Here is a 71,491-nt window from a genome sequence, read left to right on the forward strand (position 1 = left end):
AATTGAAGGACAGCTACAGAATTGATTTGTGTCAATTCTTTTGGCAACGGTGAGCTGTAAATCGAATATTCCGTTCAGATCCAAGTTGACCAAACACATTTTGGATGGCAATTTTCTTCTACATGACGCAGCTACAATGAGAATTCTGAAATAATTAACAAATCTGACGCTTTTGGAAGAAGCATACATTGTCTGGACGCAGTCATTTTCAATACAATTGAAGGGGAGCTACAGAATTGATTTGTATCAATACTTTTGGCGACGGTGAGCTCTAAATCGAACATTCCGTTCTTATACAAGTTGACCACATTTTGGATGGCAATTTTCTTCTACAGGACGCAGCCACGATCGGAATTTTGAAACAATTGACAAATCTGACGCTCTTGGAAGAAGCATACATTTTCAGGACGCAACCATTTCTTATACAATTAAAGGAGAGCTACAGAATTGATTTGTATCAATTCTTTTGGCAACGGTGAGCTCTAAATCGAACATTCCGTTCAGATCCAAGTTGACCAAACACATTTTGGATGGCAATTTTCTTCTACAGGACGCAGCCACGATCGGAATTTTGAAATAATTGACAAATCTGACGCTCTTGGAAGAAGCATACATTGTCAGGACGCAGCCATTTCTTATACAATTGAAGGAGAGCTTTAGAATTGATTTGTATCAATTATTTTAACAACGGTGAGCTCTTAATCTAACATTCCGTTCAGATCCAAGTTGACCAAACACCTTTTGGATGGCAATTTTCTTCTACAGGACGCAGCCACGATCGGAATTTTGAAAAAACTGCCAAATCTGACGCAGCCATTTCTTATACAATTAAGGAGAGCTACAGAATTGATTTGTATGAATTCTTTTGGCGACGGTGAGCTGTTAATCGAACATTCCGTTCAGATCCAAGTTGACCAAACACATTTTGGATGGCAATTTTCTTCTACAAACTGCAGCCACGATCGGAATTTTGAAATAATTGACAAATCTAACGCTCTTGGAAGAAGCAGACATTGTCAGGACGCAGCCATTTCTTATACAATTAAAGGAAAACTACAGAATTGTTTTGTATCAATTCTTTTGGCAACGGTGAGCTCTAAATCGAACATTCCGTTCAGATCCAAGTTGACCATACACATTTTGGATGGCAATTTTCTTCTACAGGACGCAGCCAGAGTAAGAATTTTGAAATTATTGGCAAATCTGACGCTCTTGGAAGAAGCATACATTATCAGGACGCAGCCATTTATTATACAATTAAAGGAGAGCTACAGAATTGTTTTGTATCAATTCTTTTGGCAACGGTGAGCTCTAAATCCAACATTCCGTTCAGATCCAAGTAGAACAAACACATTTTGGATGGCAAATATCTTCTACAGGACGCAGCCACGATCGGAATTTTGAAAAAACTGCCAAATCTGACGCTATGGAAGAAGCAGACAGTTTCAGCACACAGCCATTTTCCACACAAATGAAGGAGAGCTACATAATTGATTTGTATCAATACTTTTGGCAACGGTGAGCTCTAAATCGAACATTCCGTTCAGATCCAAGTTGAGCATACACATTTTGGATGGCAATTTTCTTCTACAGGACGCAGCCTTGATCGGAATTTTGAAATAATTGGCAAATCTGACGCTCTTGGAAGAAGCATACATTGTCAGGACGCAGCAAATTCTTATACAATTAAAGGAGAGCTACATAATTGATTTGTATCAATACTTTTGGCAACGGTGAGCTCTAAATCGAACATTCCGTTCAGATCTAAGTTGACCAAACACATTTTGGATGGCAAATATCTTCTACAGGACGCAGCCAGAGTAAGAATTTTGAAATTATTGGCAAATCTGACGCTCTTGGAAGAAGCATACATTATCAGGACGCAGCCATTTATTATACAATTAAAGGAGAGCTACAGAATTGTTTTGTATCAATTCTTTTGGCAACGGTGAGCTCTAAATCCAACATTCCGTTCAGATCCAAGTAGAACAAACACATTTTGGATGGCAAATATCTTCTACAGGACGCAGCCACGATCGGAATTTTGAAAAAACTGCCAAATCTGACGCTATGGAAGAAGCAGACAGTTTCAGCACACAGCCATTTTCCACACAAATGAAGGAGAGCTACATAATTGATTTGTATCAATACTTTTGGCAACGGTGAGCTCTAAATCGAACATTCCGTTCAGATCCAAGTTGAGCATACACATTTTGGATGGCAATTTTCTTCTACAGGACGCAGCCTTGATCGGAATTTTGAAATAATTGACAAATCTGACGCTCTTGGAAGAAGCATACATTGTCAGGACGCAGCAAATTCTTATACAATTAAAGGAGAGCTACATAATTGATTTGTATCAATACTTTTGGCAACGGTGAGCTCTAAATCGAACATTCCGTTCAGATCTAAGTTGACCAAACACATTTTGGATGGCAAATATCTTCTACAGGACGCAGCCAGAGTAAGAATTTTGAAATTATTGGCAAATCTGACGCTCTTGGAAGAAGCATACATTATCAGGACGCAGCCATTTATTATACAATTAAAGGAGAGCTACAGAATTGTTTTGTATCAATTCTTTTGGCAACGGTGAGCTCTAAATCCAACATTCCGTTCAGATCCAAGTAGAACAAACACATTTTGGATGGCAAATATCTTCTACAGGACGCAGCCACGATCGGAATTTTGAAAAAACTGCCAAATCTGACGCTATGGAAGAAGCAGACAGTTTCAGCACACAGCCATTTTCCACACAAATGAAGGAGAACTACATAATTGATTTGTATCAATACTTTTGGCAACGGTGAGCTCTAAATCGAACATTCCGTTCAGATCCAAGTTGAGCATACACATTTTGGATGGCAATTTTCTTCTACAGGACGCAGCCTTGATCGGAATTTTGAAATAATTGGCAAATCTGACGCTCTTGGAAGAAGCATACATTGTCAGGACGCAGCAAATTCTTATACAATTAAAGGAGAGCTACATAATTGATTTGTATCAATACTTTTGGCAACGGTGAGCTCTAAATCGAACATTCCGTTCAGATCTAAGTTGACCAAACACATTTTGGATGGCAAATATCTTCTACAGGACGCAGCCAGAGTAAGAATTTTGAAATTATTGGCAAATCTGACGCTCTTGGATAAAGCAGACATTGTCAGGAAACAGCCATGTCTTATACAATTGAAGGACAGCTTCAGAATTGATTTGTGTCAATTCTTTTGGCAACGGTGAGCTCTAAATCGAACATTCCGTTCAGATCCAAGTTGACCAAACACTTTTTGGATGGCAACTTTCTTGTACAGGACGCAGCCACAATAAGAATTTTGAAATAATTGACAAATCTGACGCTCTTGGAAGAAGCATACATTTTCAGGACGCAACCATTTCTCATACAATGAAAGGAAAGCTACAGAATTGATTTGTATCAATTCTTTTGGCAACGGTGAGCTCTAAATCGAACATTCCGTTCAGATCCAAGTTGACCAAACACATTTTGGATGGCAATTTTCTTCTACAGGACGCAGCCACAATCGGAATTTTGAAAAAACTGCCAATTCTGACGCTTTTGGAAGAAGCAGACATTGTCAGGACGCAGCCATTTCTTATACAATTGAAGGAGAGCTTTAGAATTGATTTGTATCAATTCTTTTGGCAACGGTGAGCTCTAAATCTAACATTCCGTTCAGATCCAAGTTGACCAAACACCTTTTGGATGGCAATTTTCTTCTACAGGACGCAGCCACGATCGGAATTTTGAAAAAACTGCCAAATCTGACGCAGCCATTTCTTATACAATTAAGGAGAGCTACAGAATTGATTTGTATGAATTCTTTTGGCGACGGTGAGCTCTAAATCGAACATTCCGTTCAGATCCAAGTTGACCAAACACATTTTGGATGGCAATTTTCTTCTACAAACTGCAGCCACGATCGGAATTTTGAAATAATTGACAAATCTAACGCTCTTGGAAGAAGCAGACATTGTCAGGACGTAGCCATTTCTTATACAATTGAAGGAAAACTACAGAATTGTTTTGTATCAATTCTTTTGGCAACGGTGAGCTCTAAATCGAACATTCCGTTCAGATCCAAGTTGAGCATACACATTTTGGATGGCAATTTTCTTCTACAGGACGCAGCCTTGATCGGAATTTTGAAATAATTGACAAATCTGACGCTCTTGAAAGAAGCATACATTGTCAGGACGCAGCAAATTCTTATACAATTGGAGGAGAGCTACATAATTGATTTGTATCAATACTTTTGGCAACGGTGAGCTCTAAATCGAACATTCCGTTCAGATCTAAGTTGACCAAACACATTTTGGATGGCAAATATCTTCTACAGGACGCAGCCAGAGTAAGAATTTTGAAATAATTGACAAATCTGACGCTCTTGGAAGAAGCAGACAATGTCAGGACGCAGCCATTTCTTATACAATTGAAGGACAGCTACAGAATTGATTTGTATTAATTCTTTTGGCAACGGTGAGCTCTAAATCGAACATTCCGTTCAGATCCAAGTTGACCAAACACTTTTTGGATGGCAACTTTCTTGTACAGGACGCAGCCACAATAAGAATTTTGAAATAATTGACAAATCTGACGGTTTTGGAAGAAGCAGACATTGTCAGGACGCAGTCATTTTCCATACAATTGAAGGGGAGCTACAGAATTGATTTGTATCAATACTTTTGGCGACGGTGAGCTCTAAATCGAACATTCCGTTCTTAAAAAAGTTGACCAAACACATTTTGGATGGCAATTTTCTTCTACAGGACGCAGCTACGATCGGAATTTTGAAATAATGGACAAATCTGACGCTCTTGGAAGAAGCAGACATTGTCAGGTCGCAGTCTTTTTCTATACAATTGAAGGAGAGCTACGGAATTGGTTTGTATCAATTCTTTCGGCAACGGTGAGCTCTAAATCGAACATTCCGTTCTTATACAAGTTGACCAAACACATTTTGGATGGCAATTTTCTTCTACAGGACGCAGCCACAATCGGAATTTTGAAAAAACTGCCAATTCTGACGCTTTTGGAAGAAGCAGACATTGTCAGGACGCAGCCATTTCTTATACAATTGAAAAAGAGCTACAGAATTTTCCTCTACAGGACGCAGCCACGATCGGAATTTTGAAATAATTGACAAATCTGACGCTCTTGGAAGAAGCATACATTGTCAGGACGCAGCCATTACTTAAACAATTAAAAGAGAGCTACAGAATTGATTTGTATCAATTCTTTTGGCAACGGTGAGCTCTAAATCGAACATTCCGTTCAGGTCCAAGTTGACCAAACACATTTTGGATGGCAATTTTCTTCGACAGGACGCAGCCACGATCGGAATTTTGAAATAATTGACAAATCTGACGCTCTTGGAAGAAGCACACATTGTCAGGACGCAGCCATTTCTTGTACAGTTAAAGGAGAGCTACAGAATTGATTTGTATCAATTCTTTTGGCAACGGTGATCTCTAAATCGAACATTCCGTTCAGATCCAAGTTGACCAAACACATTTTGGATGGCAACTTTCTTGTACAGGACTCAGCCACAATGAGAATTTTGAAATAATTGACAAATCTGACGCTCTTGGAAGAAGCAGACATTGTCAGGACGCAGCCATTTCTTATACAATTAAAGGAGAGCTACAGAATTGATTTGTATCAATTCTTTTGGCAACGGTGAGCTCTAAATCGAACATTCCGTTCAGATCCAAGTTGACCAAACACATTTTGGATGGCAATTTTTTTCTACAGGATGCAGCCACGATCGGAATTTTGTAATTATTGACAAATCTAACGCTCTTGGAAGAAGCATACATTGTCAGGACGCAGCCATTTCTTATACAATTAAAGGAGAGCTACAGAATTGATTTGTATCAATTCTTTTGGCAACGGTGAGCTCTAAATCGAACATTCCGTTCAGATCCAAGTTGACCAAACACGTTTTGGATGACAATTTTCTTCTACAGGACGCAGCCACGATCGGAATTTTGAAATAATTGACAAATCTAACGCTCTTAGAAGAAGCATACATTGGTCAGGACGCAGTCATTTCTTATACAATTAAAGGAGAGCTACAGAATTGATTTGTATCAATTTTTTTGGCAACGGTGAGCTCTAAATCGAACATTCCGTTCAGATCCAAGTTGACCAAACACATTTTGGATGGCAATTTTCTTCTACAGGACGCAGCCACGATCGGAATTTTGAAATAATTGGCAAATCTGACGCTCTTGGAAGAAGCATACATTGTCAGGACGCAGCCATTTATTACATAATTAAAGGAGAGCTACAGAATTGATTTGTATCAATTCTTTCGGCAACGGTGAGCTCTAAATCGAACATTTCGTTCAGATCCAAGTTGACCAAACACATTTTGGATGGCAACTTTCTTGTACAGGACGCAGCCACAATGAGAATTTTGAAATAATTGACAAATCTGACGCTCTTGGAAGAAGCAGACATTATCAGGATGCATCCATTTCTAATACAATTAAAGGAGAGCTACAGAATTGATTTGTATCAATTCTTTTGGCAACGGTGAGCTCTAAATCGAACATTCCGTTCAGATCCAAGTTGACCAAACACATTTTGGATGGCAATTTTCTTCTACAGGATGCAGCCACGATCGGAATTTTGAAAAAACTGCCAAATCTGACGCTTTTGGAAGAAGCAGACATTGGGTGGTATGAAAAAAACTTAGTAATTGCTTTTGCTAAACTGAATCGAGCAGTCGAGCAGTCGCTTAAAGCAATTGCTTCGGTTGTTATGAATAAAGTTTTTCTTGACAGCTGTTTTCTCAGTCAGGAGCTTTTACTTTTAGAACAAACTAGTTTGGTATGAATAAAGCTCAAATCTGAAGAGGATAATAGTTATCCGGCAAATGAGCCATCCTGCAAATGTACTAAAAGTGTTTAGTACAGTGCGCAGCCAATTTAGTACAAGCCAATCGAATGTTTTGGTTGCGTATTGCTTTGCTCTTTTATTCGTAATAGTGAAATTTTGGGGTGTCCATTAAATCCGTAAAAGCTGTTTTTCGGTACAGATTACTATCGCGTATTATACAGATTTCAGTGGAAACATTTCGGATTCAAAACCGGAAGGTTCACACCAAACAGATGCTTTTAGGTAAGACCTGGGATCTGCCAAACACGTTTACTGACTTTTTCATCGCAAAACGTCCAGCCGTGCAGCATTATTTGGTAGAAAAGCTCGATCGGCTACGCGGACGCATCAGCGCAAGTTACCACGGTTTGCGCTAGCGGATGTAAGTGTCTTTTCCAGTGAATAAATAAAGTGTAAATTTTGTGAATGAACTCAATGATTCAAGCAGCAGAACAGTTACTTCCAATGAAGAAGCTTCCGGCGGTTCTCCTTACGGCGGACAACGGTAAGTTTCGAGTTTTCATTGGAAGTTTTATCACTTTCACTTCGACGTGGCATTTCGTAACCATAATTTTGGGTTTTTCTATTTCTGGCAGGTTCCCGATTCATGGCCAATGCTACCGAGGACGAATTAGACGAGGAATTGGATGTTGAACTTGAATCCGATGAGGCATCGATAACCCAAAATGAAGAACCGGAAACAGATGAAGAACTAGAAACGACAAAATCGCCAGATGCGGATATGTTCCTTCTATTTACAAGGCCTCTCTATGTTACTGGAACTCAACTGGAATTGCCTGCCGGAAATCCTGTCGAATTCCTCGTTGGATTTGCCAATAAGGGAAGTGACGGTTTCATAGTAGAAAGCGTCGAAGCTTGCTTCCGGTATCCCATGGATTTCAACTACTTCATTTAAAACTTTTCGGCTATTGCCTACAACGCCAGCGGAAATCAGTTTTCCGAAGCCGTCTTCAATGAAATCGTTTCGATTATCGAAATCGATGAGGATCTGAATGGGGAACCGTTCTTCCTGTACGTGTTCCTGGTGGCTGTTGTAGTTTTGTTGCTGGTGCTCGGCCAACATTTCCTGGGATCGTATGGCAAGCGTAAACGCTCCCCAGCTGCCCGTTAAACTGTGGAAACCGGAACCACCAGTACCAAGGATGTGGACTATGAACGGATTCCACAAAAAACACTCGAGAGGATTCGTAAGTTTTTCTTGTTTTTTTTTTCTTATAGAAACTAGACTTTCTTTCTGGAACATATTTTGATAACCAACTTAAAAATCCTTAATAAACGAAAATTGGAAATCCTAATACATACTTAATTGTACTAACCGACTTGTTTCTTCCAGAAAAATCTCCCAAGGGCGGCAAAGTGTCGTCCCCGAAGCAAAGCCCACGGCAGCGGAAGGCAAAGCGAACTGTCGGTGCTGATGATTAGATCAACGGCTTGGAGAACTCATTGCTTTGAGAAGGGTTGCTATCGTTAACAAAGCATAAAAACAGAGACACAAATATGTAGAATGCCCATCACCATCATCAACACATGAAGCACAATCGGCGTGGAACAATAATTCTGGCGTTATGTTCCGGAAAGCCGTTTGACAGAATAATTTAATGAATAATTTTGTATTTTGCGAAAGGTCACAGTATGCTAGATAACCGTTACGTCAAATAACCCTAAAGTCAAAACGGGACGAGCCAGATTATGTCCATTGGCAAACATTCAGCAAACAATAGCCAGTGTTTATATTTACATCATTTCATTTCGAGATTAAATGAGTGATGAGTCCGGTCCGGAAGATTTTTTTAATCTGTATAATCAGAACAAACATTGTGCTGATTTGAATGGATCGAAATTAGATGCGATTATAGAAAGGATTCGGTAAGTAAAATATTTCGATTTGAGGTTTAGCAAGAATAAAATTGTTGTATGTTTCCCTATTGTAGAATGCTTATCCAAATGCTTCATGCCAATGGATCTCGACATCTAAGGTCTATCGCACTAGTTTGCCTGGGTTACCTAATCAGCTACACCTTGAAAACGATGCTCTCACTGACCTTTTTGTGATGGAAGGATGCAAACGAATAAAAGAGACGATATTGAATCCGGATGAAATCGTCAAATCCGCTCGCTGTTGAACTAAAGATGTAGCCATGATTGGTGTCAACATCCAGCAGAAGTTATTGGATGCCAAATATTTACTAGAAGAAATTCATCAGATAATTGACGGCGGAGAGCATCCCAATGGACACATGTCTGTCGCTGGAGATGTTTGGCCATCTCTCAGTCGATCTTATGGGTTCCAGTTTCTAAAATAAGTGTTCGATATAGCATTTTAAGGTGGTCTGCCGAAAGTTGAGTCATGGAAAGACCTTTTACTAGCTTATGCCGAAATTGAACGACAAGAGTTTTTCAAAAGTTAGTTAAATCTCGAGATGGAATGCTGCGGACGAAAGCTTGTAAGACGAAGCAAGTCATATTACAGGTGCCATTGGAAATTTCCACGTAAAATGTCGCTGAATGATGTTATTTCAAATCCAGCTCTAAATCGGGCAGAGGCAAAGTCTCTTGAGCACCACCACCGGACAAACATTCGGAACATACGAATAGAAGTGCGGAATATAATATGAAAATGAAGTTCTTCGGTACAAAAGTTTACAAATAAAATAACAAAGTACTTATAAAGAAATTGATACACTTGGCACACACATCCTTTAGAAGTGCACGACTTTAATAAACCTATTTGAAAAAAAAATTAAATATAATAAGTATATTTAAAAAAAGAAACATTCTATTATTCAGCTTATTTTGTTCGTTGTTTTTTAACATATTCAATGTCTTTACTACAGAGATAAACCGGTTATTTCATAATATGCATAACTAGGTAATATATTTGTTCAGTTTTTTTAAGTCACACACATAAGTCACAAGTATTGAAGCTTGAAGTCTCCGGGAAAGCTGAAAAAAATTATTTTCCGAAAAAAAATCTTTATAGATATATAAAAATGAATGTTTTTCTGTCTGTCTGATTGTTCTCTATAGACTCGAAAACTACTGTTCCGATCAACGTGAAGTTGGGTGTATGAGAGTATTCGGAGTAGAAGATGGTTTCAACAATACTTTCAAATCGCTTTGACTTAACTAAGGAAGGGCTTCCATACAAAAGTGACATACAATATGGCACACCGATACAATTTTTAAGCATATTCCATAAAATTCCGTATTTTAAATATATGGCTGCTTCTATCTTGTTATTTTTTTTTATTTTCAATAATATAGTCAAATTGGAAATTTCTAAAATTGTATGAAGCGGATATGTTTCAAAAAGGTATTTTCGATTTCATCTAGCAGTCCAAAATTCCAAACACATCATATAGGTGGACGCCGCTAAACAAGAAACCTGGGATTTTCATCTCGGTTTTCATTTCAATAATCAAAAGGAAATCTAAAAATTTCTTTAAATAAGTTTAATTCGATTTTTTCCTATTGGAATTTTATATTTATAGTTGAGATAGTAACTTAGACCGAACTCATTTTCTTTCGGCGTTATTCAGTTCCTAATTCAGCTTGGCATCAAACAATTTTCCAACAACACCGCTTCCTTTCCTAGTTTCCAAATTTGAGGACTGTTTTACCACCCTAAAATATAGAAAGTGGCAATGATAGCTGGTAGCTTTTTTGAAGTGATAGCAAAAATGGACCACATCCAAGGATGACAACAGACTCTTGAAACAACTCTTGATATACGATGATTTTAGCCACTGAAGTTTTGTGCCAACTGGTCGGGAGATCGCACATTGGTTGTTACGGACATTGCTGCCACAAAGGCCAACCTGTAAATAGGTAAAGCAAATAAAACCAGGTAAATTCCAAACTTAAAACAATTTATCAAATTAATATTTTAGCATTTTTATATTTTGTAACTAATATTTACAACTAATTCGTAACTAATAAACAACACATTTTTTTTATGTATGTGTGGGGTTCTCGTTCCAATAAATGAAAGATTATTTCACGTCTTAAAATCAGCGTTTATTCACCAAACTCAAAACCACTTCCGACAAAAAGCGCGTGCTGTACTCAACTGCCTGGTTTTTCCTCTCCCGCAAGCTACGTTGTTCTCCCTGTCATCTCCAATGTGCCGAGGGGCACGACACTAGCAAATGTCGAGGGACAAGACACTACAGTATGAGATAATCAAAGCTTGGCGCTAAAAGTTACACAATTGTCGGTGTAAATAAGCAATTTTTATTTTGCTTTAAAAATTAAATTGAAATCTTACTGACAAATTCATTTGTGAAGACATTGTAGTATGATCACTTAGTTTACACTTAGTTTTACATATTATCAAACATAACATAGCCTGTTTATAATAATTCAAATGTGTCACAAGTTTTGAACAAAAATCTGACAAAGATAACCGTTTTATGAAAAGTTGAATTAAATATTAATTAATCTAAAAATTACCACATGTACTGACTAGAACATTCTTCTTTTAAATAACTCACCTCTATCTCAGAAATGTTTAACATTGGGGAAACCTGAGCTATTGATGGGCTGGTACCGTAGTACCGAATAACTTCAGCATCTTAGCCTCAATTGAAATTTTCTGTGGTATTTGAGGTGAGCGTTTCGATGATGGTCTTTTTTGTCACTAGAAGAAAAAAAAAAATTTTAACAACGTAAAATAAATCGAGTAGAGTGATTCGTTTGCTTATGACTTTTGAATCAAAAGGGAATCAAAAAGTGGTAATTACCCCATTTGTTTTTAAACTATCCTCGGAGAACACAGAAAATGAACGTTAACAGATAAGGCATGGTTCTCTAAATATCTATTTAACAGCTTGTCATAGTTTTCTGTACACGGAACAGCAACGTAAATACATCGCCCCGTTTCTTGGATCTTTATCATTTCATTGGTAACTTGCCGAACTTTCAGCGCCGTGCCGTGGCTCTTTGCGTTGCGCTTCTTCCCACTAACTAGGGCTGGAATTGGAATATTCGTCATTTCATCCTTAATCACGGGTCGTCTTTCGGGTAGTTGAACCTGAAGCTGAACCTGAACCTAACTCACTAAAATTTCATCTTTCATGTTTCAGCTTTCAGAACTTAGGATTTCAGAAATTCGCAAATGTTACAGTTGACCAGCTCAGATGAGCCTGGATCGGAGCTGCAATACACTGCAAATCAATGCTTGGCACCGATTTTTTTGATGTGCTGTTCCCAATTTCCGACACTCCTGCCGAGCGGAGCATTCTGGCCTTCTTTGAACTCCCGGAACCATGTCATCTAACGGAAGTCATCTGGTTTCGGAACCGAATTGAATTCCGACTCGGAGCTGGCCCCGGGCAGAGCCTTCTTGGAAGTTTCGAACCCGGACGCATTGGCATCTCTTCATCATCGGTGTATTGAGGTTCATGCAGCAGGAACTTTCCGTAGTCGTGTTATAGGAAGGGTTTGTTGTTCGAGATTCTGTTCTCGGGTAGTTTTGCGATAATTGAACCTTCTTGCTTCGCCGGTGCTGGTGCCGGATCTCATCGGATGGGGGGAACCGGTAGCACTGAGCGAAGCGTTAAACACCAAGGCATTTTTGAACGGTAAAATGGTTTTCTTATTGGACGCACGAACTGGTGTCAGATTCTAACCATCTTGCAAAACTGAAAAAAAACCGAGATTATCACTCGGTTAATTTGTTGATAAACTGGTGGCTTCGACACCGCACGAAATCGCGACGGATATTATAACTATCGTTTACTAGATTTTTCAAAGAGTTTTAAAGTGCAATTTAAAATGGAAGCAAAACAATAACAAACAAATTCTAGCTGTCACCGCATGCAGGATGGCATGTGTGTACTAAAACGTACTGAAAATTGTACACGCTTACTCGGTTAAACTAGGATTTCGCTGGTTTGCAGGATGGCGCCGGATGAATTAACACACAAATCCACACAATCCAGCATAGGCGTTTTGGTACTGATCGTTGCCATCCTGCAAATGTTCTAATAATTTTAGTACTGAGCATGCCATCCTGCAAAATGCACGCAGCCGTTCTTGAAAACGTCAGAAAAATGTTTTGATTTCGATTTCTTTTACTGTCGATTTCGTAATATTGGCTTTGGTCAATTTGCTTCCGAAAAATTAATTTCCAGGTGAGAATTAAACTTTTATCTGTAATACTCTTTTCCGGAAACTTATATATTTGAATTTTCTTGCAGACATTTTCCTGTTCGAATTTTGAAACAGATAGGCATACCTCTGTAAATATAGACCGCAGGGCGATGCAAAAGATCACCGAGGCCTGCTACCGAATGCGATCCGATTGCATGAATGATAATATTCATGCCAGGAGTGGCAGTGTTGAAAAAGGAACTACCGCGAATCAAGATTGCTTTCCCGGATTACTCGATTTTCGGTCGATCCATCCGAAACGATGTTATCGGTGCAGCTGCGATCAAAAGTAGGTACTACGCTTATCCGGACGTCCGGTTGACGTTTAATTCCGGGTAAAATTTAAAACAGCTTAAAATAAAAAAGCTTAAAATTCCTGATGCAAGAGTTAGAAAACTGTCTTCGGAAAGGGAGTGCCATTTCTAAATAATTGTCATTTAAATAAACTCGAACAAAATACAAACAAATTAAAATATATTGAAAATCATTTGGAATGCTTCACTTGAATCCAAGTTTTTTGGCACTTGAATCTCCCAATTAAAATCAAGCATCAAGTCTGTAATCAGTGAACCCGAACAGAATTAATGTAATCTTTATTTTTAGGATCCCAAAACAAACCATTCGAAAGCTGAGACCGGTCGACAGGTGCTTTGCTGCTTATCTCCCAAATTGGTGGCGAAATACGGATCGATTATTTGCAATACCTGAGAAACCCAAACAACTGGTCAGAATTCGAATAACGACAAATAGAAGTGATGATCTACTACAATGTGGTACATGGAGATTCTATGATACTGAATGCATTCAGAAAGCTACCCTCGAACCGTTATCTTGGCTGTTTCATTGCAGAATAATCTTCTTGGAAATAGCCAATCGTGATTGCGCTTCATCTGAGGCATGGTACTGAGCGTGGCCCATTGCCATATGCCATTCCTTTAGAGGGTTAACTTGGATCAAGATAGGCATACACAGGAAAAGTATAATGAGGCACCAGGAAACTTCAAGTTTGCTCTCCTGGCCGACAAATGCTGCGGCTGGTTTTGAAATAGTTGAAAAAAGAAAAGATTGAAAGTTCTAGTCCTGTGCGGATGAAGACCAGCCTTGTAAGCTTTCGTATAGTCAACATGCCAGAAACACTAGTTCATCGGTGGAATGAGTTCTGGACGCAAAACCCGTCACGACAAACATCAGTACCAAATATTCTCATAAACGAAGATCTGAAAATGTACTCCATTGCGTTGTCTCTAATATTGTTGATTTCTTTCCCCAGCGGGTTACGTTGTTCAAAGGGTGGCTAAATTGAATAATTTTCTTTTAAAGGTTAGCATCGAAAAGCAAACTGGTTCTTTATACGCACATACCTACATCTCTGAATTTTGGAAAATGCTTTGTTAGTCGATACACAAAGATTTTACGTGGTTTAACATTTTCCAACCGATATCAGAACAAACCTCTTGATCGTGTTCAACTGTTTCATGTAAGCCATTACGGAAGAGTTATCAAGCTTTTAAATCTTAGTGTCCATCATGATGAAGAGCAGTAAGTTATTTTAATACAATTTGTAAGCAACTTTTTATTACTTTAGGGCGGTTTTGAGGCTTTCGTTTTGAAAAGATTTGTTTTTTTCGTTTCCATTAAAACAATAAACTGCATTAAGTTCAATTCAATAAACTATTCCTTAGCGTTCCGGCGTCGTGGCAGCCAGTCTCAAGTTGATGCTCCAGAAAGGGATTAGCAGTATGCATATCATAAGCCGGTGGGTACGGGGTACCATCAGCATCCTTTGGAATGCATGAACAAGGTTTCCATCGTCCTAGAATATCTGATACAGGAATTCTTAGATGACCTGATCTGAAGAAATAACCATAAAAATTAATTTTAATTTAAAGAAAGAGAATTATTTCAGCTCACACTTATGCACTGCTCTGGAGGCGTGCCCTTTAAAGGCTATCGCGACGATCCGTGCATTCTTTTTTTCTTCAATTTTGTTTAGGTTTTCCAATACATGGTAGGCCGGTTTGGTACAGCGGACGCTCATCTTCCTAACCGTTTATTTGGGGTTTGTTGTGAATCCTACCGGCAGGTGATTTCGCGATAGTGTCATCCACGAAGCTCCTTTGGCATGTTGCTGATCTTCGTTTTGCTATGCAAGGTTCCTTGTGTTCCTCTGGTAAACTATTCGGTCGATTCCTGCGGACCGGCGCTATCATGCGATCCATTATTGGATCTCCTCTTATCCTATGGATGATGTAGGATGCAAGGAGCTGCGTGCTTTCGGCAGGCATTCTTTCAAAATCGAGAAAATCCGGATTGTAATTCAGCTGACCAGAACCTAAAACGAGATGAAGCCGTCACTCGCCACTGGACAAATCAAATTGATTCAACAACTTACCTAAACATTTCATCTGATTAGATGCACTTAGTGTTTGAAAGTGCATTTCCAATTGGGCCTTCACCAGTGCATATTTGTTTTATTCATCACCCATCGCCACGCAGCGTTCAGCACCGTGTCACCTGAGACTCGTACCGAAAGCTAAAATTTCAGGTGATATTATCACAATTGTACATGGCTACTGCTAGAAATCACTCACCTGAATAAAATATTGTAGCTGATGCACGATATCCGAAGATTTGATCCCGGCACCCACACATCGTTTGAATCGCATCGAAAGGCTGGAAATGAAGGGGAAAGGTCACCTTTGGATACTTTTTTGAGTGAAGAAAACTTACCTGAATAATAAGGGCTCAGACCTGAAGGGCTGAGTTTTTACCACCTGCACAACCCGATGCAGAAAATCCATCACGGGAGCAGAAAAATTTGAAAGCATTCAAATTTCAGCAGCCAGTGTGTATGCGAAGCAAAACATTTTGTTGAAAAACAAAATGACCATCAGCAGCTGTCACCGCATGCAGGATGACGTGTATATGTACTAAACCGTGTTGAAAAATGTACACGCTTGCTCAGCGCAGCTCGGATTTAGCTTGTTTGCAGGATGAATTAACCCAAAAATCCACACCATCCTCCAAGCGTTGTTAATATATTTAGTACTGATCGTTGCCATCCTGCAAGTGTTCTTATAAATTTTAGTACTGACTATGACATCCTGCAAAATGCACGCAGCCGTTCTACAAAACGTCAGACAAATGACAAATGTTTTGATATCGATTTTGTTTTACTGTGTTCATAACATTGACTTTGGTCAATTCCGTACGCGTATTTTCCTCTATCTTTCGGGACTAGATGAGGTATTTTATCTCAAATGGCGTTTCTTTTTGATTCGGAATATTGCGGGAAAGGCATTTCAAATAGGATTGTGAGTAACGCAGAATGCTCCGGTAATTCGTGTGATGACTGATGTATAATAATAGCAGGACGTCGGAAGCGAGAAAAGCTTCGTACTTGTTCCGATCCAGATGCGTTGACTGAGTGCCGGTAACATACAAGGTCTACAGCATGGAGTTGGCATTCGGAGTAACGTTTGAACGATTTGGTCGCACATCCCAGCCTACCAGTCTTTGTAATCTAGGCACTCATAGCTCTGGTAGTGCAAATAACCTAACTTAATTAGCCGGAATTGCTACAAGGGCTATCCAAATCGTGGCGAACCGGCGGCCGAGTTTTTTTGGGTTTCAAGGCGCCAACTTCAAAATGTGGCAACTTGCCCCAACCCAATTTCTCGATATCTACCCAACAAAAGTAACCAAGACGTTTCTTCATCTTCGAACTGGAAACTGTCCTAGTGATTTCAGGTAATAATTCAACTTTAATCTGCAATCCTCTTCTCCGGAAACTAATCTCTTTCAATTTTATTGCACACACTGGGAATTTTGAACAAAAATGATTTCCTGTTCGGATTGTGAAACAGCTAACCATCGCTATCAGCAAGGCCTGCTACCGAACGTGGGCCAATTGAATGACTAAGAAGATTCATGCCAAAAGTGGCAGTATTAAAAAACGAACTACCACGAATCAGGATGGCTTTACTGGACTACTCGATTTCCAGTCGATCCATCCGAAGCTGTTATCGGTATTGCTGCGATCAAAAGTGTAACGATTAGCTGTTTACGTTTCATTTCAGGTAAAATTTACAATTAGTTCATTTATACCTACATATTCAATGGCTTGAAAATTTTTTATGCTGATGTAATGCTATTGAGGCAAGGCAAGGAGTGCAAGTGCAAATCAAGCAACACATCTGTAATCAGTGAACCCAAACAGTTATTATGTAAAGGTTTTTTTTGGGCCCGAAAACGAGCTAGACACCGGTCGACAGTTGCTTTGCAGCTTAGCTCCCAAATTGATGGCAAAATACCTATAGGAAACCCAAACAATTGTTCGGAATTTAAATGTATGTATGTATGTTGGTTATCCACCATGGGTGCACGGATTCACCGCAATTTCTGTATAAGTATGGGCTCACATACATTTTTAGATTAAGTTCGACAAATATCCAATGTAACGCGTACAACATACCCGGACCCCATGGCCTCGTATGAACTGTTATGGATGAATGTATTGTGTTGATGTAGGTTTATTTAGGAAAAACGAATCAACCAGGTGGGCTAGTTTACTTACAGGTATTCCGGCATTCGTCTATATACCTGGCCAGCTGGCAACTGATTGAACATTCTTATTATATAGGCAATTATATTAGAAAACACATCCTACCTGTCGGCCACCTATGGGACTCGAACCCAAAAGTTTTTCTTGCCGATACCGGGAATTGAACCCAGTACGCCTGGCATACCAAAACCAGACTCGCACCAGCCTATACGCTAGGAGGCTGGGCAGGCTGGGAGGATACGCTGGGCAGGAAATGTTGCGAGAATGCCGGGCGACCGTCCTGCAAAGCAGGTATTCGCTGCTTATCCGCTAGGAACGAGACGAGCAGGGGCGCAACGAGCGAGGTGGTTAGACCAAGTGGATGTGGGATGCCCGAAACGGTTGCCATGGGCCGAGTGAATTGGAGGAATATTGTTCATCAGGTTACGTCGTGAGACGGAACACCATGTAAATAAATAATAGAAGCGATGAACTACTACAATGAAGAGGAGAATCTATCATATTGAATGCATTTAGGAAGCTATTAAAGTCACTACCGAACCGTTATCTTGGCCGTTATTCCATATCAGAATAATCTTCTTTGAAATGGCCAACTGTAATCGCGCTTCATCTGAGACATGATACTGAGCGATGATACTTTTTCCGTATTTTTGATCTAAACTTCGTAAACAGTTCCTGATATGTGGATTTTTTTCGAATTTCTTGGTAACCTTTACAATTGTTGATGGTCCTACGCCGTTTGGCCTAAAGTCATTTGGCATAAAGCCGTTTGGCATAACGCCATTTGGCATAGAAGTCGTTTGGCATAACATCATTTGACATAATGGTCATTTGGCATAATGGCCGTTTGGCATAATGTCCGTTTGGCATAATGGTCGTTTGGCATAAAAATATCAAAACTCAGTGTTTAGGTTTATTCAAATCCCTAGTAAGGCCCGTGTCTCTAGGTTTACTCAAAGCTAGGGACAATCCCCTAGCCCCCCCCCCCCCCCCCCCATCATTTTAGTTCGAACGCGAAGCGTGAGGAGGCTTCCTTGAAAATTTGATCTATAATTTTAGGACGGCCCCGTCTTACTAGGTTTATTCAAAGCTAGGGACAATCCCCTAGCCCGGTCCACAACGCGAAGCGTAAGGACCATACATCATTTTAGTTCGAACGCGAAGCGAATTTGATCCATTATTCAAGGACAGTCCCGTCTTTCCAGTTTTATTCAGGCCTCGTGTTTCTAGGTTTATCCAAAGCTAGGGACAATAATCCCCTTGTTCGGTTCGCATGCCACATGCCCATAGAAAATGCATTATTTTATGCCAAACGACCGTTATGCCAAACGGACATTTTGCCAAACGGCCATTATGCCAAATGACCATTATGTCAAATGATGTTATGCCAAACGACTTTTATGCCAAATGGCGTTATGCCAAACGGCGTTCCAGCTGGGGCGAACTTCGACGCTGCAAATGATTCCGGAGGTTTCGAGCAACACATGAACAGCCGGGCATTTCAAGGACCCACTGTGTTTACGTGACTGCTTGGAACCTTGTCCAAAATTGTTTGTTTTCGTTAGCAGCTTCAAAAATTTTACAAGTGTCCAAAACTTGAGCCAAGGGCTCATCCCTCCCATCAAGCAATTTTAACTGAAGCTTTTTGTCTTGAACACCCAAAACAACACGATCGCGAAGCATACGGTCAGCATATGACGTTCGGCAGTTCTGACACTCATATTCACAATACGCAACTTGCGTACGAAGTTCGGTCTCAAAGTCGGCAAAACACTGTTTTTCTTTTTGTCCAATGTTATTGAATTTAAATGCTTCCATTGTAACATTTTTTCTCGGAAGACAGTACCCATCAAAAGCCAGCATCACCATTGCCAACGTTCGCCCCACAACAACATCCCGTTCAGCAGCAACATTTGATCCAGCAGCACTACTCGCCCCAGCAACAGCAGCGACATTTTGACCGAACATAGTTTCCACATCTCCGGTGTTTGGAAACAGAGTGTTATTGTGCGTTTAGATAAAAATTTTATAAACGTCTTTGGTGAACTGGCATCATGGCTGACTTCCGACCAAAACATATTGAGTCGTTTTATTTAAGCGTGCGCCAAATTCATATAAAATCAACGTTGCCACAAATTCATTTGAATCGTTTGTGTATCTCATTCTTGCCCAGAAGAGTATATTCCACGCGAACACAAACGATTGCTGGCGAAAACAGTAACAGCAACAACAACAAAAAAACATTTCCGCCCCGGCAGAGGGTGGTTTAAACAAAATATTTCGATCCCGACCGATTTTACTCAAACCGTATGGGCGATCATACAAGCATTGCCATACAGGATGCAAATCATGTTCACAGCGACAAAATTTCATCGCATTTGTACCAATGTTGTGTAGTCTGTGGCCCGCTTAAAGTATGTAGAGATACTCTGGCGGATACAAATTTATGTGTGGCAACGTTGCATATAACACACTGTGATTTTTTAAACACAACTGTCAAAGTTCGGAAGTAAGTTCGGGATTGGAAGTCCGGACTTCCGAAGTAAAATTTAGTGCTGGCGCTATAATATAGATTTCCACTCCACGCTCTCCGAGAAGCCACAAAAAGGTAGCAATTTTGTTTTGCTCTTGCTCTCCGTTTTTGTTGTTGGCTATCATGTATATATGAAAACGTGAAACAGTGGATAATCGTTTGTACTCCAAAGTTTGTCCCGGAAGAGCCTGATTATCTACTTTTCTCACATTGTTCAAATGGTATCGGTGAGCGGAATTTTCCCCGGAAATATCAAACGAGACCCACTTCGAGTTAGGTTCATCCCGTGTTACGTCGGCTGTCCACGTTAAGCACAAAATTCCACCTTTTCCTTCAATCCCCAGGTCCTCTGCTACGCTGTTCTCCACGAGAGTAATCGATGACCCGTCATCGAAGAAAGCAAAAACATTCACGGACCTTCCTCCAAAGTGCAACGTCACCGGCAGGATTCGGAAAAGCGACGAGCGGTTTTCGTGACGATGGCTATTGACACTCGCTGGAATCGAATTCGCTTTCGGAGTGTGAAGGAGTGGATGATGTTTGTAGTTGCAACCTTGTTCCCCGCATGCCTTTTTTAGTTGACACCGTCTTCGTCCGTGTTGGAATAAGCAAGTTCGACACAAAAACAGTTGATGAACTAAATTCCAGCGATCCTCGACACTCTTGTTTCTGAACTCGACACAGTCCTTGACCCGATGATCGGACTTACGACAGACCTTACACATTTTGTCGTTATTACCGGAGCTTTCAACCGACGAATTTGGCACCTCGACCTTAGTATTTTGCGTGATGTGTGTGTGGATAAAACCCCGAGCTCCTGAGCCGCCGGATTTAGGTTGACGTGAATCCGGTTTACTATTCAAAAAAGGCGTCACCTCGGAAGCAGCATTCACCAGGATAGATAAAAAATGTGCGAAAGTACGGAGATTCGGATCACTGAATTGTCCCTTGTACATGACCCATTGAATTTGTCTATCCGCAGGCAATTTTTGGACCAAGTCGAAAAGAAGATTAGGATTATTTAGATGCGCGACTTGACCACCAGCTATCAGATGATCCGTTAAATTTCGTACCACTGTCCCAAAAGCTATGAGAGATTCGAGCTTGTCCGATTTCGGTGCAGGCGTTTCCTTAACCTTCTTCAACAGGTTTTGAATCAGCATCTCCGGTCTGCCAAAGAGGGCTTTTAAAGTTTCCATCACCTCCGGAACACAATTCGGAAGCAAAAGTTTGCTACGAACCGCCTCGAACGCCTGGCCTCGTAAACTACGTTGCAAACGCATCAAGTTTTCGGTATCAGACAACCCACATGATTGGCTGGAATTGTAGTACATGCTCGAGAACAAGGGCCAGTCCTCTGGATCGCCAGAGAATGTCGGCAAATCACGTGCCATGAATTGGCGGGCCGCCAACTGTTGGGGGGTGGGTCCTTGAAATGCCCGGCTGTTCATGTGTTGCTCGAAACCTCCGGAATCATTTGCAGCGTCGAAGTTCGCCTCAGCGGGAACGCCCCCTTGGATGATAGTCGCCCCTGGATGCGTAGGAAAAAACGTCAGATAATCGTTCGGCCCTGGATACGATGAATCGTTCAGCGCAGGCACAGCAACAAACTGCTCCGGAACAAAAGAACCCGGCATACGATAGGCTCTCTCAGCATGGGTAGCGAGGGGTGCAGCTCCAGGCTGCGGGAAAAATATCGGACCGCAATCCGCGGCCGTCGAAATCGGCTGACTCGGTGGATAAAGTTCTGCACCAGCACTCGGAGCACAGCGTGAAATATTAGGGTACACAAAACTAGGATTCGATTTACCGGGATTAAGCGAATATTGTTGCCCTGGAACCTGCGGTAGAGCAGCGGACGGTAGCTGCATCGTAGGCAAATTCGACGTCGTCGGAAAAGTGTTACGCTTAGGAATCGTACCCGTCGACAGTATCGGTTCGCGAATAGACGAGCTAACGTAAGTGTTTATCGGTATATAATTAGGCATCACATTTGATACAGCGGTATAGACCTTATTTGCTACAACATTTGTCGCGGTAGTATATAAATTTTGCGGAAATCGGATAAAATCGGTGTGATAACTTATATCTAAGGTACCTGGGTGGTTGATGTTGGTACCTGACAGTGGTCCGGAAGTGGTTGTTGCAGGTTGCTTGGAAATTCCTGAAGCTGATTGCACCGGATCATCGGAGATTCGCACCTGACCAACACTGATGTTCGCTGTCGCAGTCGTCGCTGGTGCGGAAGCTGTCTCTGGGAGCGTCGAGGCAATCGTCGTTACTGTTGTGCTCGCCAGAAGTCGGTCCACTTCCATCGCAGAACATTGCTGTCGGAACTTAGGGCAGATTTTTAGCTTATCCCGTCATCATCGTCGCCGTCTTCCTTCGTCATCACCCGATATTTATCGTCCAGAAATTTCTTTTCTAGTTCCAGCTTCTTCCACTCCATGGCCGTAGTATGCTGGAGTTTCTCGAGCTCGAAACGTTGTTCCTGCTCGCGCCTGTCGATGTCCAGTTGTTGCAACTGCAGCGCTTTAATTTCCTCCAACTTCTTCAATTCGAGAAGCGCACGTCGCTGCGAGGAACTGACGGAAGAAATGGATCCGTCGACCGAGGTGTTTCGAGGAGGCTCGGCTTCCTATTTACATTTAGGGCACAGGAAATCCTTCTCGTTGATGCTGTCTCCGACGTTTACGCACTCGAAGTGCCACCATAGGCCGCATCGATCGCAGGCGACCATACGACTAGTGTCCGGAAGATCGCATTTCGCCGCGCAGCTGTGTCCACCTTTTTGTGACATCGCTGGTAAATCTTTTAGAATTTTGGGAAATTTTCGGAGGTCTCCCTAGCGAATCACGCAGATTTGTGGTGATAGTGCTAAAAGCTAATATACATTTTATTAATCAGGGTTTAGGTTTGCAGATAGTGGTACTTACATTTAGTAACCTCAATCCCTAACTATGTCCCAACAATTTATGGAGCACTTAGAGTAAATATGTTTTTTTTTATGTAGATAAACTGTAATATAATTCAATGTATTTTAATAAACTAGGTAGAATAATAACTATAAATTTTAAACTCACGATTGATTAAACGCTTAATTTGATACAAAGATCAATCTTATCTATTTGGAAAAGTAAATAGCAATTCCGAAGTCTCACGTTGCCAAATTAGAAATGACTTGCAACAAATCTACCTGACAGCTACCCACTTCCTTGGTCCTTCGAACCGGAGCAGATTTTCGTTATTTGTGGAACTTACGAAGGAAGGCGAAGGAGGAACCTCTTAAGCTGGGGATGCTCGAACAGGAAGAAATTGAAGCTGGGGAGATGTTTGTCTACCGTAGTATCCAGAAAGAGTCGTTTGCTACAAAATTTACCAACGTTTTATTTGGAGCGATTCCAAAACAGTTATGTCCTGGATCAATTCGGAACAGCGCAAGTTTAACCAATTCGTGGCGTGTCGTGTCGGAGAGATTTTGGAAAGAACGGATGCACGAGAGTGGAGATGGATTCCTACTAAATTGAATGTGGCAGACGATATGACTAAGTGAGTATCTATTCCGGATTTTTCTTCAACCGGAAGATGGTTCGTAGGTCCAAGCTTCCTGTACGATGACGAAAAAACTTGGCCTGGGGAGAACTTAACTGTGGAAGAAACGAACGAGGAGTGCCGTAATCGGAATGTGGAGAGGGTAACTGTACACGCTGTTTACAAACCGGAGCCGATGATCGATTGGAGAAACTTCTCTCAGTGGAACCGACTAGTCCGAGCAGCGAGTTATGTGTATCGTTATTTGTGGAACTTACGAAGGAAGGCGAAGGGGGAACCTCTTAAGCTGGGGATGCTCGAACAGGAAGAAATTGAAGCTGGGGAGATGTTTGTCTACCGTAGTATCCAGAAAGAGTCGTTTGCCACAGAATTTGCCGTTCTAGAACGAGGCCGATCCTCTGACGAAAAAATTCGAAGCCTCAAGCCCACCAGCAAACTTTCGCAGCTATCTCCGTTCATCGATGACCGCGGCGTTCTCCGGAAGGAGTCCAGAATAAGTGTGGCCGCCTTCGTATCATATGACACCAGAAACCCTATAATATTACCACCTGAGAGCCGAGCAACGCATCTTTTAGTGTATGAGATGCACAAAAAATATCTGCATCAAAATCACGAGACGGTCGTCAACGAGATCCGGCAGCAGTTCCACGTGTCACGCCTGAAGTCGCTGGTTTGTCGAGTATCGAAGGATTGTCTTCACTGCCGGGTGTATAAAGCTGTCCCGAGAGTTCCCCGTATGGCGCCTTTGCCTGCTGCCCGTCTTGGTGCATTCTTTCGGCCATTCTCCTACGTAGGACTGGATTTCTTTGGTCCGATGCCGGTGCGAGTTGGACGTTCTACTGTCAAGCGCTGGGTGGCCCTATTCACCTGTTTAACCATCAGAGCAGTACATCTGGAGGTGGTCCATTCTCTCACGACGATGTCCTGCAAGATGGCGGTGCGGCGTTTCATCGGCAGGAGGGGATCTCCGGCCGAGATCTACTCCGACAACGGGACCAACTTCTGTGGAGCCAGGAACGAGCTGATGAAGGATTGGGACGAGATCAACCATCACTTAGCCAACTCATTTACAAACTCGAAGACCAAATGGCGATTGAATCCTCCATCGGCACCCCACATGGGAGGAGCGTGGGAGCGGCTCGTCAGGTCCGTTAAAGTTGCTTTTTATGCGATGAGCACTACGAAGACCCCCAATGAAGAGACATTTGCTACGTTGATTGTTGAAGCTGAAGCCATCGTCAATTCGAGACCACTGACTTTCGTTTCCCTCGAAAATGATTCCCAAGAAGCGCTCACACCCAACCACTTTATGCTGCTGAGTTCGAGTGGAACGGTTCAACCTCCTAAAGAAACTCTGGAACCTAAACTAGCAACAAGAGACGACTGGAATTTGAATCGCCATCTTGCGGTTATGTTTTGGCATCGTTGGGTGAAGGAATACTTGCCGGTGATAGCCCGACGCACCAAATGGTTTGCCGAGACGAAGGTGTTGGAATGCGGAGATCTGGTAGTCGTGGTGGATGAAACTGTTCGAAATGGTTGGCTGAGAGGACGTGTTACGGAAGTACGAACTGGAGCAGACGGACGAGTGCGCCAAGCTGTGGTGCAAACATCTTCAGGGATTGTTACGAGACCAGTAGCAAAGATAGCGGTTTTAGATCTCTGTACTCGTAAGTCGTCGATGGATATCTTGCCTCACGGGAGGGGGGATGTTACCGCTGCTTTGAACGGTCCCTCTGATCGTTCTCGAACCCCTCGGTTGTCAAAATAGAATGGCAGAAATAGTAAGATAGAGAGAGGAAATTTGAGAGAGACAGGAAGTGGGTAGCTGTCAGGTAGATTTTTTGCAAGTCATTTCTAATTTGGCAACGTGAGACTTCGCTGCTGCTATTTACTTTTCCAAATAGATAAGATTGATCTTTGTATCAAATTAAGCGTTTAATCAATCGTGAGTTTAAAATTTATAGTTATTATTCTACCTAGTTTATTAAAATACATTGAATTATATTACAGTTTATCTACATATATACTCTAAGTGCTCCATAAATTGTTGGGACATAGTTAGGGATTGAGGTTACTAAATGTAAGTACCACTATCTGCAAACCTAAACCCTGATTAATAAAATGTATATTAGCTTTTAGCACTATCACCACAAATCTGCGTGATTCGCTAGGGAGACCTCCGAAAATTTCCCAACAGCAGCGTTCAGCGGCTGATGAACCTGCGGGTTATCAGCGGATACCGGGCCATGTCGTCCGAAGCCGCCTGTGTAGTAGCGGGTTTTATGCCCATCTCGGTTTTGCTTGAGGAGGATGTCTATTGCTACGACAACAAAGATACGCCCAATGTACGAGATCTCGCCAATGAGGACTCGATGTCTAACTGGCAGCAGCTGTGGGACAGTTCAACGAGAGGAAGGTGGACCCATCGTCTGATCCCGCACATCGGGAGGTGGATCGGAAGAAGGCACGGTGAAGTGGACTTCTATATGACGCAATTCCTGACTGGTCATGGATGCTTCATGAAGTACCACTACCGGTTTGGACATGTGGCTTCGCCATATTGCCCAGATTGTGGTGACGAGGAGGCAACACCCGAGCATGTGGTGTTTGTCTGTCCGAGGTTTGCGGTGGTACGTACCTCCATATTTGCCGCCTGTGGGCCCGACACGACAGCAGATAACGTTGTACAGAGGATGTGTGCGGATTCCAACACTTGGCATGCGGTCAGCGATGGGTTCACCCGGATCATAACTGCCCTGCAGAGGAGCTGGAACCAACGGTAGTCTGCGAACGGTGTAGGATGACTCCATCGACGGGGAGCATCTGAGTAGTGTGCGTCCGATCCCCTGATCGAACCTACAATGATAAGGCATCATCTTGTGCGTAGCGGAGGTCAGGGGTGCGCCGCGAACGTATGTAGGATACCCTAACGTCGGGGGGTATCCGAGTAGTGCCGCTTCCTAAGAGGGAAACTGCGGGGATAAGACTATACCTTCCTCGTAGCGGATCTCGAGGGAAGAGGGTTAACCACTGTCGGGGAATACCCATGGGTAGAGAGGCTCTCGATGCCGGGCGAGCCTCTCGAGTCACACAACGGGCAGGAAAATCCGCGGGCCAAAAATCCTAGGGTTGCCAGCCAAGGGGGATAAAGAAGACCGGACAACGGTCGAAGTAGACTGACCCCATCGACGGGGGGCTGTCGAGTAGAGTGCGTCCGACCCCACGGTTTGAAGTTACAAAGATAAGACAATACCTTCTGCGTAGCGGATGCCGTGGGTGCGCCACGTTCGTGCGTAGGATGCTCCACCTTCTGGGAGTATCCGAGTAGAGCGGTTCTCAACGACAGAAGCTGCGGGGATATGACTTGACCTTCTTCGCAGTGGAAATCGTTGGGAAAGGGTTATTCCACGTTCGGGGAATACCCACGGGTAGAGTGGCTCTCGACGCCGGGTGAGCTATTCGAGTCGGAGTAGGATGACGTCTTCGTCGGGAATCATCTGAGTCGTTGCGTTAAGTCCCGCGCGTGTGCCGTGACAGGCGCGAGTCTAGGATAAGCTGCTCTCGATCTGGCACACGACGGGCAAGGTGGCAAACTTCGAACCCTGAAGATAAGGGGTCGGGCTTCGAGTCGTTAGAGGAGAGGTCAGGCCTCAAACCTTCAGGCGGAGAGGTTTGTGTGGTCAACCCCAAGTCTTTAGGTCAGATTTCAAGTCGTTAGAGAAGAGATCGGGCCTGGAATTGTTCAGAGTAGAGGTAAACCTCGAGTCGATGCGAGGAGGGGTCGGATCTCAAGTCGTTAGAGGAGAGATCAGGCCTCAAGTCGCGAAGAGGAGAGGTTTGTGTGGGAATCTCGAGTCATTGCGAGGAGATGTCGGTTCTCAAATCGTTATAGGAGAGTTCAGGCGTCGAGTCGTAAGGATGAGAGGTTTTACTGAAAGTGGTCTCGTTAATGAGTATTGCCTTGGAGCGCATTAGCGCGAATAGACCTCCCACTATTGAAGCATAGTGTACTAAACAGTTCGAGGTGGGAACCAGGTCCGCGGCCCCAGGTGGACTTTATGGCGTAGGGGTACTTAGTATTATGAGTCGTCCAATTGCACCCATGGACCCAGAGTAGCATCAGAATGTGGGTAGGCTTAATAGCGGCACGTTATCCAAACATACGGGAAAATTGTGCCTACTGGGGGGACTCGGTCGCTCGCCGTGCCTTGGAATGCAATCCGTAAAAAGGATTTACCACCTGGGTGATCAACTAAAAAAAAATAGTTGAACAGGTGGCGAACCGTTTGTTACAAACCTGGGACACAGGTGCCGTTTGTGAAACTTCCGGTTGCGGCAGCAAACGTCGCACTCAAGTGTGGGCCGGTCTATCTGCCAGTTGGCCATCCCCCAGCAACCGGAAAGGTGCTTCCGGTGCGTGGAATATGGGCACAAATCTTTCGCGTACAAGGGCACTGACAGGAGTGGTTTGTGTTAGCGGTGCGGTGAAGCCGGCCATCAGGCGGCGTATCAGAGACGCAAAGACGTAGCGCTGCAAGGGGTATACTGGAAGGGCTCCAGGATACGAACGTTTCAAATAAGAATTAGTGTTTCGAAAACGTCACCTAGAAACTTCGAATTTTTACTTTGTTCCAAAACTCGCAGGAGGTCTAATAATGGATCGCATGATAGCGCCGGTCCACAGAAATCGACCGAACAGTTTACCGGAGGAATACAAGGAATCTGGTATAGTAGAATGAAGATAACCAATATGCCAAAGTAACTTCGTGGACCATAATATCGCAACCTCCTGTCAACAGCCAACGACAAGTCCCAAACAAATGGCCAGTAAGAGGCTGTACCAAACCTTCCTGTTTGCCAATGTATTGGAACAGCTGGACAAGATCGAATAAATAAAAATGCTCGAATCATCGCGATAGGTTAAAAAAGACACGCATCCGGAGATTTCGGAGGAGTACATATATGTGAGTTGAATGAATTTTCTTTCTTTAAATTAAAATTTATTATTTCCCCAGGTCATCTAAGAATTCTTGTATTCCTGTATTCCTGTTTCGGTGGAAGAATTGTTCATGTATTCAAAAGGATGCAGTCCGTACCTACCGGCTTAAAGTAGACACACTGCTAATCCCTTTCTGGAGCATCAACTATCGACAGGCTGTCACGACGCGGAATGCTTAGGAACAACTAAATTTAAGAGCACCTTTGGCCGTTTGGCATAACGCCGTTTGGCATAATGCCGTTTGGCATAATGGCCGTTTGGCATAATGGTCATTTGGCATAATGGCCGTTTGGCATAACGGTCGTTTGGCATAAAATAATGCATTTTCTATGGGCATGTGGCATGCGAACCGAACAAGGGGATTATTGTCCCTAGCTTTGGATAAACCTAGAAACACGAGGCCTGAATAAAACTGGAAAGACGGGACTGTCCTTGAATAATGGATCAAATTCGCTTCGCGTTCGAACTAAAATGATGTATGGTCCTTACGCTTCGCGTTGTGGACCGGGCTAGGGGATTGTCCCTAGCTTTGAATAAACCTAGTAAGACGGGGCCGTCCTAAAATTATAGATCAAATTTTCAAGGAAGCCTCCTCACGCTTCGCGTTCGAACTAAAATGATGGGGGGGGGGGGGGGCTAGGGGATTGTCCCTAGCTTTGAGTAAACCTAGAGACACGGGCCTTACTAGGGATTTGAATAAACCTAAACATTGAGTTTTGATATTTTTATGCCAAACGACCATTATGCCAAACGGACATTATGCCAAACGGCCTGTCGTGACGGGACTTCCGTCCGGGATTCATTTCTCCGCTGAATTTGTTACCGCGTCTATCCTCCATTAAATTCTCCAATAAACTGAAGATCTAGCACATTGAAACCTTTTTCTGCCTGTATCTCTTTTTCCTCTCGCTCTTGATAGGGAATTCTTTTCTCCAATTTCTTCCCTCTCTTTCTTAGATGGACTCGACTAAAACTCTACAAGTTCTACATGCCTGTTTTTTTTCTTTGCACTCTAATCGTCAATGATATTGATTTGATTAATATTAACAATTATTTGGAGTTCTAATTATTTATTTTATTTATTCTAATCATCATTTTCTTACTATCAATACTATACACTACACGGCCATTATGCCAAATGACCATTATGTCAAATGATGTTATGCCAAACGACTTCTATGCCAAATGGCGTTATGCCAAACGGCTTTATGCCAAATGACTTTAGGCCAAACGGCGTAGGACCATCAACAATTGTAAAGGTTACCAAGAAATTCGAAAAAAATCCACATATCAGGAACTGTTTACGAAGTTTAGATCAAAAATACGGAAAAAGTATCATCGCTCAGTATCATGTCTCAGATGAAGCGCGATTACAGTTGGCCATTTCAAAGAAGATTATTCTGATATGGAATAACGGCCAAGATAACGGTTCGGTAGTGACTTTAATAGCTTCCTAAATGCATTCAATATGATAGATTCTCCTCTTCATTGTAGTAGTTCATCGCTTCTATTATTTATTTACATGGTGTTCCGTCTCACGACGTAACCTGATGAACAATATTCCTCCAATTCACTCGGCCCATGGCAACCGTTTCGGGCATCCCACATCCACTTGGTCTAACCACCTCGCTCGTTGCGCCCCTGCTCGTCTCGTTCCTAGCGGATAAGCAGCGAATACCTGCTTTGCAGGACGGTCGCCCGGCATTCTCGCAACATTTCCTGCCCAGCGTATCCTCCCAGCCTGCCCAGCCTCCTAGCGTATAGGCTGGTGCGAGTCTGGTTTTGGTATGCCAGGCGTACTGGGTTCAATTCCCGGTATCGGCAAGAAAAACTTTTGGGTTCGAGTCCCATAGGTGGCCGACAGGTAGGATGTGTTTTCTAATATAATTGCCTATATAATAAGAATGTTCAATCAGTTGCCAGCTGGCCAGGTATATAGACGAATGCCGGAATACCTGTAAGTAAACTAGCCCACCTGGTTGATTCGTTTTTCCTAAATAAACCTACATCAACACAATACATTCATCCATAACAGTTCATACGAGGCCATGGGGTCCGGGTATGTTGTACGCGTTACATTGGATATTTGTCGAACTTAATCTAAAAATGTATGTGAGCCCATACTTATACAGAAATTGCGGTGAATCCGTGCACCCATGGTGGATAACCAACATACATACATACATTTAAATTCCGAACAATTGTTTGGGTTTCCTATAGGTATTTTGCCATCAATTTGGGAGCTAAGCTGCAAAGCAACTGTCGACCGGTGTCTAGCTCGTTTTCGGGCCCAAAAAAAACCTTTACATAATAACTGTTTGGGTTCACTGATTACAGATGTGTTGCTTGATTTGCACTTGCACTCCTTGCCTTGCCTCAATAGCATTACATCAGCATAAAAAATTTTCAAGCCATTGAATATGTAGGTATAAATGAACTAATTGTAAATTTTACCTGAAATGAAACGTAAACAGCTAATCGTTACACTTTTGATCGCAGCAATACCGATAACAGCTTCGGATGGATCGACTGGAAATCGAGTAGTCCAGTAAAGCCATCCTGATTCGTGGTAGTTCGTTTTTTAATACTGCCACTTTTGGCATGAATCTTCTTAGTCATTCAATTGGCCCACGTTCGGTAGCAGGCCTTGCTGATAGCGATGGTTAGCTGTTTCACAATCCGAACAGGAAATCATTTTTGTTCAAAATTCCCAGTGTGTGCAATAAAATTGAAAGAGATTAGTTTCCGGAGAAGAGGATTGCAGATTAAAGTTGAATTATTACCTGAAATCACTAGGACAGTTTCCAGTTCGAAGATGAAGAAACGTCTTGGTTACTTTTGTTGGGTAGATATCGAGAAATTGGGTTGGGGCAAGTTGCCACATTTTGAAGTTGGCGCCTTGAAACCCAAAAAAACTCGGCCGCCGGTTCGCCACGATTTGGATAGCCCTTGTAGCAATTCCGGCTAATTAAGTTAGGTTATTTGCACTACCAGAGCTATGAGTGCCTAGATTACAAAGACTGGTAGGCTGGGATGTGCGACCAAATCGTTCAAACGTTACTCCGAATGCCAACTCCATGCTGTAGACCTTGTATGTTACCGGCACTCAGTCAACGCATCTGGATCGGAACAATTGTAATTGTAATTGTGCTTTATTGATTTAACGTCAGCCCATCGATATAAAATCATAGTTAGGGTCAAGGAAATACAATTCGATAGTAACAAGTGAATTAATTAGTTCTAGTCTGTACTATTCTATTACTCTCTAACAAATTATTCTAAAGAGAAAGCTGACTTAAATGAAGAGATAGTGTTTTTCTGTCTGATAGGTAGTGCTAAAGAATTCCATTGAGACGCTCCGTAAACTAGAACGCTTTTTCCGCTGCTGTGAGTATGCTGGGGGACAACTAATGTCCTAGTTCTATCCATCTGACCGCGCTGTATGTGCTGAAGTAGATAATCCGGAACGTTGTTGTTGTAGGCCTTGAACATGAAGCATCCGATGCGTAAGGAGTAGTTAGCTGGAAGGTCACAACCAGTAATTGTCCTTCTTAGAGCTCCAGTACTTTCTCTGTGCCTCAGGTTGTGGACGAATCTGATGACGGATTTGAAGGCACGATGCAGTTTTTCTTTCAAAGCCTGGCTGAGTCCAGGGTAGTACACAATATCACAATACATGAAAAAGGGCATGATTATTGACTGTGCAAGCTTTTTCCGCGTAGGCAGGGAGAGAACGCTTTTGAATCGATTGAAGGTTCGTAGGGTTCCATACACCTTCATCATGATGTCATTCACCTGATCTCGCCATCGAAGATTATTGTCCATCCGCAGCCCAAGATTCACAACAGTTTTTGATACAGCTATAACCTCGCCACAAAAGATCACAGGTACAGCTGGTGTTACAGAGTTCCTCCTGGTAAAGATAATTGTTTGGGCAGACCATTTCGGATGGTTAAAAATAAGTCTTTACTTGTCGACTAATAAAAAAGGAAGAGACATTTCATTTTATTTGTACTCATAATTACACTTTTTGGCGCCCTAATTCTTCATATTCTTACTTAAACTATGACAAAATGGCAACACTTTACAATTAAATTATAGCGAAAATGTCAAGGGGTATGGAAGAATCAACTAAAATATTTGAATTCAAGGTGACCAATATGCACGAGATTGAACATACCGGCCACCTTAAACGACTGTTTAAATTATTGCAACCCTACATTGTTTTGATCCAAGTGTTGAAAACTACAAACAAAAAACAACAACAAAACAAACTCGACTAACTCAAACAGGAACAATATTGAAAAGGGCACTCTCACAATATGCAGACTGGACAATAGCTGCTGAACTTCGGACAATTATTGCTGCGGAATTGGTAGGTACATTAAGCGGCTCACTTCTGGGTTTTGGACACATCACACTGGCTGCAGGATAGTTTGGACTGGGACAAAAAAGAAACACTGCAAATTGCATTGGCAGCGAGTACTGACCGGACAGTCAGTACTGCAGTTGTCCGGATGGCTGGTGTAGGACCATAACACCAGTTCCACCCATCCGGGTTGCTTTCTTACCGGGGACGGTTGGGCCAGGAAATGGTTTGGATACACTCACAGGAAGGTTTGTAGTTTGCATGTTGGGTTGTTTTACCAAGTGTTCAACAATGGGCACACTGACTTCAAAGTACCTTCGTAATACTTTCGAAGTGAGTACTGGCCGGTAGCCAGTACGGCAGGATTCCGAATGGCTGGTGTTGAACCAATAACACCAGTACCACCCATCCGGATCGCATTGTTGAATCAGAACAGGAGCTTTAACTGGGCAACGTCGTTGCTTGGATCGTAGGTAAACGGGTACAGGTCGGATTCTTTGTGGGCCAATGATCAGCTACGGTAGTCAGGTTCGGTTTAGGGTTACCCAGGGCAGGTTACTTAACGCTGAGCAGAAGTTCTGGACTTCTGGCGAAAGTCTCCTACATCCTGGTCACGGCACCAAATGTTTGGGCAGACCATTTCGGATGGTTAAAAATAAGTCTTTACTTGTCGACTAATAAAAAAGGAAGAGACATTTCATTTTATTTGTACTCATAATTACACTTTTTGGCGCCCTAATTCTTCATATTCTTACTTAAACTATGACAAAATGGCAACACTTTACAATTAAATTATAGCGAAAATGTCAAGGGGTATGGAAGAATCAACTAAAATATTTGAATTCAAGGTGACCAATATGCACGAGATTGAACAATAATTGATTGTGTTTTCTTCGGGTTTGGGAAAAGCTGGTTTTTCCTGGTCCAGCAATCAATTGTCTCCAAATCCCGATTCATTTTCAAAATGAGATGATCAATTTCAGATTGTGGTCCGGTAACATACAGCTGCAGATCATCTGCGTATAGCTGGTAACTGCATTCAAGCACATTCGGTAAGCTGTTAATGTATAAGCTGAACAGCATCGCACTGAGGCATGAGCCTTGGGGCGTACCATCTCGCAATTCACAGCTGTTTGAGTTGAGCTCGCCATACCTCACAATCTGATTTCGTTGTGAAAGGTAGGAGGAGATTAGATCGCGAGTGTTTCTAGTAAATCCAAATTCTTCGTCCAGCTTTGTGTCTAAAATGGAATGCTTCACACAATTAAACGCCAGAGACAGATCGACAAGGACCATCAATGTACAGTCATCGTCTCCGAAACCGCTGTAAATATCATGCACAACCTTCGTGAGCGCTGTTGTGGTACTGTATCCCCTACGGTAACCAGATTGGCACCTGGCGATAGGTGAAGGGTTGGATGTATCCAAGTGATTGGTGATTTGTGCCAGAAGAACTTTTTCTAATATTTTAGACATTGCTGGAAGGACACTAATGGGTCTAAAATCTTTGTGCTCTACGGGGTTAGACACTTTTGGCAGCGGTGTTATTATGGCAGTTTTCCACATGGAGGGAAACGTTTTGCACTCGATTATGTGGTTGAAAAGATGTTCAAGAAATGGTAGAATATAGGGGCACAACATTTTGATGAAAGAGATCGGAATCTGGTCTATACAGCATTCGATTGGATTTCAAAGATGTGCCTCACGATTATTTCGACATCTGTACTGACAAATTGAAACGTTCTTACAGGCTGAAGATGGGTTGGATATTGGTGATCACAGTTATGCAAACTACTGGCATGCGAAAGCCTCGTGTGTCCTTCCGCGAAGAAACTGTTTAACCCATTCAGATCGATGTCCTCAGGGTCAGACTGTTGTTTAGAAGGGTTGTGAATTCCTTCTCTTTTCAGGTTGTTCCACAGTTGCTTAGCAGGGAGGTCGTGCGAAAAATTTCGGTCAGCGTATTGTACAAGTACGAAGCTTTTCTCGCTTCCGACGTCCTGCTATTATTATACATCAGTCATCACACGAATTACCGGAGCATTCTGCGTTACTCACAATCCTATTTGAAATGCCTTTCCCGCAATATTCCGAATCAAAAAGAAACGCCATTTGAGATAAAATACCTCATCTAGTCCCGAAAGATAGAGGAAAATACGCGTACGGAATTGACCAAAGTCAATGTTATGAACACAGTAAAACAAAATCGATATCAAAACATTTGTCATTTGTCTGACGTTTTGTAGAACGGCTGCGTGCATTTTGCAGGATGTCATAGTCAGTACTAAAATTTATAAGAACACTTGCAGGATGGCAACGATCAGTACTAAATATATTAACAACGCTTGGAGGATGGTGTGGATTTTTGGGTTAATTCATCCTGCAAACAAGCTAAATCCGAGCTGCGCTGAGCAAGCGTGTACATTTTTCAACACGGTTTAGTACATATACACGTCATCCTGCATGCGGTGACAGCTGCTGATGGTCATTTTGTTTTTCAACAAAATGTTTTGCTTCGCATACACACTGGCTGCTGAAATTTGAATGCTTTCAAATTTTTCTGCTCCCGTGATGGATTTTCTGCATCGGGTTGTGCAGGTGGTAAAAACTCAGCCCTTCAGGTCTGAGCCCTTATTATTCAGGTAAGTTTTCTTCACTCAAAAAAGTATCCAAAGGTGACCTTTCCCCTTCATTTCCAGCCTTTCGATGCGATTCAAACGATGTGTGGGTGCCGGGATCAAATCTTCGGATATCGTGCATCAGCTACAATATTTTATTCAGGTGAGTGATTTCTAGCAGTAGCCATGTACAATTGTGATAATATCACCTGAAATTTTAGCTTTCGGTACGAGTCTCAGGTGACACGGTGCTGAACGCTGCGTGGCGATGGGTGATGAATAAAACAAATATGCACTGGTGAAGGCCCAATTGGAAATGCACTTTCAAACACTAAGTGCATCTAATCAGATGAAATGTTTAGGTAAGTTGTTGAATCAATTTGATTTGTCCAGTGGCGAGTGACGGCTTCATCTCGTTTTAGGTTCTGGTCAGCTGAATTACAATCCGGATTTTCTCGATTTTGAAAGAATGCCTGCCGAAAGCACGCAGCTCCTTGCATCCTACATCATCCATAGGATAAGAGGAGATCCAATAATGGATCGCATGATAGCGCCGGTCCGCAGGAATCGACCGAATAGTTTACCAGAGGAACACAAGGAACCTTGCATAGCAAAACGAAGATCAGCAACATGCCAAAGGAGCTTCGTGGATGACACTATCGCGAAATCACCTGCCGGTAGGATTCACAACAAACCCCAAATAAACGGTTAGGAAGATGAGCGTCCGCTGTACCAAACCGGCCTACCATGTATTGGAAAACCTAAACAAAATTGAAGAAAAAAAGAATGCACGGATCGTCGCGATAGCCTTTAAAGGGCACGCCTCCAGAGCAGTGCATAAGTGTGAGCTGAAATAATTCTCTTTCTTTAAATTAAAATTAATTTTTATGGTTATTTCTTCAGATCAGGTCATCTAAGAATTCCTGTATCAGATATTCTAGGACGATGGAAACCTTGTTCATGCATTCCAAAGGATGCTGATGGTACCCCGTACCCACCGGCTTATGATATGCATACTGCTAATCCCTTTCTGGAGCATCAACTTGAGACTGGCTGCCACGACGCCGGAACGCTAAGGAATAGTTTATTGAATTGAACTTAATGCAGTTTATTGTTTTAATGGAAACGAAAAAAACAAATCTTTTCAAAACGAAAGCCTCAAAACCGCCCTAAAGTAATAAAAAGTTGCTTACAAATTGTATTAAAATAACTTACTGCTCTTCATCATGATGGACACTAAGATTTAAAAGCTTGATAACTCTTCCGTAATGGCTTACATGAAACAGTTGAACACGATCAAGAGGTTTGTTCTGATATCGGTTGGAAAATGTTAAACCACGTAAAATCTTTGTGTATCGACTAACAAAGCATTTTCCAAAATTCAGAGATGTAGGTATGTGCGTATAAAGAACCAGTTTGCTTTTCGATGCTAACCTTTAAAAGAAAATTATTCAATTTAGCCACCCTTTGAACAACGTAACCCGCTGGGGAAAGAAATCAACAATATTAGAGACAACGCAATGGAGTACATTTTCAGATCTTCGTTTATGAGAATATTTGGTACTGATGTTTGTCGTGACGGGTTTTGCGTCCAGAACTCATTCCACCGATGAACTAGTGTTTCTGGCATGTTGACTATACGAAAGCTTACAAGGCTGGTCTTCATCCGCACAGGACTAGAACTTTCGATCTTTTCTTTTTTCAACTATTTCAAAACCAGCCGCAGCATTTGTCGGCCAGGAGAGCAAACTTGAAGTTTCCTGGTGCCTCATTATACTTTTCCTGTGTATGCCTATCTTGATCCAAGTTAACCCTCTAAAGGAATGGCATATGGCAATGGGCCACGCTCAGTACCATGCCTCAGATGAAGCGCAATCACGATTGGCTATTTCCAAGAAGATTATTCTGCAATGAAACAGCCAAGATAACGGTTCGAGGGTAGCTTTCTGAATGCATTCAGTATCATAGAATCTCCATGTACCACATTGTAGTAGATCATCACTTCTATTTGTCGTTATTCGAATTCTGACCAGTTGTTTGGGTTTCTCAGGTATTGCAAATAATCGATCCGTATTTCGCCACCAATTTGGGAGATAAGCAGCAAAGCACCTGTCGACCGGTCTCAGCTTTCGAATGGTTTGTTTTGGGATCCTAAAAATAAAGATTACATTAATTCTGTTCGGGTTCACTGATTACAGACTTGATGCTTGATTTTAATTGGGAGATTCAAGTGCCAAAAAACTTGGATTCAAGTGAAGCATTCCAAATGATTTTCAATATATTTTAATTTGTTTGTATTTTGTTCGAGTTTATTTAAATGACAATTATTTAGAAATGGCGCTCCCTTTCCGAAGACAGTTTTCTAACTCTTGCATCAGGAATTTTAAGCTTTTTTATTTTAAGCTGTTTTAAATTTTACCCGGAATTAAACGTCAACCGGACGTCCGGATAAGCGTAGTACCTACTTTTGATCGCAGCTGCACCGATAACATCGTTTCGGATGGATCGACCGAAAATCGAGTAATCCGGGAAAGCAATCTTGATTCGCGGTAGTTCCTTTTTCAACACTGCCACTCCTGGCATGAATATTATCATTCATGCAATCGGATCGCATTCGGTAGCAGGCCTCGGTGATCTTTTGCATCGCCCTGCGGTCTATATTTACAGAGGTATGCCTATCTGTTTCAAAATTCGAACAGGAAAATGTCTGCAAGAAAATTCAAATATATAAGTTTCCGGAAAAGAGTATTACAGATAAAAGTTTAATTCTCACCTGGAAATTAATTTTTCGGAAGCAAATTGACCAAAGCCAATATTACGAAATCGACAGTAAAAGAAATCGAAATCAAAACATTTTTCTGACGTTTTCAACAACGGCTGCGTGCATTTTGCAGGATGGCATGCTCAGTACTAAAATTATTAGAACATTTGCAGGATGGCAACGATCAGTACCAAAACGCCTATGCTGGATTGTGTGGATTTGTGTGTTAATTCATCCGGCGCCATCCTGCAAACCAGCGAAATCCTAGTTTAACCGAGTAAGCGTGTACAATTTTCAGTACGTTTTAGTACACACATGCCATCCTGCATGCGGTGACAGCTAGAATTTGTTTGTTATTGTTTTGCTTCCATTTTAAATTGCACTTTAAAACTCTTTGAAAAATCTAGTAAACGATAGTTATAATATCCGTCGCGATTTCGTGCGGTGTCGAAGCCACCAGTTTATCAACAAATTAACCGAGTGATAATCTCGGTTTTTTTTTCAGTTTTGCAAGATGGTTAGAATCTGACACCAGTTCGTGCGTCCAATAAGAAAACCATTTTACCGTTCAAAAATGCCTTGGTGTTTAACGCTTCGCTCAGTGCTACCGGTTCCCCCCATCCGATGAGATCCGGCACCAGCACCGGCGAAGCAAGAAGGTTCAATCATCGCAAAACTACCCGAGAACAGAATCTCGAACAACAAACCCTTCCTATAACACGACTACGGAAAGTTCCTGCTGCATGAACCTCAATACACCGATGATGAAGAGATGCCAATGCGTCCGGGTTCGAAACTTCCAAGAAGGCTCTGCCCGGGGCCAGCTCCGAGTCGGAATTCAATTCGGTTCCGAAACCAGATGACTTCCGTTAGATGACATGGTTCCGGGAGTTCAAAGAAGGCCAGAATGCTCCGCTCGGCAGGAGTGTCGGAAATTGGGAACAGCACATCAAAAAAATCGGTGCCAAGCATTGATTTGCAGTGTATTGCAGCTCCGATCCAGGCTCATCTGAGCTGGTCAACTGTAACATTTGCGAATTTCTGAAATCCTAAGTTCTGAAAGCTGAAACATGAAAGATGAAATTTTAGTGAGTTAGGTTCAGGTTCAGCTTCAGGTTCAACTACCCGAAAGACGACCCGTGATTAAGGATGAAATGACGAATATTCCGATTCCAGCCCTAGTTAGTGGGAAGAAGCGCAACGCAAAGAGCCACGGCACGGCGCTGAAAGTTCGGCAAGTTACCAATGAAATGATAAAGATCCAAGAAACGGGGCGATGTATTTACGTTGCTGTTCCGTGTACAGAAAACTATGACAAGCTGTTAAATAGATATTTAGAGAACCATGCCTTATCTGTTAACGTTCATTTTCTGTGTTCTCCGAGGATAGTTTAAAAACAAATGGGGTAATTACCACTTTTTGATTCCCTTTTGATTCAAAAGTCATAAGCAAACGAATCACTCTACTCGATTTATTTTACGTTGTTAAAATTTTTTTTTTTCTTCTAGTGACAAAAAAGACCATCATCGAAACGCTCACCTCAAATACCACAGAAAATTTCAATTGAGGCTAAGATGCTGAAGTTATTCGGTACTACGGTACCAGCCCATCAATAGCTCAGGTTCCCCCAATGTTAAACATTTCTGAGATAGAGGTGAGTTATTTAAAAGAATGAAGAAAGAATAAAAGAATGTTCTAGTCAGTACATGTGGTAATTTTTAGATTAATTAATATTTAATTCAACTTTTCATAAAACGGTTATCTTTGTCAGATTTTTGTTCAAAACTTGTGACACATTTGAATTATTATAAACAGGCTATGTTATGTTTGATAATATGTAAAACTAAGTGTAAACTAAGTGATCATACTACAATGTCTTCACAAATGAATTTGTCAGTAAGATTTCAATTTAATTTTTAAAGCAAAATAAAAATTGCTTATTTACACCGACAATTGTGTAACTTTTAGCGCCAAGCTTTGATTATCTCATACATAAAAAAATGTGTTGTTTATTAGTTACGAATTAGTTGTAAATATTAGTTACAAAATATAAAAATGCTAAAATATTAATTTGATAAATTGTTTTAAGTTTGGAATTTACCTGGTTTTATTTACTTTACCTATTTACAGGTTGGCCTTTGTGGCAGCAATGTCCGTAACAACCAATGTGCGATCTCCCGACCAGTTGGCACAAAACTTCAGTGGCTAAAATCATCGTATATCAAGAGTTGTTTCAAGAGTCTGTTGTCATCCTTGGATGTGGTCCATTTTTGCTATCACTTCAAAAAAGCTACCAGCTATCATTGCCACTTTCTATATTTTAGGGTGGTAAAACAGTCCTCAAATTTGGAAACTAGGAAAGGAAGCGGTGTTGTTGGAAAATTGTTTGATGCCAAGCTGAATTAGGAACTGAATAACGCCGAAAGAAAATGAGTTCGGTCTAAGTTACTATCTCAACTATAAATATAAAATTCCAATAGGAAAAAATCGAATTAAACTTATTTAAAGAAATTTTTAGATTTCCTTTTGATTATTGAAATGAAAACCGAGATGAAAATCCCAGGTTTCTTGTTTAGCGGCGTCCACCTATATGATGTGTTTGGAATTTTGGACTGCTAGATGAAATCGAAAATACCTTTTTGAAACATATCCGCTTCATACAATTTTAGAAATTTCCAATTTGACTATATTATTGAAAATAAAAAAAAATAACAAGATAGAAGCAGCCATATATTTAAAATACGGAATTTTATGGAATATGCTTAAAAATTGTATCGGTGTGCCATATTGTATGTCACTTTTGTATGGAAGCCCTTCCTTAGTTAAGTCAAAGCGATTTGAAAGTATTGTTGAAACCATCTTCTACTCCGAATACTCTCATACACCCAACTTCACGTTGATCGGAACAGTAGTTTTCGAGTCTATAGAGAACAATCAGACAGACAGAAAAACATTCATTTTTATATATCTGTACCAACACGTGAAAAGGATCTATCTCCAAAAGTAAACAAAAACCATTTTCAGTACCTCATGATAGGCCAACATAAGCACTACTTAACGGTAAAACCCTTTTAAGAAAATATTATTCCGTTACATTAAAAACTCAATTTGAGTAAAGGATCTATAAACATTCTTAAACCAGAACCGCCATCACATTGATATACACCCTTTACTCCGGAAAAAAAATTCGCTACTACTCCGCAAACAAACTCAAAATAATCAATTTGACTCTTTATTGAACATAAAAACATAGTTGCAAATGAATGCGAGCTTATAACTAATGCCAAAAATAAGAAAATAGCAAAGGGTGTATAAACAGGTTCGACAAAATATTACGTGAGCAAGGTTCTATCTACTATAGTGTGTTGTTTTTTCATGAAAATTGATATTCCTCTATTCTAACACATAGAGGATGCTTCTAAAAATCGTTTGTCTTGCATAAAAAGCAAAAATTTCAAGTGATTTTTAATTAGGGATTTAAAATAGGTAGTATTTTTTTCAAGCGCGTTTTTCTCGATACGCCACATATGGAGATTGATCCTTTTTATGTGTTGGTAAAGATTTAACACTTTATTCAACATAAAAACATAGTTGCAAGTGAACGCGAGATTAAAACTGAAGCTAGAAATGAGAAAATAGCAAAGGGTGTATAAACAAGGGAGACAAAATATTAAGTGAGCTAGGTTCTATCTACGATAGTGCGTTGTTTTTTCATGAAAATTGATATCCCTCTATTCCAACATGTAGGGAATGCTTCTAAACATCGTTTGTCTTTCATAAAAAGTTAAAATTTCAAGTGATTTTTAATTAGCGATTTAAAATGGGTTGTATTTTTTTCAAACGCGTTTTTCTCGATTCGCCATATATGAAGATACATCCTTTTCACGTGTTGGTACAGATATCTATAAAGATTTTTTTTTCGGAAAATAATTTTTTTCAGCTTTCCCGGAGACTTCAAGCTTCAATACTTGTGACTTATGTGTGTGACTTAAAAAAACTGAACAAATATATTACCTAGTTATGCATATTATGAAATAACCGGTTTATCTCTGTAGTAAAGACATTGAATATGTTAAAAAACAACGAACAAAATAAGCGGAATAATAGAATGTTTCTTTTTTTTAAATATACTTATTATATTTAATTTTTTTTTTTCAAATAGGTTTATTAAAGTCGTGCACTTCTAAAGGATGTGTGTGCCAAGTGTATCAATTTCTTTATAAGTACTTTGTTATTTTATTTGTAAACTTTTGTACCGAAGAACTTCATTTTCATATTATATTCCGCACTTCTATTCGTATGTTCCGAATGTTTGTCCGGTGGTGGTGCTCAAGAGACTTTGCCTCTGCCCGATTTAGAGCTGGATTTGAAATAACATCATTCAGCGACATTTTACGTGGAAATTTCCAATGGCACCTGTAATATGACTTGCTTCGTCTTACAAGCTTTCGTCCGCAGCATTCCATCTCGAGATTTAACTAACTTTTGAAAAACTCTTGTCGTTCAATTTCGGCATAAGCTAGTAAAAGGTCTTTCCATGACTCAACTTTCGGCAGACCACCTTAAAATGCTATATCGAACACTTATTTTAGAAACTGGAACCCATAAGATCGACTGAGAGATGGCCAAACATCTCCAGCGACAGACATGTGTCCATTGGGATGCTCTCCGCCGTCAATTATCTGATGAATTTCTTCTAGTAAATATTTGGCATCCAATAACTTCTGCTGGATGTTGACACCAATCATGGCTACATCTTTAGTTCAACAGCGAGCGGATTTGACGATTTCATCCGGATTCAATATCGTCTCTTTTATTCGTTTGCATCCTTCTATCACAAAAAGGTCAGTGAGAGCATCGTTTTCAAGGTGTAGCTGATTAGGTAACCCAGGCAAACTAGTGCGATAGACCTTAGATGTCGAGATCCATTGGCATGAAGCATTTGGATAAGCATTCTACAATAGGGAAACATACAACAATTTTATTCTTGCTAAACCTCAAATCGAAATATTTTACTTACCGAATCCTTTCTATAATCGCATCTAATTTCGATCCATTCAAATCAGCACAATGTTTGTTCTGATTATACAGATTAAAAAAATCTTCCGGACCGGACTCATCACTCATTTAATCTCGAAATGAAATGATGTAAATATAAACACTGGCTATTGTTTGCTGAATGTTTGCCAATGGACATAATCTGGCTCGTCCCGTTTTGACTTTAGGGTTATTTGACGTAACGGTTATCTAGCATACTGTGACCTTTCGCAAAATACAAAATTATTCATTAAATTATTCTGTCAAACGGCTTTCCGGAACATAACGCCAGAATTATTGTTCCACGCCGATTGTGCTTCATGTGTTGATGATGGTGATGGGCATTCTACATATTTGTGTCTCTGTTTTTATGCTTTGTTAACGATAGCAACCCTTCTCAAAGCAATGAGTTCTCCAAGCCGTTGATCTAATCATCAGCACCGACAGGTCGCTTTGCCTTCCGCTGCCGTGGGCTTTGCTTCGGGGACGACACTTTGCCGCCCTTGGGAGATTTTTCTGGAAGAAACAAGTCGGTTAGTACAATTAAGTATGTATTAGGATTTCCAATTTTCGTTTATTAAGGATTTTTAAGTTGGTTATCAAAATATGTTCCAGAAAGAAAGTCTAGTTTCTATAAGAAAAAAAAAACAAGAAAAACTTACGAATCCTCTCGAGTGTTTTTTGTGGAATCCGTTCATAGTCCACATCCTTGGTACTGGTGGTTCCGGTTTCCACAGTTTAACGGGCAGCTGGGGAGCGTTTACGCTTGCCATACGATCCCAGGAAATGTTGGCCGAGCACCAGCAACAAAACTACAACAGCCACCAGGAACACGTACAGGAAGAACGGTTCCCCATTCAGATCCTCATCGATTTCGATAATCGAAACGATTTCATTGAAGACGGCTTCGGAAAACTGATTTCCGCTGGCGTTGTAGGCAATAGCCGAAAAGTTTTAAATGAAGTAGTTGAAATCCATGGGATACCGGAAGCAAGCTTCGACGCTTTCTACTATGAAACCGTCACTTCCCTTATTGGCAAATCCAACGAGGAATTCGACAGGATTTCCGGCAGGCAATTCCAGTTGAGTTCCAGTAACATAGAGAGGCCTTGTAAATAGAAGGAACATATCCGCATCTGGCGATTTTGTCGTTTCTAGTTCTTCATCTGTTTCCGGTTCTTCATTTTGGGTTATCGATGCCTCATCGGATTCAAGTTCAACATCCAATTCCTCGTCTAATTCGTCCTCGGTAGCATTGGCCATGAATCGGGAACCTGCCAGAAATAGAAAAACCCAAAATTATGGTTACGAAATGCCACGTCGAAGTGAAAGTGATAAAACTTCCAATGAAAACTCGAAACTTACCGTTGTCCGCCGTAAGGAGAACCGCCGGAAGAACCAGCAAAGCAAAGACCAATAGCTTCTTCATTGGAAGTAACTGTTCTGCTGCTTGAATCATTGAGTTCATTCACAAAATTTACACTTTATTTATTCACTGGAAAAGACACTTACATCCGCTAGCGCAAACCGTGGTAACTTGCGCTGATGCGTCCGCGTAGCCGATCGAGCTTTTCTACCAAATAATGCTGCACGGCTGGACGTTTTGCGATGAAAAAGTCAGTAAACGTGTTTGGCAGATCCCAGGTCTTACCTAAAAGCATCTGTTTGGTGTGAACCTTCCGGTTTTGAATCCGAAATGTTTCCACTGAAATCTGTATAATACGCGATAGTAATCTGTACCGAAAAACAGCTTTTACGGATTTAATGGACACCCCAAAATTTCACTATTACGAATAAAAGAGCAAAGCAATACGCAACCAAAACATTCGATTGGCTTGTACTAAATTGGCTGCGCACTGTACTAAACACTTTTAGTACATTTGCAGGATGGCTCATTTGCCGGATAACTATTATCCTCTAAGTTGCTTAACAACCCCCTTTTTTCATGGTAATTTTGGCCAAAACCATAAATACCATGGTCAAAAACAATGAGTTTGACAGTGAAATCATGGTTTGATGTACCGTGATATTCATGGTGTCAACCATAAAATCCACAGCAGAGTGAAAATGAAATTCATGGTTTTTTCATAATGTTTTTCTATTCGGGCACTGTTTTTTAATCTATGAAAATAAAACACTTTAATAGCATATATTTCTCATATAACTCATTTGTACTTTAACAAAATTTGGGACACTTTTAAATGCACTGAACTTCATTTTTTTTTCATGAGAGGCACTTCAGCGGCATTTCAAAAATGGAAAACTGCATGTTCGTCAAATTGACTGTCCACAATTGCCTTTTGCAGTAAAATTCCTTCACCTCATCATTAAATTTCATGGCAGGTTCGATTTTTCGGTCCGATCTTGGAAGATTCGATTTTTCGTATCCGGAACTCCACTGGCTGGTGGCACCTTCAGCTTCGGATGGAATTCTAGAATTTGTGTTTTCATCGGCACCATCGTAAAACGTTTCTCCTAAAACTCATGTGGACTTCCAGTGAAGGAATTTGTGATCCGGAATGGGAAACGAAGTTTTTAATCTGCCGCAAAAAACTAAATATTTGAAACAATATTTACTTCTTTTTTATGTTTTTGTTTGTGTTTCACTAAACCTCAGATGTCATATACAAAGCCGCAAACAAGCACTGACGTTTATCTCACCAAACTTCATACATCAGGGCTTGAAAGCCCTGAAGCAGCTACCCAGACAGGAAAAATCGCCCGAAATCGGCCCGATTTTTGTCCGTTCATCTGCTCGATCGGTCCGAAATCGTATAAGAAATCGGGCCGAGTTTAGTAGAAAATCGTGCGAAAATGAAACACTTTTTCGGACGACGATAAGTTTTTTCAACCAGTTCGAGCAGATCAAATGTCAAAACAAGCGAACCGTTTTCGGACCGAAACCTAATGGTTTTCGAACCGTTTCTGGGCCGATTGCCATAGCGTCCATCCGAAAAAAGGACCGATATCGGACCGAAACCGAACGAATTTTCGAACCGATTCTGGGTCGATTGCCATAGCCTCTATCCGAAAAAAAGAACCGATTTCGGACCGAATCCGAACGATTTTTCGAACCGATTCTGGGCCGATTGCCATAGCATCCATCTGTAAAAAAGGACCGATTTCGGACCGAAACAGAACGGTTTTTCGAACCGTTTCTGGGCCAATTAGCATTGTTGCCATTCATTTAGGTTTTTCGGTTTTGTTACAAAAAGCTAGATTTTTATTTCATTAGTTTATTTTTTAGTTTTTGTTCTTCTAATACATTCGTTTGCTGCCTCTTCGACTATAAAACATTGCGATGTTTGGCGCAAGCTTATTCAATCGAATGGTTGGCAGCAATTTTGTGCATCTGTTCGCCTCGCATGACAATTCGAAATTTGCTTGGATCAGTTTTGCTACACAAAATTTCAACTCGCCGAGGCCTCTTAAACTGTTTGTCGTCCTGAACAACTTTGAACGGCCACAGAACACCTGATTCTAATCTTCATCGCCCATTTTGACTGACCGAAGATCATATTCGCTGGAAACGATGCATAATCGTCGTCACCATCTTCCGCTTCTTAATCGGTAATGGCACAAGAAGAGGTATAAGCAGCGGCTGATACGATGTGTTGGGCGAACATTCCTGGTGGGATGGAAGGAATGGTGGTGGCCTTCGGAACTGCAATAGAAAATTTCATATTAATCGATGATGGCTGAACGGCTGGTAGGGAAATGTATTCTATACCGGAAATTGTTGATGCAACCACTGAGGGAATGACTGCGTCGGAACCGTTTCCAGCACCAGATGACGGCTCTTCATTGGTCGTGGCGCTACTGGGTTTCCTTTTTTTTAAATTAATTTGCTCTATTCATTGTTGGGAGTGGTAAAAAATATATATTCCATACAATCTACCTAGAGTTCTTTTAGAATGGGGCCTTCGAAGAGCAGTTTGTGAATATTTCGATAGAATCTGAAAGATTAAAAATAAAGATAAAAATGTTAACAAAAACGTTTCAAAAAAGTCTTCACGTAAAAAGGAGCACCAGAATTTCTCTTTATTCGATTCTTCGTCGGCCAAATCGATAGCACTCCGACTTTACCTAATTTTCTCAAATTAATGGATTTTTCTATTTGTTTTTCATATTTTGTATGAGATGTCTATTAAATATTAACAAACATTATAATGACAAATTGTGAGAACACATTATTGGCGTCAATATTGAACAATATTAATATTGACAGGCATCAATGTCCTGATTTCTATTCTAGCAATAGTAAGATCTGATGGTTCGTCAATTTCTCTTTCTCTTCCATTACTTATCATAACTACCTTCAGAGTACACAGCCAAGGAATTTAGGTCGAACTTTTTTCTTGTGTGCTTCATAGTGTAGGTTAGGCAGGCCGCGGTATCTGTTTGTCTGATGCTGTTGAAACACTCGACGATTTTAATGATTTGGTTGGTACGTTTATATTGGCAGTTTCATCTCATGTGAATACTTGTCCCGCTTTTCAATCTGGAACCCATCGAATTGATGCAGCCGAACGTTGCCCGTAAAATTTTTTTCTGTTGACTGAAACTGAAATGAAAGAAAAACGAATATGACATCGATTAATAGGTAGCATGTCGTTTAACTTACATAACATTAAAAAAAACTTGTTCAATAAAATTCCTTTCGATGATCTCACTGACCAATACTGATCTTAAATAGAATCACTCAAATTACCAGTCATCGTTCCGGAGCTGAACGTTGGTGCACCAATTGTTGTTATAGCACATGCAGTGGTAGCAGTCGAACTTGTTTTCCTAGTAGGTTGAGATCCCGATTTTTTCACAACTTCATCATTATCCGAGAAAATACGGAGGAATATTGATTGAAGTAGTTGATATACTTGGTCTAGCTGCGGTTTCGTACCCTCCGAAATTTTCGAAAAGGTAGACTCAATTTACGAAATTGGTTGACAAGATACTAGTTTTTCAACACCTCCGTAATCAAAGTTTTGGGCTAGCTTTGATGCTTCTGTTGCTGTTGCTACTGGGCTTTTTTGTTGATGACCTTGTTCTGTACCACCGGAGGTTTATTTCGATGGTAAATCACGGTAAATCATCTTCAAATTTATTTTATTGAATTTTTCTTAATGTATTTTCCTCGCATTTACATCTTTGACGTTGCATGTTAAAAGTTACGGCTATAAAAATGGCTACCAGAATCATTCTGCAGATTAGTATCATTGCTTATGGCAACTAAAAAAACTCCCGGGTGATCGAATCGAAATGTGGGTTTAGTTTTTTCTGCCAAAACGCTTTTTGAGGGATTCATCTTCCGACAAAAGTATAGTGCATGCATCTTTTTCTGTAAATGAAAAAAAAATTACTAAATTTGAATAGCAATTGTTGATGCATAAATTGAACATACCACTGGACCGACCAAGCGGTGGAGGCTACGATGTAGGCACGTGAAGGACATCCATACCAGAGCTATTAATTGTACGGTGGGTGATCGGTAGGGAAGCTATGACTGGGCCCAAATATAGTTTCACCCACTTTCTCGACGAATGCATTCACTGACCGTGTCTGTGGCATCGCTATCGCGACAAGGTAACAACTCGTCAGTGAAAGTGGAAAATCGTTATTTATTTACTTCAACATCATCTGGAGCTGTCATCAAATTACTAGAATTCCTTTAGCTAATCTCTACAAAGCTGGAATGAATAGAATAGAATGAATAGATGATCTATGATCAAAACGAATTATTTAAAAATTACCTACGTAATCGAACTCATAGTCATCAGCAACAGCTGCTTGGTTGGGACAAACTTCGGAGTCAAAGAGTTCGGTAAACCTGGAAAATTAAATAAGATGTAAAATAATTACAAAATCGATAACTTGATTTAAAAATTTGATTTGAAAAAAATTGAAGTTAATTTTTTTGTTAGATTTTTTTCATTTTAAGTTCATTTTTTCCCTTTAGTAGGTTTTGGTTAAGCTCATTGGTGCTTGTTATTTTGAATGTTTGTGCTTAATTTAAAAAAGTAGAACAGGTACTTAATAAAAAAAAAATAATTCTCAAATACCTACGAAAAATTTCTCAATTCTTAAGAATGACTCAATGTTTTTTTTAAACTAGATTCATAATCATGATACCTATTTATAGGTTTATCATAACCCATCTAAGCATAATTGGTCGAGATTCGACCAGGCTGGACTAAGCACCATAAGAAAATTGATACAACAGTCGCTGCTAGATCAAAACAGCGAGTTTGATTGACCTGAAAAAACTTCTAGGATTATGAACTACTAATTGCACTTATTTGAATTTATAGTGTTTGTCTGTACAAGAAAATAGTTGTACGTAAAGCTCAAGCTAACTTTTGCAATACTTGCTTACTTTTTACTATTGCAATACTTGCTTACTATTTACTATTGCAATACTTGCTTACTATTTACTATTGCAATACTTGCTTACTATTTACTATTGCGTAAAGCTTAATGCTATTAGCGTTCATTTCGGTCTGGTCGAACTCCGAAAAATTAGGAGTACATGTATTTAAAAAGTTTCAATATAAAGCATAAGAATAACTGAAATAGCTAATCGTTAATTTAAAGTTATATTTTTAAGTTTTAATTTTTAAATTTTTACTCTTGATTATACGCCTGAGTTAAAAAGATTATTGATAATTATCATTTCTCTGATTCTGACTATGGTTCTCAGAGCTAATTTAATGAATAAGTAATCTGAATCTGTGTTTTTCATGTTGCATCCTGATCCTCTTAGTTGAATTTAAATTGACAAAAAAAATTTTGGTATTGATCTTTTGATTATAAAAAAAATCTATCGAAAATAATAAATAAAAAATTGGAAAACTTACCATTATAAGTAACCTTTCGCTCTTTTACGTCCATCATCGAATCGACATCGTCCGATTTAGCTGTTTGTAGAAATCCCAAAAGCGATGAGTTAAAAAAAAGTCATGTTGAACGGACGATTCTTTTTATGTGCAATTATCCTGCAGATTGATACTGGCATCGATGGCAATCTCCTGAGGCTAAAACGTCTTCACATGCATTGCGAGGAATCCACGGTATACAATGAATACACACAGGACCACAGCATTCGTCCGTCTTAGCGCCCCTTTTATTATGTTGCATCTAGTGGATCCAATTACAACTGCTGCACTTCACTAAAAAAAATAGCTTTAGGACAAATACTGAAATAATGTAATAAATAGCAAAAAATATTATTACAAGAGCTTTGATTACCTGTTATCGTCCTCATACGCAGCAACTCGTTCTCAGCTCTAGTATTCCTCTAAATCTGTAGCTTTCATTCTATGATCACATCGAACGGGAGTAAGACTGTTTGTACCTATTGTCTGAACTTAGGATTTAGCACAGCCTATTGTTGCAGATTGTGGGGGCGCGGTCTCGCATAGTCGACCCGAAATTGGATCCGGCCACCGAAGGTTTCGACGACGCAGCAGGTGAAAAACCGATGCTGATACTGCTGTTGCAGTTGCTGCTGACACCAACAGTTTTTGCTGCTTTTAAGCTAATAGTTGAGTGACGGTGTTGAACTTCCCATTATGTCGGCTGGAAGTGGAGGATTCACGAAGACTTTGTTCTAATCCACCGGGATTACCGTCAAGTTCACCGCTTTTCCAGTTTGGCGAGACTGCTGAAGAAGGCATTAGCTATTGCTTAGTGCAACCACTAATGAAAACAGCTTCACTGGAAATAGTTAGGGGGTGTTTTTTTTTAATTGTTCCTTAATGGTTAATAGTAAATAAGAACTTACCAAACGGAAACGGGGCCAGTTTTATGTTTGATTTTCTCTTCTTCTGTTGTGCGCGTTTTTTTTGCATTAAAATGATGGACCGGCAAAGTCGACCATATACCCCATACGACTTCATACGTTAACATCATGGAACTGCAAGCGCAAGAGATCTGAGAAGGCAAAATCATTAATTATTTTTATGGTAAAATTTTACGATCGGAAAATATAACTTCATTTGATCTATTTGAAAAAAAAACCGCTGAACATAGAAATTCAAATAATTTTACTTTTGCATGCTGGCCTGGGTGTTGCTGGGGAACTCTGAGACCGGTTCGAAATTCAGCTTTTAACTATTCCCCAACGATTCCACCATGTTACTAAGCCAATATGTGTCACTTTTTTGAGTTTTTGACAAAATAAGATTTTTCATTTTCACCTGAGGTGTACCGCGACCTTAACCGATGAAAATGATCGGTTCAGAGGATATTCAAATGCAATCAATCAAACATTTTCAAAATTCGAATCTAGATTGGATCAACAAGAATTAAAATTTTAATCTTGAAAAAGATATTTTTTTTTACATCGGTACTTACCTTGCTTTCCACTTTTAAGTATCACGCCAAAAACTAATTAAAAGTCATCCAAGTGAAGCGACCACCTCTGAGTGGGTCCGGATGAAATTCCACCAAAGCTTTTACCCACGGGACATTTCCTTGGAAGCTTTGTTTGCATGAGCCGATGTTTACTGTGGGGACGATAATGGGTTAGAAAATTATATATGTAAATAAAACTTGATTGTTTAGAATTCAATCAATCTTAACATACCTTGCTTATTATTAAATTATCGCCGGACAATGGTTTTTTTTACTACAGCGCTCAAAATGTTTCTGAACAAAAACAGCGGAAACATTCACAACACAACAATCACGCACCAAAACGAAACACGCGCCCAGATTGCTGCAATTGAAAACTGCTCGTGTTTCGTTTTGTTCATAGCAGCACTGCAAAAAATATCGTCGGTTTTCGAGCAATCGAGCAGGCGGATGGAAATCGAGCCGATAATAGATCGAATTCTAACCGCTAGAATTCGAGTGCTGGCATCTCTGTTTTGTAATCGGCCCGATTGAGCAAACCTTCCTGACAGGGTATACGAACTAATACACAACCTTCTTCGCTGCTTGATTCCCACAGGGCCTATTAACAATTAAAAACATTCAACACGGCTAACAGGCACTGAAGTGCTGTTGAATAGTCATTATTCGGCTCAAAACAGGGCTTAATGGTTTGTTGGGTGAAAATCAGTCCAGTCATAAAAGATATGCATTGAACCTACCTCACAATAAAAAGAAGAAGTTTGTATAATCACACTGACTTGAACAACTCTCACAAGCAATTTCTTTTTGAATTTTTAACTTAACATCACACGCCGCTGCATTTTCTGAGAAAATGCATAAGGTCGCAAAAACCAACGAACCGAACAAATATTTTGCGACCTTTGTTTTGCACGCCAATCCAGTGCAATGCAAAAAGTCGTACACGGACACCAAAAACTACCCACTTTTGAATACTTTTGACGTAAATCGCCACCTTAGTGCAGGAACCCACTGGTGACTTTAGGCCAAACAACCTAAAAGTAGGTAGTTGCGCCTTAAGGTCCCAGTGGGTAAAAATGATTTACTTCGTAAATTTTGGGAAAAATTGAAAAAGAACGAAAAATTTCAGTGAAATAAAAGCTTAAATAGTTAATTATGTACAAAAATCAGGGAAATTTATGCAGAGATCATAAGTATGGTTTTCGGGATGACCATATTTAGCAAAAAAAAAAACAGCATTTGAAGTAAAAAATTTACAGTCACGTTTCAGATTTTTTTATTGATCTTGGGACAGTAACTCCTAATAGCCCAGCACTCTACTGATTCTTCTGCATAGTACCATAGTTGATTTTCCTATGCCCTCTGAACCTGACAAATTATTCCAGATGCTGTTCAACGCTTAACCTTCCTACATTCTCCAAACTTGTCTTTGATAGTCATCTCCGCTTTGCTCCTACCGCCTCGGAACTAGTACAGTTGAATCAATTAGTTTCATTATCATGTTTTGAATTGACCTGGCGAAAAATATGTATTTCACTGAATACCTAATAAAAAAAAAAATAATCATAACGACTAACAAATTCCTTGGTTAACATGTTAACTCGAATTAACGGATTGTTGGAAGGACATGACTGAAGAGGAATGGCATCATTTTTTTAACCGGATGGATTGCACCAAGGCACCGGACTTTGATAACCACAACGGATAATTCCTTAGATTAAATCACCTTGCTGTTAGGATTTTTTTGTCTCAAGCAGAAAAAATGTAAGCTGGAAATTAGGACTTCATTAATGAATATGGTATCGTTGCTGCTAATCATGCGATTCCGTGAAGATCCACTTGGTGCTGGCTTTTAATTTTCCTGAACAAATACGTTTTTCAAGGATATGCCAGGTTCGAACCACTTTATTTTCGCGCCGTTTTTATGTTCTAAAAAACAAAAACATCAAAGTTGTAAAATTTAAGGGAAATAAGTGTTAAAAGAACTTACCCAAAACTTTGAAATGGGGTTCGGAATGTGTTTCAAAAAATTTCTTTGAACTAACTGGAACAGCAAGTTGCGAAAACAAATCCTTTTTTTTTCTTAATGGTTTGGCGACCAGGAGTCTGTAAACATCGATTAATTGAATAAGGGTAGCGCCGGAGAAAAGTGGTAGTTTAACGGAAAAACAGACCGGAAGATACCTTCGAAAACTCCCACCAACAGGAACGACCCGATCCATGACTTTTGATTCATTCTCAGATAAGTTTCGGTGCCGTCGCTTAAATTGGAGGTTCTCGTAGTTTGTTTCCGGAAACATCTCGGTATCGAATTTTGAATACGGTGAATGCGCCAACTGTAAAAAAATCCAGATAATCACATAAATGCGTTAAACTCTTTATTTTACATCCGAAAATATGATCTGCTTTTAATTTTTCTTATTTTAGTGAAGTTAAATTTAATTTTTTAAATAAGGCAAATAGCTTTTTTTATGAGTGTGTAATCCCACAGTTCATTCGCCCATTTCCCCTCAAAACCCAATAAACATTTTGGCTGCTTAAGAACGGCAATTCGCTGAACAAAAGCTGAGCTAAAGCGTAATTGCTGCTTCAGCTTAATGGTTGAATAAAGACAAACTATAACCATGTTTCAGCGTTTAAAGAAGTCTCAGTGCAGCCAATGAAAGGAGTTGAAGAGTTGCTTCCATAACACTATTTCAGCCTTTGTTCAACCATTCGCTACCATTGGAACTTGACAGACTGTGAACTGTGGTAAAATTGCCCTGCATGATGGCGGCTTGATTGGAATGAAAGGGGAATTTTTGTTTTCTTTATGCAATGAGATTTTTTTTTTTTAGATTTCTCATTTAGCTTAATTTTGAAATAAAGAATAAATTTCCTCACAAATTTTATTTTTGGTGCCCAAAACTGAAAAAAAAGTTCATTTATCTCACACTTATTTTAAAAAAAAATTCGGTTGAGAGGCATGTTGGTCGCTTAAGATCGACAAATTTTCATCGCGCCGCAGCCTTCATGATTGGTTCTGCGTACTGCGGCATGCGACCAACAAGCCGGAGGTTTAAAAGTCGGGGCAGTTGAAACGAAAAAAAAACAACACAGAGGGGAAAAAGTGGGTGCGAAACATCTGACAGACAGACATTTGACTTTTTTTTATTTTATTTTTTTATTTTTCATGATCCGTCAATTGACGTTTAATGACGTTTGCTGAATAACTTCTCCAGATCAAGATGATTAAAGGCTGAAGACACGTGAATTAGTGAATTTTTGAGACCTTCTTTCAGCCAGATTGCTGATTAAAAATTGAACCACGATATTTTTTCAGCGTTTATTCAGCAAAAAGTGTTTGTTGGGAATTTCGTCGCGAACAAAAGGGCCAATAGTTATTTCGAGATGGAAAAAGGGCATTGAAGTTTTTGAAATTTGTTTTCCCAGGACGAGGAGAAGCACAAATCAGCATTTATAAGATCGTTGAATGATCTAATGTGTTAATGTGATCATTTGGACCCGCTTTCAAGCCGAAATTGGCTTGAATATTTCTTCTTTAATAAGTGATCCAAAAGGCGAATAGTCATTCTGCAATTCAAAAGGGCGCCCCAATTTGGCGAATGAACAAAATGAGAGTATTAGTCTGTGGTAAAAGGGCCCACAGTTGTATTTATTAATTTTTTGAAGTAATTAGTACGGAAAAGCTATATTGATCGAAAGGGTAATGAAATTAAATCAATTTGAAAGCGTTTTAGCGACTTATTGAGGAAAATGATTGTACGCCGCTAAATAGGAAATTGATTTTATTTTCTGAAACTTGGAATGCGTTTTTCTCAAAACAAAGGTCTTGGCGCATTCGCCGTTTTCAAAAATCGATACCGATCTGGATAGTTGAAGTCGTTTCGATACTGATGGCTAGAGATGGGCAAAACGGCTCATTTCAATGAGCGGCTCAGAGCCGTTCGCTCAATTCAATGAGCCGGTTCATTTGAGCGGCTCAAAATTGAACCGTGTCACGCAGCTCAACACTGGGGCCGTTCACATACCACGTGATCAACCTAGGGGAGAGGGGGAGGTGTTGGAAATGTCCACGCTTGTCTATGTAGAGGGGAGTAGGAGTTTGAGTCATTGTCCTGTATTTCATGTATGCATTCATGTCATGTATTTATAATCTTCAATATCTTTCTCATTCTTTAATACAAACATTTTTTATTCAATTTTCAAATCTAAGGTTTTCTAACTGTAAAAGGATTAGATTAAGGCAAAATAAAGGTTTCGAATCTTTTCACGTGGACATCAGGACAGACAGGAGTTTGCCAAATGTTCGCTCTTGTCCACGAAGGAGCTGGTCAAAAATCGAATTTTTCTGTCCACGTATCAGAACGGCCTCATTAAATCAAAATTTAACTGCGGCTCGCAACTTCTAATTATAAAAAAATGACTAGCAGCTCAACACAAGCATTTTAAGCAGCAGTTCAATATTCGAATCAGTGTTGATCTGCGAGCCGCGGATCTTTTTAAAAGAGCCACGGTTTTTTGGTACGAATAAGCAGCTTTTGGTTCTTTGCCCATCAAATTACAGGCTGACTGAGGAGCGAAGAACAGCAGAAAGCCGTTCGATCGTTTTCTCGAACGAAGGAAACGTGGTGGGTGGTGGTTCAAAAAAGAGTCGAAAAACGGCTCGAAAAAGAACCGCTCAAAAAAGAACACGGATAAAAAATTCTACAGGTTGTTTTCAAAATTCGTATGGTTGGTCTCGCAAAGTAAAAAGACGTCCGTTAATATTGAACGTTAACAGTGGAATGAAAATTTTATTCGTAACTATGTACTAAGGTAACTATGACTAAACATCAGACTGCTGTGATCGCGGATTATTTCGCCAACACTCCTCCCTAATCCTCGATCCCTAGCATCTGCTTCATCTTGTCGATTCCAGCTTTAACCAAGGGCTTGGTGAATCCGTCTGCGACTTGCTCCTTCGTGTTGACGTAGTCCAACGCTACCTTACCGTCATCGATCGTTTCGTGGACAAAATGATAACGAATGTCCACATGCTTCGTCCTCGGGTTGTAGCATCCGTTCTTGGCTATGCAGATGGCAGATTGATTGTCGCACAGGATTGGTACAACAATTTCTCCGGTAATTTGCTTCAATAACGACGTCCTCGACATCGCCATGTATTCAGCTTTGCAACTTGATAAAGCTACCGTTGACTGGCGTTTCACGTTCCAAGAGATAGCACCACCTTGGAACATGAACACGTATCCCGTCGTCGATCTCGCTGTGTCCTTGTCTCCTCCCCAATCTGCATCGGTGTAGCCAACAAGCTCTTCGTTGCCTTGTTTGCTGTACCGCAGCCGATTGCTCGCCGTTCCCTTCAGGTATCGTAGAATTCTTTTCACTGCGTCCCAGTGCTTTGGTCCCGGATTGCTGTTGAACTCGCTGACTGCATTCACCGCGTAGCTGATATCCGGACGTGTTGCTTGCGCAATATACTGGAGACATCCTACAGCTTCCTTGTAGGGAACCTTCTTCATTCGTTCGTTCTCTTCCGGTTTCTGTGGTGACATCGATTTGTCCAATCGCTCGCTGACCTCAAACGGTGTACTTACAGGATGACAACTTCCCATGTGAAATCTGTCCAAAACTTCGTCGATGTAGTTCTGTTGGTCAAGGGTCAATTCACCACGTTCTCGATTCCTGCTGATCCTCAGTCCCAGGCACAACTTCGCTTCGCCCAGATCTTTCATCAGGAACCGTGTGCTCAAAAATTTCTTCAGCCGCATCTTCAGTTCTGCGTTGTTGGTGAAAATCAGAAAGTCGTCCACATAAATAGTGACGAACAACATTCTGTCCTCATCGATGGAGAAGTACAGACATGGATCAACTTTCGATTTCTCCAGTCCGAACTCCCGTAACGCCTCGTCTAGCTGCTGATTCCAGACACGACTGGATTGCTTCAATCCGTAAAGCGCTTTTCTAAGCCGACACACCTTCGTCCTGTCTTGCTGAAAACTGTGTGGGGCACTGTAAGATTCGCGTCCGTCCTTCTCCGTAGTCAGCAACTTAATCCCCGATCGAGAGGCGGGCTATCTGACAGCTCGCCCGTCAGCAAGCCAAGGTATGTGTATATGTTGGTAGCAATATGACATAATACAAGGTAGATATGAATGGCAAGGTGGGCAGAGAATTATTCCAATTCTGAATAATAATCAATACACTACAATCCCTCCTTTGAAATAAAAATGCAAAATAGTTTAACGATAAGAGATTTATTTAATAATGTTTCAAAATCAGAAAATCAGTACGGAACATAATCTTGGTACTTCGAAGGTGCATTCCTTCGTCGTGTAGTTGATGGTCTTAGGGAAGATGCTGTCTCCGATGGTGTGTTTCCTGTTTCCGCCATAAGTCCGGATTCATGTTGAGCCGTTGCCGACATAAGATCTGGAACATCTCGTAATTCATCGCTGTGAGTCTCCTGTAAGGTTTCTTGGTCCTCGATCTTCTTCAGGTGCGCCGAACTACGCCTGTATTGTTTACCAGTGAGCTTTGACTGTATAAGGGTATCAGTCCCCTCTTTACGCTGAACTACAAACTCTTCGTTCGAAAACTCTGTGTCCAACTTATTCGCTTTGCGCATCCGTTTAGCGAGTACAACATCCCCCTGTCGTATATCGCTTTCTTTTGCATGCCGCTTTCTGTCACTATACTCTCTCCCTTTTTCTTTGACGACAGCATCTCTCTCGCGCACTTCTCCGTCTTCAGGAAAGTTTGAAATGGTCGGTAGTTTGCTTTTGATCGGACGTCCAAACATCAACTCTCCTGGGGATTTTCCTGTGGTTGGATGCTTGGAGGAATGATATGTTAGTATATACAGCCGTAGCTCATTTCTCCAATCCTTCCCGAGTTCCTGTGAGATACGAAGGCGTTTTAAAATCGACCGATTTTGCCTTTCCACCTCTCCATTGGATTGAGGCCAGTATGGTATGGTGTTCAGCAGCTTAATTCCGTTAGTCGAACAAAACTCCCGAAATTCCTCACAATCCGAACTAATCTGTGGCGCGTTATCGGCCTTCAAGAAGGATGGAATGCCATACCGACTAAACATGATCATTAACTCCCGCATAACATCTTTCGTAGTCGTTGTTTCCATTTCAACTACCTCTATGTACCGGCTGTAGCAGTCAACTACAACCAACAAGTGTTGTCCCTCAGGTAGTGGACCTAAAAAATCAAGCGCTAGAGTTTGCCAAGGGGATGTAGGAAGACGACTACGATTCATCGGCTCTGGTGGTTCTGGTGCAGCAACTAATGCACAGCCTCTGCAGCGCTTGACGAATCGTTCCACTGCCTGGTCCATTTTGGGCCACCACACGTTGGATCTCAGGTGCCCCTTCATCATCACGATACCGGGATGGCCTTCGTGAGCTGTTGTTAGTACTTTTTCCCTCAATGAAACAGGTATAACGATTCGGTCGCTTCGTAGCAGCACTCCTTGGAAGCTGCACAACTCATTGGCAACTACCCTATACTCTACAGGCAAGTTCTGTAGATTGCCATCCTTTAGAATATCTAAAACCTCAAGAATCTCGTTGTCGGCCTCTGAAGCCTTCAATATTTCGTTCCATGTAAGTGCTGCACAACTAGCTGATTGCATGGCTACTTCACGAACGAATATTTCCTCCGCAGGATCGAAAGGTTTCGGCTCTTAGACAGCTAAGCGAGACAGAGGATCAGCTATGTTTTTATCACCAGAGACGTGTACGATGTTGTAGTCGAATGTTTGCAGTCGCAGGACCCAGCGTTCTATGCGTGCGCAAGGTCTTGAGCGCTTAGAAAACAGAAGTTCAAGAACCTTACAGTCAGTCATAATGTCAAACTTCTTTCCAAGTAGATAGTACTGGAAGCGTTCCACGCTCCAAACGACGGCTAACGCTTCCTTTTCAGTTTGACAGTACCGTCGTTCGGTTTCTGTTAAGGATTTGGATGAAAAGCTGATGACGCGTTGCTTATTTTCATGGTCGAATTGGAGTAGAACAGCTCCTAGCCCAGAAGGGCTGGCATCGGCAACAACAGCTGTATGGTCTTCTACTCGATAGAATCCTAAAATACTCACGTTACTAAGTGCAGTTTTGATTGCTTGAAAAGAATCGGATTCTCTAGTACCCCATTCGAATTTAGTACTCTTGACCAAAAGTTTGCGCAACGGTTCATCAATAGTAGCAAGGTGTGGGATAAATCTATTCAGATAATTTGCTAAGCCGAGAAAGCTACGTACCTCTGCTTCATTCTGAGGCTCGCGGAATGACATTAGGGCTGCTACTTTCGCCTCGGAAGGCCTAATTCCCTGTTTGGAGATGTGATACCCCAAGAATTCCAATTCGTCCACGCGCAGCTGACATTTTTCCCATTTGAGCTCAACTTCCCTATCCTTCAATCTAGAAAGAACCTAGAAACAAAACACTAACTAAGACCCAGTTCTATTTATTTCATGACGATAGGAGTTAAGTTCGAGAAATTCAGTTTATTTTATATAAGGATTAAAAAAAAAACAAGAAACAAAGCTTTATCAATAATCAGCAGATCAATGTACCTTCTCAAGACGATTATCATGTTCTTCGACGTCCTTTCCCTCGACGATGATGTCATCGAGGTACCAATAGGTGCCGCTACAGTCTGCCAACATCTCGTCCATCGCTTTTTGGAAAAGCTCTGGTGCCGTTACCAAGCCAAACGGCAATCGCTTAAAGCGGAATAGTCCTCGGTTGGTCATAAAAGTTGTAACGTCTCGAGAATCTTCTGCTAGTTCGATTTGCAGAAACGCCTCACGAATATCTAGCTTGCTCCAAACAGATCCTCTTCCCAATCGCGCAATGTAGTCCTCAACGACAGGCATCGGGTGATGCTCGCGGAGAACAGCCTCGTTCACTCGCCGAAGATCAACGCACAATCGCGGTTCGCCGTTTGCTTTTCCTACGACAACCAGAGGAGATACCCAGCTGGTAGGACCCTTTTTGACCTCGATGATATCACGCTTCAGTAATTCATCGATTTTCTTGGCGACAGCCTCCTCCAACGGCAAAGGAATCCGGCGCATAGGTTGAAATACCGGAACAGCTTCGGGGTCCATGTGAATGTAAGCCTTGATTCCCTTGATTTTTCCGAATGGACGCGCAGAAATCTCGACACGATTAACGGGCAGTCCTACATGCAACACTCCAAGTTGCTTTGCCGTCAAGTCCCCGAGCAGGCACCGTTGACCGCCTTTAACGACGAGAAATTCAGCTTGAACGGTCTTAACACCCACTGATATGTCCGCAACGAAGGATCCCAAAATGGTCAGAGGATTGTTGCTTCCATACGCCCGCAGCACCCGATTGCTTCCTTTCTTTGAAGAATACACCGCAACGTTGTCCTTTTTCATTTTCGTCCACGCCACCTCACTAATCAAGTTGGCATCAGCGCCAGAATCAACCAACATCTGCGTTGGGATACCACCGACGACGCAGGTAAGCACATTCGATTCGTTACCTGAGTAAAAGGCGTAGTACACCTTATCCGGCGTAGAGTTTTCTTGGTATTCGTCCTCAAGTGGCTCGACACGTGGAGCGTTGTCCGTGCTGACGGTTTCAATCACCCGAACCTTCTTCTCCGAGGGTCCTGTGCACAGCGACTTTCGTTTACGACATTGCTTCTCGAAATGGCCGTATGTTTTACAGTTGCGGCATTCTTTACCCCGTGCTGGGCATTTTAAAGCAGTTGAAAAATGTCCAGTACGGCCACAATTGAAACATGTCTTTATCTGCCACGTGTTGTTGGTGTCATTGCTGGGAGCTGCGCGGCGGTCTCGAGATTGTGGATGGACACGGAATATTTTCTCTCCTGAGTGAGATGCCGACTGGGTCGAAGTAATCTCAACCATCTGCTGATCCACGCTTTCTTGGGTCATACCAATCGCTTCAATGTCCGCGAAGGGTAAATCCTTTAAAACAAATAAACCTTACCATTAAACCAGTCTGATTCATAAAAAAAACATCAGAAACAAACCTTTAGCAAAATCATCCTGCGTACTTCATTTGAAGAGCATCCTTCGACCACAGCGTCGGTAAGATAAATGTCCTTCAAGACTTCTTCGATCTCGGCTCCGTATTTCTCAAATCCGCATTCGGCAGCTTGCTGCTTGAGTCGAATGATATAGTCCGCAAACCTCTCACCAGGGTTCTGCTTCATCAGCCGGAGCTTTCTGCGTTCGGAGGTACTTTGATGCCGTGGCCCGAAAAATTCATCGAGTTTCTCCACCGCCACATCGTACCATCGTGGAACAAGTGCTACCAGTGGGACGTGGTCGTGGTCTTTAAGGTTCTTGAATACCGACTGCAAGGCAGTGCCGCCCAGGTGGAGCAACTTCGCACGCATAACCTTTTGATCGGTTATATCATAGGCAGCAAAGTAACACTCTAGGGACTCCTTCCACGCTTTCCACTCCCGAGCAAGCTTTCCCGTTTCGATCCTATCGCAACGAAAGGGTGGAACAGCTCGCGATTCCTCCATCTGGAATAACAAAAACAAAACTTTACTCAACACATTCATTTAAAAGTAAATGTGAATCTAACTCCGATTAATTCCAACGTGAATTAACCCCAAATATGACGCCTGGAGGAAAAGAAAACATGCTTGGGACTATCCTGCACAGAGCAAAGTTTTCTTTGACATAACCTCACTCTTGAAAATCAAGCTTTGCGTCCCGTCATTCAATCTGAATCCTTCCGATTCTGAATCGACATCAGGGAAATCCCAAGATTTCCGCTTACTCCTTGAGAATTTCCAAATTCTCTCGAACTTTGCCCCCAGGAGAATTCTAAGAAATTCTCGCTATTCATACAGGGGGAATCCTTATGATTCCCGCCAACGCCATGAGAACCACTTTGGTTCTCGCAAAGTTCGACCCACGGAAAATCCTACTTGATTCTCGCGTTTTAACACACTATTCAAGCCAGCACCAGTCGCTCACTTTTCTAGCAAAAGTTTCCTCATTCTCCCTTGTGTCTTTCCTCACAATAAGAGTTTTCCACGGGATGTATATTTACCTCTAATTTCCTCGATTTTTCCAATCGTCGCCAGTTGTAAGATTCGCGTCCGTCCTTCTCCGTAGTCAGCAACTTAATCCCCGATCGAGAGGCGGGCTATCTGACAGCTCGCCCGTCAGCAAGCCAAGGTATGTGTATATGTTGGTAGCAATATGACATAATACAAGGTAGATATGAATGGCAAGGTGGGCAGAGAATTATTCCAATTCTGAATAATAATCAATACACTACAGGCACGAACGGACGTGTGAGTGTAATGATACATTCTCTCAGCACAGGCTCGAGTAACGGTCAGTCTTGACGCAACAGTCGGTCAGGTGGGCCACCCTGGTCGATCGGCGATGGAGCATAGTGCGGTGGGTGATCTCGAGTGATTATTCAAGTTGCACATTTGGCGACCGATACAGGACCGTGTTGTTTTTGATAACACATTACAAAGAAAAAAAGTGATTATTTTTTTGTTTTCCTATACAAAACAGAGCTTTTTTTTGAGATCACCCACCAGAGAGAAAACACGTGTTTTTGTTAAGTTCGGAGCGAAAACGTCCAGTGCTGCCACATAAGGTAGTTTTTTGAATATTAATTTAATATTCATGATACTTACGTATAAAAAAATTATTCAAATAATTTGAAAAAACGCGAGTTCAGAGGACAGCCTTATCTTTGCGAGTTGGGAGGACCGCATAGAGAGACAGCGAGTTGAGATGACAGCTGTATGAGAGAAAGGCGAGTTGAGAGGACAGCCTTATCTTTGCGAGTTGGGAGGACCGCATAGAGAGACAGCGCGTTGAGAGGACAGCTGTTAAGGAAAAATGGCGAGTTGAGAGGACAGCCAAATAAATGCGTGTTGGGAGGACCGCATAGAGAGACAGCGAGTTGAGAGGACAGCTGTATAAGAGAAATGGCGAGTTGAGAGGACAGCCAAATAAATGCGTGTTGGGAGGACCGCTTAGAGAAACAGCAAGTTCAGAGGACAGCTGTGAAAGTAAAATGGTTAGTTGAGAGGCAGACAAATAAATGCGCGTTGGGAGGACCGCAATTCGAAGCAGAGAGTTGAGAAGACAGCCAAATAATTGCACATAAGAAGGACCGTACTGAAGTACAGCGACTTGAGTGAGAACTGTTTAAGTAAAACAGGAAAAGTACAGCTTGGAGGTTTAAAATAGTTAGTCGTGAGTAAGAGAGTAGGTGAAATGCACCAGGATGAGAAAAAGCAAAACACAAAAGTGATGCAAGCGTGAGAGGGGAATGGATAAAATTAAAGTAAAGAGTATGAGAGCAAAAAAAGTGAAGGAAGGGAGAATGAAAACTGAATAGCGCCTTCTTACATCAGCTCTTTTGTAAGCGTGTAAAAGAAAGAGAGAATTCGAAACATTAGTCCGAGTCTCAAGTAAAATAATTATTTAAGCATAAAATATAGAAAAGTATAACTTAAGCAAGAAATAAAAATGTTGCCTGAATAAGCCAAGTATGTAGGAAAAAGAAAAATGTGATTTATAATTTTGATAAAATGTAGTGTAATAGAAGCATAAAATAGAACCGGTCAAGCGTTGTGTGACAGTGAAGATCTTCATAAATCTAAACACGTGATATAAAATAATCAAGTGTGTAAAAATGGAATATGCCACGTGATTATCAGACAAATTATGAAAGAGAAGTAAAACTTCAAAGAGATTTAAACTGTAGCACTAGAGAGACCTGAAGGGAAGCGTATGAAGCGAATAAAAATGAAAATGTGGAGCTTGCTAGAAGAATTCAAAAAGAGCAAAAGAAAAGCATTACAGAGAGAGAAATTTTGTGGACAAAGAAGATAAAGTGAACCATTATTGCGGAAGGGAAAGCGAAGAGCTTCGAAAAACAAGCAGCTTTATTTGAAAAAAAATCATGCTATTAATACATAAGAATGGAAAATTTAATAAAAAAAAAGTTTAATAAGGTTTAATGAGACCAAAACTCAAGATGAGGAATAATAGAAAAGTATATAGTTTGCCTGATAATTGAAGAGGGACTGAATGAAGGATGAGGCGTAAAAAAAAAGAAGAAACGAAAAAAGTTAAAATAAAGAAAATGTAAAAAAGATAAGAAATAAAGAGTTCAGATCAAGCGTAGCAACATAGGATAGTTGTATTTCGAACAATAAATGAAGAGGAAAGAATGATAGAGAAGAAAGATATAGATAAAATATACCTAAATGAGTTTCTTTGTTTAAAAATAAATGGTAACTTATGAGTGAATGGTTAAAAAAAATCATCTGGCAAGCCTGGCGCAAACTCTATCGGAACAAAATATGTAAGAGTCATGCGGGGCAGTAATTGAAGACTGTTTCGTGATGCTATGAATCGGTGTGGGATTTCTCCCAGTTAGAATTGGAACGGGAGAAGCAGAACCCGTCTCACATGCATGGTTGCAATAAGTAAAGATTTAGCACGTGTTATTAATTTGTCATTTGGTTCACGTTTTGGTTAAGCCTTATACTGATAGCTGAAACTGTAAAACATCGCATCAGATCCAACTTCAGATGAAAATAACAATGTGTATAGTTACCATCTCGAGTTCTCGAACTACAAAATACTTCAAGAAAAGAATTTTGTTCAGGAACTGATAGTTTTAAAACAATGATACTTATGAAAATACAGATATTTCTTTGACTTCCAGACTTTTGTCATTTCTTCCAGACATTTCCAGACTTTTGAGTTTCGACATAATTTTTCTGACAAAACAGTCAAAATTCAAAATTTTTGTTGGTAAATGGCAGGAAATGAATCGAATTAGTAATTGAAGAGTGAGGAATGCCACGAAGATGGTAGTAAAACAGGAAGTAACGTAGTACCGCCGACATCACCACAATAGTCTCAGACATTAATAGAGTATAGAATGTATGATTATTACGAAGTAATGAGTGTTATTCCCTAGACTGCAATATTGCAATCAGGCGACCGAAAAAAAGGATATCACCTATGAAGTTCGCCAACCAGACTTTCCAGGCATTTTTTCAAAATTTTCCAGACATTTCTAGAAAAACAGTTGGCATCACTGTCGGAAAGAGCACATCGGAGCGTTGCTAAAAGTACGAATGAGAAACGAGAGCATTCATGCGTATCAATAAAGCTGCAAAGATGTGTGGGTAAAATCATCAAAATTCTTTGGTTTTCTCTTCTGGAAAGAGAGAAAGTGGTGACTTCACAGCGTCAACTGGTGTTTACTAGCAGAGATGATATTTAAATCCATGAGATCATTTTGACGATAGTAATGCCCTCTGAGTTTTGGCAGAGATGCAAATGGTCAATAGTAAAAAGAACACATGGTATGATGTTTCAAGCGTGATGATATGAGTTAAAAATGGATTATTCAAATAAAACATGTTGAAACTATTTTTTTTTCTTCTGAGAGAAAGGGAGATGTGTGGGGCACGAACGGACGTGTGAGTGTAATGATACATTCTCTCAGCACAGGCTCGAGTAACGGTCAGTCTTGACGCAACAGTCGGTCAGGTGGGCCACCCTGGTCGATCGGCGATGGAGCATAGTGCGGTGGGTGATCTCGAGTGATTATTCAAGTTGCACAAAAACCTTCGGGCTGCTCCATATGGATTACTTCGTCGTTGAGTCTGCCTTGCAGAAAAGCTGTGACCGCATCCATTTGATCCACGTCGAGATCAAACTTTGTCGCCAACGCCATCAGGTACCTTATGGTTGAGTACCGGACCACCGGTGAATAAACTTCGTCGTAGTCTATGCCCGGTCGCTGTGCGCACCCTTTCACGACCAAGCGCGCCTTGTACCGCTCGATCTGGCCATCGGGTCCACGCTTCGTTTTGAAGACCCACTTATTTTTGATCGCTTTTCCGCCCTTCGGTAATTCTTCCAACGTCCACGTTTGGTTGGCCTCCAACGCGCTGATTTCCTCTCGCATTGCCGCTACCCACAGCTCTCGGTCTGGTCTACGCAACGCATCTTTATACGTAGTCGGATCGTCCATCGTCTTGACATCCGAAACTGCGGCACCTCGTGCACCGCCCCGTGCAATTGTCGACTGTTGGGAAAGGTTTTGGCCAATAAACGTGCTATAAGTTACAAAATCTTTGTACTTGCCTGGAGGTTGGCGCTCCCTACCGCCGCGCCTCGATACATGCTCTATTTCAGCTGGTCTTTTTGATTGCGGCGGGAGCGCGATGTCGCCATCTGCATCCTCGAATTCACTTTCGGAACTGCTGCTGTTGTTCGCCATTCGTTCGACAGTTGAATGCTCTGCAGCCTCATCCTGCTCCGGCTCGGGTTGTACCGGAATGGACGAACTCGCCCCTTCCACGGATGAATTAATTCTCGCTAGCAAATCACCTCTCGCTTCGGTGACCATCTCGTCCGAAAATTCAATTTCCAAAAACTCAATTTTGCTTCTTTCAGATGCTGACGCCTCGCTTCGGCCCTCGTCCAGGATCTTCACATCACGGCTGATAATGATGTCGTTGCTCTCCGGATCGTAAAGTCGATACCCTTTTGTGTCATCAGCATAACCGACAAACACACACTTAATCGATTTTGGGTCTAACTTCTTCCGCTTCTGCTTCGGTACATGCATCATCGCTGCCGATCCAAAAATTTTCAAGTGGCCAACAAAAGGTTTCCGTCCGGTCCACGCCTCTTCTGGCGTCTTTCCATCCAAGGTACGAGTTGGGCTCCTGTTGATCAAATAGACCGCTGTGTTCACCGCTTCGGCCCAGAACTTTTTCGGCTATTCCACTACTTCCGGTTATGTCCATTTGCCTGGGCCCATAACCTCTCGCAAAGTAAAAAGACGTCCGTTAATATTGAACGTTAACAGTGGAATGAAAATTTTATTCGTAACTATGTACTAAGGTAACTATGACTAAACATCAGACTGCTGTGATCGCGGATTATTTCGCCAACAGTTGGTTCTTTCATATCGCAGATTTTTGGTTGAACCCATAATAGTTTCGTTCAATCGTAAGTAGCGATTGGTTTCGACTAGTTTCTGTCAAGTGGTCGTTGTTCAATGGGCTGATGTTTTGGTCGAAACAGGTCTGGTCGTTGTTCAACGGAGCAAGTTGAAATCGATCGAAACTAGTCGAAACCGATCCAGCTCGAAAGCAGGATTCATTTCTACCACACTAACACACATGCAGCGTGTGTGTTAGACAGAGAGCATGTTTTTGTTTCGTTTTCGCCATTTCATTTTCGTGCTCTGGATGTTTGGATTCAGTCGGCGGTCGGTCCTGTGTGTTTCGTGTCGGGATTGTCGCTGTGCTTCCTGCAATTAATTTTTCATACATGATCTCTGCTGGCACCGCAATCAAACGGTTTGATGTGGTGCTTGCGGGAGGTAATTATGAACTTTTTAGGTACACTCAAAAAATTCCACACTTTTGAGCTATGTTTCCCCACACATAACTCTTTAAAATCGCACGACACATAGAATTTATTTGATTGATATAATATTCATATGTCACATATAAGGTGTATATGTTCAACATATAAAGTTGAAATGTTGTTGCACATAAATTCAATAATTTTCGTCTTTGAAAATTTCGCATATTCAAAATGGCTACCACGTTAAAAATACGTGATGTCGACGAAAGAAAAATTTGGATTTGTCTTAAACCAATCATTATTATGTAAGTAATAATTGTTATAATTCTATTTTATGATTATGGCATGATTATTTATGTTTTGTTAACTCCCTTGCAGGAAATATTGCATAGATCAGCAGAAATTTTCGCATCTGGATCTGTATTTTAATGGTGAGTTGGTAAATCTTTTTTCGGTACGTGCACTAAATTTTTTTTGTCATCATATTAATAGACACCCTCTCCCGGAAGACAGGTCGGATAATGGTCAGACACTTTCTCTTTTCGTTTCGATATTGGCTTCATGAATTGATAGGGCCTGACGTTAGCGCAGGTTAGCACAGGATCACTGAACGAAAATATCGGACGACGATCAAACAACCATCATCATGAACAAAAGTTAAGTATATTGAGATTTAATAAATTACAATTTAAAGTGAACAAAAGTTTTAAAAAATATATATGAATCTCCTCTATACATTCCTAAACCACAGTCGAATTTAAAACGCCTGCATGTCCCTCAAATAATATCATTGCCTACTTTTGGACGTTTACCAAGCGGGTAGTACACTTATGACAGCTATGTGTGGAATTTTGTAATTTTTATGTGTGACATATGATAATGAAATGCCGACATATACTTTTCAAATGGGAGTCAAATTGCAAAAATCTATATAGGTTGACACATACCGCTAATGTGTAGATTTTTTGCAGTGTATAATTACAGAAAAAAGTAGCCAAGTAAAACCGCAGCAAGGCTTACAGTGGCATACATTAGTTAAAAACCTAGTTAAAATCTTATAAGCTTAAAGTTAAAAAAAATAGTACGGTTAGTAGAAGCTATGATGTAGTGTAAAAATGTTAAAACTTAATTAAATGTATATTACTTAAATAGATAAAAAGTGGTTGACAATACAAAAACCACATGCAGTGTAAAACCGCATTCGACGAAACACAACATTAAAAAGGTAAATTGTCTAAAAAGAAACAAACAAAAATGTAAACCACGTGTAAATTAAAAAACGTCACAGATATATGTTAAAACCCATTTGGCAGGTCCAAGAGGGCCTTTTTTGTGTTTCTATCCAATTTGCTTAACAGCACGGCGCAGCAGAAAACTAAACGGGCAGAAAGGAGCGGTCGGAACGCCAAAATCCGACTGATAAACCGATCAGCACGTCCCCTCGTGGTGAAGAATCAAACCACGGTGGTGACATCCTGCAGAGGATCGTGGGCTCTTCCGGGACGCCGGTAAAGAGCCTGTGATACCCTGGGCGGTGCTGAAACAACCAGCCGTCCAGCCCTGCTCCATAAAAATTCGACCAACATCAACCGTACGCAAAAGGGTTCAACGGAAGACGAAACTTCAATCGACCGGCCAAATGTGCGGAAAAACCGCAAGTGACGTTAGGTAGAAGAAACACATTTAGGGAAACCAAAATTATAAATAAATCCCCACAAATTATGTAAAACCCAACATTTGAGGATTTCTGTTCTATGGGATAATTTTTGATTCCTTTACACCATTTGCTCGGTAACATTATTGGCTGAAAGCCCCTCAGAAACTTCACTCGTAAACGGTCCAGGTTGGGATTGGCTAGCTCCGCTTTATCTTGGTTCCATTAAAGATTTTGACCCGGTTGATAGCATGCGAAGTACCACCCGGTACGTCCCTGTCTAGCTTGGTTCTTTCTGGATATCCCTACTGTGAGTTCCCCGGAGGAAAGTGTCTTGGGTTGAAAAGCATACGATCCTGAGTTCCATCATAATTTCTTTTCCCATGTTCCCCACCCACTGAGTGTAGCAGCTGTCAAGTTACAAATCTACTAGCTGTTGAATTATTTTAGCGATAGGCGGTTGAGAAATCCTCTACAGCCAAATCAACTTTACATAAACGCTAGTTTGTTCGTAGTTATCGATGTTCATTAAGCAATATTATGTGTGTTCAATGAAAGTTGGTTGAAACAGGTTGAAATAGGTCGAAACAAGTAGGAATGGATTTTGACAGTTGATAATCTGTCTCTTTCCAATTGACTTCGACCGATTTCAACCAGGTCCTCCGTTGAACATACGTTCACCAATACTAATGCGTGTTTTGTGCGTTGTACACACGAATTTCCAGACAGACCGTTTTCATTCAAAAATTTTTGGAACCTGCGAAACGATTACATTTATGCTTTTCTAAAATTCAATTTGGTTTAAAATTTCTTTAAAAATTCATTAAATGAGCAAAAAAAAAAAACTTCTATAATTTTTTTCGCAGAACGCAAAATTATTTGAAGTATTAAGGAAAGATTGATAATTGATTCGAAACTTTTATTCTAGAATGTCACGTTTTTGTTTTCAATTTTTGTCAAAAAGCGTTAAATAATTTTAACCTATTTAGAAAAGTTATTTCAACATCAAGAGCTAGTAGAAAAATTGCATATTCAGATTCAGGGTACATAAATATCATCAGAACATTTTCAATTACATAAATGAACTCCTGTTACATGGTTTCCAATTTGTCGATGTATAAAACAAGTATTCGATTAATAAATTTTGAAGTTAAAAGGTTCGTTTCAAACTATGTTCTTATTCAGTTACACTTCTTAATTAAAACCCATTCAAATGATGAGCTAGTGTTTTTGTATGTCTTATTTAGAGTTTCAATTAAAACAAAAGGTTAATTTAATTGCAATTTAAAATTTACAATTAAACATTATATTTTCAATTATACACTGCAAAAAATCCACATATTGGGGATATGTGTCAGCCTTATAGATTTTTGCAATGTGACTCCCATTTGAAAATAACGTGTCCCCACATATAGAAAACAAAACTATGACTTCTATATGCGTCACATAAAGGTTATAAAATCCCACACATAAATATTATTAGCTTACATTGCACTCAAACATCTGCCTACATCTAGGCGTTTACTTGCATGCCGACTCGGAGGCGTTTTATTTCGTTCGAACTAGTTTTTC

The 71,491-nt window shown here is 40.8% G+C and overlaps 3 protein-coding genes, 5 long non-coding RNA genes and 2 pseudogenes across 20 annotated transcripts; 5 read left to right on the forward strand and 5 right to left on the reverse strand.

The window, feature by feature from the left end:
- The first annotated feature begins 7,338 nt into the window (after positions 1–7,338).
- On the forward strand, positions 7,339–9,626 carry LOC129756526 (translocon-associated protein subunit alpha-like; annotated as a pseudogene).
- A 648-nt stretch (positions 9,627–10,274) lies between these two features.
- On the reverse strand, positions 10,275–16,732 carry LOC129755414 (uncharacterized). 4 transcript variants are annotated; one of them, XR_008739254.1, is made up of 5 exons: positions 15,806–16,718; positions 15,667–15,748; positions 15,468–15,608; positions 14,987–15,407; positions 14,611–14,921 (listed from the first exon to the last, which is right to left on the reverse strand). XR_008739254.1 is itself a non-coding variant. In XM_055751901.1 (3 exons), exons 1-3 carry the CDS (start codon positions 15,901–15,903, stop codon positions 10,465–10,467), a joined length of 456 nt encoding a protein of 151 aa, XP_055607876.1. In that variant the 5' UTR covers positions 15,904–16,732; the 3' UTR covers positions 10,275–10,464. The 4 variants fall into 4 exon arrangements, 1 of the variants encoding a protein (XP_055607876.1); XR_008739255.1 differs by having other exon boundaries at positions 14,614–14,926; positions 15,850–16,716; XR_008739253.1 differs by having other exon boundaries at positions 14,615–14,926; positions 15,806–16,715.
- On the forward strand, positions 12,799–14,916 carry LOC129755415 (uncharacterized). Its single transcript, XR_008739256.1, has 3 exons — positions 12,799–13,056; positions 13,123–13,364; positions 13,679–14,916. It is a non-coding gene; the product is annotated as an uncharacterized LOC129755415 (long non-coding RNA).
- A 7,284-nt stretch (positions 16,733–24,016) lies between the features above and the next one.
- On the forward strand, positions 24,017–28,256 carry LOC129752897 (uncharacterized). The gene is made up of 2 exons (XM_055748685.1): positions 24,017–25,394; positions 27,994–28,256. The coding sequence occupies exons 1-2, from the start codon at positions 24,017–24,019 to the stop codon at positions 28,254–28,256; spliced, it is 1,641 nt and encodes a 546-aa protein (XP_055604660.1).
- A 6,883-nt stretch (positions 28,257–35,139) lies between these two features.
- Positions 35,140–36,928, forward strand: LOC129756675 (uncharacterized). Its single transcript, XR_008739511.1, has 5 exons — positions 35,140–35,737; positions 35,795–35,876; positions 35,935–36,075; positions 36,136–36,556; positions 36,617–36,928. It is a non-coding gene; the product is annotated as an uncharacterized LOC129756675 (long non-coding RNA).
- Positions 36,929–37,239: 311 nt separating this feature from the next.
- Positions 37,240–38,583, reverse strand: LOC129756676 (uncharacterized). The gene is made up of 3 exons (XR_008739512.1): positions 38,487–38,583; positions 38,179–38,420; positions 37,240–37,864 (listed from the first exon to the last, which is right to left on the reverse strand). It is a non-coding gene; the product is annotated as an uncharacterized LOC129756676 (long non-coding RNA).
- Positions 38,584–38,876: 293 nt separating this feature from the next.
- On the forward strand, positions 38,877–41,062 carry LOC129757609 (uncharacterized). 2 transcript variants are annotated; one of them, XR_008739742.1, is made up of 4 exons: positions 38,877–39,562; positions 39,651–39,879; positions 39,983–40,128; positions 40,605–41,062. It is a non-coding gene; the product is annotated as an uncharacterized LOC129757609 (long non-coding RNA). The 2 variants fall into 2 exon arrangements; XR_008739741.1 differs by having other exon boundaries at positions 38,877–39,879.
- A 1,593-nt stretch (positions 41,063–42,655) lies between these two features.
- On the reverse strand, positions 42,656–45,407 carry LOC129756356 (translocon-associated protein subunit alpha-like; annotated as a pseudogene).
- An 850-nt stretch (positions 45,408–46,257) lies between these two features.
- Positions 46,258–52,780, reverse strand: LOC129757770 (uncharacterized). Of its 9 annotated transcripts, none has more exons than XR_008739797.1 (10): positions 52,604–52,780; positions 51,864–52,015; positions 51,292–51,440; positions 50,757–51,224; positions 50,366–50,690; positions 49,262–49,338; positions 48,913–49,198; positions 48,136–48,849; positions 47,242–48,075; positions 46,258–47,175 (listed from the first exon to the last, which is right to left on the reverse strand). It is a non-coding gene; the product is annotated as an uncharacterized LOC129757770 (long non-coding RNA). The 9 variants fall into 9 exon arrangements; XR_008739796.1 differs by lacking the exon at positions 52,604–52,780 and adding an exon at positions 52,096–52,572; XR_008739800.1 differs by lacking the exon at positions 52,604–52,780 and having other exon boundaries at positions 47,242–47,339; positions 47,410–48,075; positions 51,864–52,572.
- A 5,369-nt stretch (positions 52,781–58,149) lies between these two features.
- Positions 58,150–59,508, reverse strand: LOC129752898 (uncharacterized protein K02A2.6-like). Its single transcript, XM_055748686.1, has one exon. It carries the CDS (start codon positions 59,506–59,508, stop codon positions 58,150–58,152), a length of 1,359 nt encoding a protein of 452 aa, XP_055604661.1.
- Between the last annotated feature and the right edge of the window lie 11,983 nt (positions 59,509–71,491).

The sequence above is a fragment of the Uranotaenia lowii genome, chromosome 3 (genome assembly GCF_029784155.1).
Source record: "Uranotaenia lowii strain MFRU-FL chromosome 3, ASM2978415v1, whole genome shotgun sequence".
Classification (NCBI taxonomy): Eukaryota; Metazoa; Arthropoda; class Insecta; order Diptera; family Culicidae; genus Uranotaenia; species Uranotaenia lowii.

Bases quoted from the DNA above. Each gene is read 5' to 3' on its own strand.
- LOC129755414 (XM_055751901.1), bottom strand. From the start codon at position 15,903: ATGCTTTCAAATTTTTCTGCTCCCGTGATGGATTTTCTGCATCGGGTT. The intron at 15,749-15,805 runs GTAAGTTTTCTT...CTTCATTTCCAG, and splicing joins TCTGAGCCCTTATTATTCAG to CCTTTCGATGCGATTCAAAC. The intron at 10,741-15,666 runs GTGAGTGATTTC...ACCTATTTACAG, and splicing joins AGCTACAATATTTTATTCAG to GTTGGCCTTTGTGGCAGCAA.
- LOC129752897 (XM_055748685.1), top strand. From the start codon at position 24,017: ATGCTCGAACAGGAAGAAATTGAAGCTGGGGAGATGTTTGTCTACCGT. The intron at 25,395-27,993 runs GTAAGTCGTCGA...AAAAAAAAATAG, and splicing joins GGTTTTAGATCTCTGTACTC to TTGAACAGGTGGCGAACCGT.
- LOC129752898 (XM_055748686.1), bottom strand. From the start codon at position 59,508: ATGCAATCAGCTAGTTGTGCAGCACTTACATGGAACGAAATATTGAAG.